Here is a 72,089-nt window from a genome sequence, read left to right on the forward strand (position 1 = left end):
AGGTTTTTTGAAGGAGGTCAAGGCTCTGAATGAGCTGTAGCGCCGAGGAGTAAGTAGTAAGTAAGTCTATAAAATAATTGTTTATCAATATATTCAAGTGATCATAGCACAACTTACATTCCGCAAAATGTAATTGTTCAAATAATAATCGATATTTTGATTTTGTATTTTTGTTTGTTGGAATAGAGAAAATTGAATAAATTATAGCCTAAATATTTCATTCATGCATTTAGTACAAAACTTGAGATACATAAGATATTATGTGTTAGCCTGATATTATTCTATGTTAATGCCAAGAGGCAAGCGGATGACTAGTCTCAACGCAAAATATAATTTTTTATGAATGAAAAAGCTCATGAATGATTGGAAGGAAATTTCATTACAGAGTGCAGACAGATTTTTTTATCTTGAAAGTATATTATAGAACATTTTTTGACAGTGAATGTCTCTTAAATGTCCATCAACTCAATCAAGAATTTATGGCCAGAAGAATATCAATGAATTTTACAGAAGAGTGAAAACACATAGGAATCTGGTAACAGGGTTAAGGACCTCGTATTAAACACCTTATCACACCTTATCCTATGTAGCCAGCTACATAGAATGTTTTCCTATAATCCTTTGACTTTTAAATGATCAATAATTGGCTGAAAAGAATTTGTTTATCTCATGTTTCTTGAATAATAACACAGTACCTGTATTGCGATAATCTTCTATAAACCGTACATAATACGTCGTTTTCTGATGGAGACCAGTTACGTTTTATTGAGGAAAAATGGATGGTTTTCTAAATCTCAATTATTCAATATATTTCAAGATAAGTACAGAGAATATATTTTTAGATAGATTTAAATTAATAGTAGTTCTAATTTGAATTATTACAAAAAACACATCACTCTTTCAAACTAGAAAACACTTGAACTTCAATTCAACAAACCACTATTTCAAACTCATGAATATCATACTAGTAGTTCTGTGAACAGTAGACCTCGCGCTCAGTAAATTACATCGACCTGTTAAGTTTTCTCAAAAATTAATAAATAATTAATAAATTTAAAATTTCTAGAAAAAATCCTAAATAAACATAGAGCATTCTGTCCTAACGTACCGCGACGTGTCGTCCCGGAATGTGAGTGTGAGCGCTGTTATCAGGTCTGGCTGCAACTGTCTACAACGTTGATGGAAAGAGATACATTTTCAAGATGCTCAATGTTTTTGAACGGGTAGTATTATAAATAGTCAACTGTCTACTAACGTTGATGGAGAGATACATTTTCAAGATGTTCTATGTTTTTGAACGGGTAGTATATTATAGTCCACTAGACAGCTGATTTATGATGAATAATTCTATAGTCGGAGTTTACTCCATATTGGCGTATGAAGGAGTCTCCTTTTTCCTTTTAATATCCTTGAAATACAAAATTTCCAAAAACCTTGTATATACGTCGACGACGCGCAATTTAAAAAGGAACATACCTGTCAAATTTCATGAAAATCTATTACCGCGTTTACGTATTACCGTAAATGCGCAACATATATAAACATTTAAACATTAAGAGAAATGCCAAACCGTCGACTTGAATCTTGGACCTCACTTCACTCGGTCGATTAATAAAGTAGATGAAATAATAGTTTCAGCTTCTAGAAATAATTCGAAAATTAAATTTAAAACTAAAATATGAAAATTAAAATTGAATGAAATCTCGTTGAATAATATTGTCACAAATTATCTGAGAGGATTGTATTTGCCTTACACTGCAAAGTAGCTTCAACGTGTATTGTTATAATTGGATTTGTATCAAATGTTGATAATAGACAAAGACTTCTATTTGCAGTCTTCGAACTACAATAAACTTTGTAGCATTCTAAAAAAGATGAGCAGTTGTAGTATTCTCAAATCTTTTTTTATAATGTTGTAGATATTTAAATTGTTTGTAGATATTAGGAATATCATAAACTAACAAAATATTTCATCTCAAATATGGACATTTTTTAATGAATTATGAAAAAATAAAACTCACTGACAAATGAAATATAATATTTGATAGGCCTATGGAAATTATCATTTAATGAGATAATATTAATTTAACAGGAATTAACAATAAATATCAAAGTAGATTTACCAGCATAACTTGAACCACATCTATCTTCTATAGAAGGTGATGTTGATGGAATAATAAAAATGCCATCATTTCATTTCCATTCAACTAAACGGGCATTTTAGAATGGCCACTAACGACTGGACAAGTATGTTGAGCAGGTGTGTACAGACATGAATGTTGTGTCATCAGGCTTCAAACAAACTCTCTTGAGGTTAAATTATTTTTGTACAATTTCAATTGGTGATTCTCCAATGATTCTATTATTATTATTGGTTGGTTTTTTGTCAGAAGCTGTAGTCAATCAGTTTTTTTGCTCAAAGCCTTTTCCATTAATGTATTTTTCAAGAACGAAAAACATGTCTATCACACGTGCTCAATTCAATTTTCCTGAAGTTGGTGGCCACCCAAAAACGCAATCTTTTACTCGTTAGAGTGGCCACTAACGACAGTGTTTATCGAACACGTCTGAATACAAAATCAGAATACACGAATACAAGAATACACGTCTGAAGACTGAAGTCTTCAAACAAAAAAAGGCTCTAAATAAAAACAGCTGTCTAACAGCAGCTTCTAAATAAAATTAGCAACCAATAACAATGAATGATAAAACACTGGAAAATAACAAAAATGATAAACACGCAAGAATAAACCTCAAATAGAGCAGCAAAGAAAAAGCAACTTAAAATCGAAGATACAAAAACTTGACCTCAAAAAATTTGTTGAAGCTTTTGCTGATGACACAACATGTGTGTGCACACATATGGTCATACATTGTCTTGTCATTAGAGCGAAAGGCTTCCAAACAAAATTTGTTGAGGTTAATCTTTTGTATCTTTGATTTTTTATTATTCATTTGCATCCACTGATATATTTGAAGTTAATTTATAATTTTCCAGTGATTTATTTTTTTAATAGGGGCTGTTTTTAACCAAATTACCAGATTTTTAGAAAGTAACTCCATACTTCATGAGAAACAATATGGTTTCAGAAAGGGTTTCTCAACAAAGTCCGCAATTTTTGATGTGGTAACGAGCGTGTTGAGGGCTCTGGATGGGTCTCAGGGTGCCATTGGCCTCTTCTGTGACCTCTCCCGGGCCTTCGACATGGTCGACCATGAATTGTTGCTGAAAAAGTTAGAATTTTATGGATTTACGGGAAAAGCAGCCAGGTTTTTCAATTCATATCTCTCGGGGAGATTTCAGGCCGTCAGACTTACAAACGGATGTGGCGGGGTAGAAACATCTGAGTGGAAAAGAAATCTATGTGGGGTTCCTCAGGGGTCGATCTTGGGTCCTGTACTTTTCAATATTTTTATTAATGACCTCCCTCATAGTATTAGCTCTGACCTCATTCTCTATGCAGATGATACCACTGTGATTGTGAAGGGTGAAGATGATGATGAAGTACAGCGGATATCAGTACAGGCTCTTAACCAGCTTAGCCATTGGTTCAGCTGTAATCTTCTAGAATTAAATTTGAAGAAAACCCATCATCTCAAATTTTCTACTGGGGGCTCTGGAAGTCTCGCACATACTCTTTACTCAACAACAGGAGAGGAATGTTGCGCTGCTGAGATGATCAGATTTCTTGGTGTTGATCTGCAGGGAAATGTTAAGTGGGATAGCCACGTAAAAGCATTGGATGTGAAATTTCCACGTGCTATTTTTGCCTTGAAAACAATAGTCAGAGTGGCAAATAGAAAAACAGCACTAACTGTCTATCATGGCTATTTTATGTCCCACATCAGATACATTATCTTATTCTGGGGTAGCATCCAAACAAAACTTCAGAATATGTTTCGTAAGCAAAAGAAAGCAATCAGGGTTATTGAGGGAGCCGAATCTAGGGTTTCATGTAGGCCAATTTTCAAAGCCAATTTTGTAGCCCCAAAAAAACTCAAATTATTAACAATTCCAGCCCTTTATTTTTTGGATATTGCATCTTTTGTTTACAGTAATAAGCTGAAATTCATGGAGGATAACATTTCACACAGATACCCCACAAGACATAAATTGGTTACCCTGCAGTACCCTACTAATAGACTTTCGCTCTTGGAGGAGGGACCACATTATGCTGGGCTCAGAATTTCAACTGTTTGACGGACGAACTTAAGAGTGTTGACAGTCATGGTAAATTTTATACAGCTCTCAAAGATATACTGACTGAATGCTGCCCGTATTCATTAAGAGAATGTTATGAGATCTTCTCATTGAAATCCTAGAGATCAGAAGTTATCCAGACGATTTTGTAAAATGAAAAACTTTCCCTCAATGGAGGGAAACCATATACTTGATATATTTGACATGTCGTACACCGTTTGAGCTGTGCTCATCATATGCGGTTTTATACGATGAAATAACAATAACAATAAGGTTTAAGTTATTAACATTCTGTTAATAACTTTGGTGTAAACGCTGCTTAAGAGTAGTCTCAACACTGCTTAAGAGTACAATAACAATGGTTGTTTTTTATGTTAGGAACTGCTATCAAACCAAGAATAGTATATAGGTATAATAGCTACTATCCTTGTAGTCAACAGCTGGATTTGTTCAAAATGACACAACATGAAAGACATGCATGTGTTTACACACAGTTCAATACACTTGCCCTGACTTTAGTGGCTCCCCTACTGGCAACATCACATTAAACTGCTGTGCAAAAAACTGCCATCTTTGTAATCCGAAGGATTCAAAGTATCACTGAGGATAAAACTGTATTCATGGCTTACCACTCATTATTTGCTTCTCATTTAAAGTAAGGCATAGTGGCATGAGGATCTGCTGCCCAGACGAGTATTGACAGAGTTCTGCGATTACAGAAAAGGGCTCTCAGAACTATTCTAAGAAGAGATATGATGAATCCCTGCAAGGCGCTCTTCATCCAGCATAAAGTATTCACAGTTGTCTCACTCTACATATACGAAGTAACGACCCTGGCTGTGAGGAGTAGTCCAGAATTGAGGGGAGATAGACATGCCCACAACACAAGAAATAGAGCCGACATCCAGCAGCACCGGCTTACAAAATTCAGCAGGTCGCCGGCCTACTATGGGGCTCGACTCTTCAACCTTCTGCCCAAGGAGCTTAAGGCAATACAGGACTACGGTGCCTTTGCTAGATGTCTGAAAAACTACCTGATCGTGAGCCCCTACTTTAAACTGGCAGAGTACATAGATGACCATACCTACCGGCATCATAGACCGTGAATTCTCATTGATTGGGAAGAAATTTGACAATTCCCAGGTCAACAACCATGGAAAAGACAAGAAGACAACAAGTAACAAGTAAGACACCCGTATAGATGAGACGTAAATTGAGGCACAAGTTCATTGGAAAATTATAAATTAAATCACTTTTTGCTATTAGAAAAAACTACTAGCAGTCAGATATTTTACAATAAATTAATTAATCACTAACTGTGACAACGAGATCTTTCCAAAAAGACAACCAAGAAGATGGCGAACCTGCCGAAAGATCTCGTCACAGTGAGTGATTAATTCATTTATTATAAAATATCTGACTGCTAGTCGGTTTTTCTAATAGCAAAAAGTGATTTAATAATAAGCAGTTCGTGATGGAAAACAACATTGAAGAATTCTATATATTAAAATAATACAAAATAATTTAACTTCAAAAAATTATGTTTGAAGCCTTTCACTGATGAGACAACATGCATGACGAGCATGTTTGTACACACATATTCAAGACACTTGTCCTTTCATTAGTAGCTACCTTAGAGACGTAAAGTTGGGGCCAAATCAGTGAAAATGAGAGGATGGCTGGCAATGTTGTCATTCTCTAAGGCTCTGTACTGCTGTACATCATACTAAAGCCTACAGTAGACTATTTCAACTATTTTGACGATTTTGCCTGACCTGGTGTTTATTCTTCATTGATACATGTCTATGACAGCTTATCAATATGAATAAAAATTCAATAAAGAAGCATAAACAAAATCTATAACCTATTCAAAAAGCTAACTTCTAACATACCGGCAAAATACTTTGAATTTATCACATTGCCTTATTGAACTGAGCTTCTTTCCCAAATTAAAATAATACTTGGATCAAAATAAGATTTGACACTTACCATATTTAGTTATTTAATTTCACTCATAATCAAGAAACAGTGCAATTTGCAATAATTTGTGTTTGCTTGCAAAACTGTGAATCTTTTAGGTTAGATTGTAATATTCTCATCATGCCATATGAATCTCAGCTGCTGCTGTTTTTATTGGACAAAACAAAAGCGCGCGCTTATTCAAATGCAGTGCGCGTTTTATGATGGTGGCACGCAGATAACGTTTTATTTTTTGAACTTTTGATAGAGACTTTTCTATAATTTACTAGTCATTTCTACGTCATTTCCATAATAATATTAGACTGAGCATTCATTTATTGCTAGGAAAAAATGATATTGGATGAAAAATCAATTTTTCAGTACCGGTAATCTCCAATATGAACTACGGTACCTATTAATTTCAATTATTTCTATTATTTATAAAATGCTGAGGATAAGCAATAAAACAAAAACAATTTAATAGAGAAGAAGTGTATAGTATATTTTTCAATTTTCATAGAAAATTAATCACTAGTACCTAACCTACGATGAAAAATACTGTAATTTAAGTGAAAACATTCTAGTTCCACAAAAAATACTACTATCTAGGAACTGTAGCCTATGATCAAACATTATTATTTACAACTGGGTAACTTCTCGTATAATACTTTTGATACTAATAAGAAATAATAATTATGATAAACGCAGTCATGTTTGTTCTTATATCAGATTTTGTAACAATTGCTTACTATTATCTAACAAAAAGTATTTTTAGCAATTTTTGGTTCTTTCAATCCTTTAAGTGTTTACTGATTTTTTCTGCTAAGAGTGATTCAGGTATTTTTTTCTTCAGTATTGTATTGTTTGAATGATCGATGCTTCTTCTAAAGTATTTGATTTTTATAATATACGGAACTCACAAGACATATTGAATGAAAAAGACTAAGAAATTGTCAAAAAACCACTGATTTATTGATAATTAGAAAGACCGGTTTCGGTTATTACACCATTGTCAATCTCTGATAAACCAGAGATCTCTGAGTTTATCAGAGATTGACAATGGTTAAAACCGAAACCGGTCTTTCTAATTATCAATAAATCAGTGGTTTTTTGACAATTTCTTAGTCTTTTTCATTCAATATGAATAATTACCACAATATCAACTTCTCAACTACACAAAAAAAAGACTCACAAGACAAATTAAAAGGTCTTCAAAAATCCAAAAAGTAGTGCCTGATTTTCAAAACGATACTGTAAACAAATTCCATAGTATTTTAAGATGAAGGCTACTTTTTTAGCATAATTCATTAAAAAAATAATAAATAGGTATTCCAATAGCCTTACAAACATTTTTCTATGCTCTCTTGCGTTTAACTACCGTACCAATCATAAAATTGACGTTTATCTGGAATGATGATGAAAAGTAAGGTAATAATCCATGACAGAACAGTAAAAATATAAGTTAGCATAATGAGTTCTTAATTGATAAAGTATTATAATAATATTACAAAAATATTAGCCTATTATTATGTATTCTCAAGTAATGGACTCGCATCACTATTAACTTGATACAGGGGAGATAAAAGAAAGTGTTTTTAACTTCACAAAATCTCATAAATAGGTAATAACTTTATGTCAATATAAAGCTATAAATATTACACATAAGATACCTAACACTTTTATCTGATATCATTAATCCTTTATTGTTCATCAGTGGAGAGTTCTTATAACAGTTAGGCCATTGATCAGCAGTAAGGTAATAGTTAGGTTACTATTATCACCTTTCAAAAGATTAAGACGATTTCATATTATTTACAACAATCAATAACACATTTTAACAATAACACATAGTATTATAAACTACCTATAGTTTGAATAAAAGAATTTATAAAATATCCATTGCGAAAATTACGAAAAGAATTATGATAGTTTATAGGCCTATATAAAGAAATATTTGGTATTTACAGTAGAACTAAAAGAATTTTTGAATTTGAATTTGAATTTGAATTTGAATTTGAATTTATTTATTGCCAAAAAAACAAATTACAAATACAAAATTCTTATGCAGACTGAAGCAACAAAGTGCAAAAAACAATATATACAAAATTTGACACAATACAACTTTTAATATTAACAAATAAAAATACTTGTAAGCCTATCTTGGCCTAATAATAGCACCTTATTAACTTTTTTTGGCACTGCCGGCAGAAGTACAACTTGAGCGCCAGCAGTGAGTTCTATTTTACAAGGGAAGCATTTTCTATTTTCAGCAATTACAGCAATAGATTCAATACAAAAAACAAAAGAATAGAAAAAAAATAAATTTATAAATGAATAGCTTAAAATGAAAGGATAAAATAAAAGAGATAATTTTTATTTATAGACAAAAAAGAGCTTTAAAATTATGAATTGTAAAGCTTTAAAATTGTAAGGCTTTAAAATTTTAGACAATTTAATTTGAGTTTAAAGATGGAAAGATTAAATAAATAAAGATGAATTCACTCATGACATAGAAAAAAGTTAACGTGAGATACTAGGCTTTTCGAAATTAATCTTAAAAAGGCAAATTGAATAAATAAATGAATGAACTGAAGATGAGAATACATTTTTAGGACAATAAGCATTCAATCACAACAAAGAGATAAAAGCACTTGGCTTTCGATGCATCAAAAATAGAGCAACATATAATAGGACAAATATTACCATCATAATATTAGAAAATAGAAAAAACTATCCTAAAACGTAATAATTATCAACCTAATAGGAACATCTTCATTATCATCCAGGAAAACAACAGCTTATCATCAGCAGAGATGAAAATAAATATTTCTCTTGATCCACTCATCAATTTCTATATGAAGCTTTTTTGTAAGTTTGCTAGTTATAAAATGATTTGGGACTCTATTGGCATAAAATTCTACATAGAATGAGAACTGATGTTTATTTATTGTTAATCTGTTGAATGATGTATTGAATAAATTGTTTACTGAAGGGCGAATGTTATAGGGATTGGTATTTAGGGTTAATAATTCTCTATTTCTATTTATGTGAATTATGAGGTTTTTTACAAAAACCTGTCTCAGTGTATGAACTCCAAATTCTATGAAGAGACATTTACTAGGGTAAAGTCTAGGTTTCCCAAGGGCTGCCCTGATTATATGTTTTTGTAAAACGAAAATTTTATTGAAAAGTTCCATATAATTCAAAGCGTTTTTATTTTGATTGACGTTTTCAAATTTTCTGATTACAACTCATTGACAAGCTACCTAATACTGTCACTTTTCACTAAAGATCTACCATACGACTAATTTCTGTTGCTGTAGCTCTATTTCCTTCTCATTTTCAGACAAAATTGATTGAAATGTAGTAATTTCATGATAATTTCTCATGTGAGAGAGTACTCCAACCAATTTCACTAAGTTGAAGTCTTAAGTTTCTCCATCTATTACGAACTGTAAGTCGGCAAGTCGTCATTCTAATGTAAAAACTTGATCCACTGAGTTTTAGTTGAGAGGACGCCTTGGCCAAGACTCTATGTTGATGAGTGTCTCCATTTGTTTCTGCAGTCGCTGCAGCTTCACTTCCATCGGCTCTATCCTCTGTTCAATCCACTCATTGACCACATGCACATCGAAGTATGTCGACAAAATAGCGCTTGTCTCATTCTTGAACAGCTGCACCTCTTTGAGAAGTGTGATACCGTTCAGATTTGTGAAATCCTCCACCAGTCTCCACGGACTTGTGAAGTTGTGTTTCACATTATAGTAAGTCATCCAACCGTTCTGCTCGGTCAGTGTTTCGTGTAGTTTGTCTACGGTTTCCTTGAGGTTGAGGTAGTTGCCCATGAGGATATAAACGTCAGCGCCCTGGAAGGAACATGTACCAACCGATCGAGGGTCGGTTGTGAAGGTTTCAATTGTCATCTCGGATGAAGGGGAGCATCGCATGAGTGACTTCCATAGTTTGTAGATCTGTTCAGTTTTTGAAGGTTTCCTAGAGGTTATCAGTAGTAGGTTGAGTAGTAAGGAAGGTATGGAAGGTGGGAGAAGCTCGCAAAGCACGGCGAAGTGATCATACCTCGACCAACCCGTCAACACAAACCCGTTCACCCGCTCAGGTGTTTTCGAAATAAACTCCAGCCACGCCTGTTGGTTGCTGTAGTGTCTGCGCACGTCTGGGAGTACGGAAGTGGAGAGGGTCGCTCCCTTGAAGGCTCCCGCTACCCAGACGGACTTGAAGGTCTTCATGTACCAGTGCCAGACGTAGTGCGGAACCAGTTTGCCGATGTCATCTGTGTAAACCCAGACCACCGGTTCGACCAGACTGCCGAGTTTGGTTGAGGTGAGAAACTGCGGACTCCATTGGCGCATCATGTCGTCCCAGATGAGAGGCGTGACGCCCTGGTAGGTGGACTTTATGTGCTCTGCCACTGACGTCACGTATTCTGCGAAGATTTCTCTGAAATAGTAAAATATTGAAAAATTCTGAAACTCATCCATTATTTGTCATAACATATAGAAACAATCACAAAATCATGGAAAAGAAGAGTATAAAGCTGGATTCACACTTAATAGTGAACAGTGAAGATATAATTTCTATAAGTTCTAATTATAATTCATACTTGTTAGGCCATGTGTCCGAGTCCAGTTTTAAAATATGAAACGTAGAATAGACATACTGAATCAAGAAAATAGTAAATTGAATAGGTAGACTAATACCTTTATTTCTGAATGCAATAGTAAACAAACCTTCGGGTTTGGCAGGACCCTCAATTGTTTGAATTGCGAATAAAAATTTTGAGTTGATTACAAGTGGTGTTGTGGGTGACGTTGAGGCAATGAGAGCCTGCTCCTCCATTCAACTCACAAGACAGAATAGGATAAATGAAGAATTTATGAGACAGAATATAGAAGTGTTGACATTAAGTTTATATTGTAAACGTAGATATAAAAAAGGCCTGAATGTTTACATGATCAATAGAATGAAATAGCAGGGTATAGTATTACCAATAGTGCAATTGTTTGTTATAGAATGGTTTTCAAATCATTTGTACGTTTTTTATTATTCGAGCATTAATAAACTCTTTATGTGATTATGATTTTATGAATTATTATATTGGATGAAACATGTTCATCGGACATTTTCTCAGTGGGAGCACAGCTTATGTCATTATCATAGTGAATGAATCAATTTTGCAGTCTTTTATTTGTTATTTTTTTAAAGCAATTAATAGGATTTGATAGGAAATTTATTTTATAACCTGACGATGGTGCGATCACCGAAACTAGTAATTATGATTTGCATTCTTATCGTATTATTTTATTAATTTCAATGGGTACTATTAATTCTCTTCTATAAATACAAGAAAGTAGCCCTGAGTTCATACATTTTAAATAATAGGAAACAATTTCTCTAATGTTGTATTCTTCTTTCTCTAGTATTCCTCTTCCTTCCTTTCTCTTCTGTAGCATTCTTCTTTCTTCCTCTATGTTTTTTCTTTCCCTCAAGTATTCTTTATCTTTCTCTATTATTTTTCTTTCTTTCTTCTCTATCTAGTATCTTAACTATTATTAATACTATTCTAAAGTGAGGTCCACTTTATAATGGAAGTGTTTGATTATCATGGTATTACTATCATTGTCTATCATTTAACAAAGCGGATAGCGCTATCTCTTTCTCGCTTTGCTCTGTTGCCAGATCATCTTTTAACAATGTGTAATTAATAGTCAATTAACAGAATATTTCATCTTCATTATGAAATCATTTAAAAATATGAATCCTTGATTTAAAAAATATAATTGATTATGTTAAACGAGAATTAACAGTCAATATTACATCAATAACCAGTATCAGCTGCCCATCTATAGAGGCATTGTCAAGACAGAGGATCAGCAAAGTTGTTCTATCTTTCTCCGCTACCATCATAACGTGGATCTCACTATATAGTACTGTATTCTAGGATATTTATTCAACATTTAATTCGAAAAAATGAAAATAACGTGGACCTCATACTAAAGTATTCAACGTGGGCAGTTAGTTTCTATTTTCACTTACGTATCACTATACTCATTTTTACAGACCTGTTGTCGACATGCCTCTGCGTACACCGGCCGCACGCACCCAGATGGAACACCTCATCGCAGCCAATGTGCAGGTAGCGCGATGTGCGATGCAGCGCCATCACCTGACGCACCATCTCACGCACCAGCGCATGCGCGGCGGGCTGCGAGGGACACACCTCCTGGGGAAGGCGTCCAGTTCCCTCAGGTGCCGGAATTCGGGCAATTTCAGAGCGAACTCCAGGTGGCCGAACGTCTGCACTAGCGGGATCGCCTCCATGCCGAGGTCGTGGATCAGGGATAGCAGGTCCATCACCTGTACAGAAATCGAATAATGATTGAATATAGAGTGGAAGACATAATCTATACTATAATAAGAAAAAAACTGGCTTATACACGTACGGGATAGGAAAATTATTTTTTCCTACAGTTACGTTGAAAGTGGCCATTGCTGCACTGATTACAGAACGCAAAGAATCACTTTTCCGCTCTAGTGCGGGAAAAATTTTTCTGCACTCCAGATTTGCAACATGGCAACGCAAAATACTTAGTAGGTTATATGGAGCAACAGTGCAGCAAAATCAAAATGAAGTTGGTAACAGTGACTGGGCTGCTATAGTGAGCAGAGGTGCAACGAAGCACAACGAGCTAATTATTATTCATTATATATTATAACCAAGGACAACGAGGACTTTAGGATTTTAGGATTAAGGTTTTTATCAATAATAAAATTACACAGGAAAACATTTGATGCATTTCAGGCAATTTTACCCATAATTACCCACTTTTCATATTCAATGGTAACTGTAGGAAAAACTTAATGTGAAATACGTGCGCAAAGTTCCTCTGCTGCACTCAAGAAACCATTCCGCCCTCGCCTACGCTCGGGTGTAAACGTTTCTTTCGGTGCAGCAAACTGTCACTTTGCGCACTAGTTGCACAAATAACTATTGACGCATCATCATGTCTGAACTACTGGACTGAATAACTTGACATTTTGCATATAGATACCGTACTTAATTAACCAAAGATGGTTTAGACCTATTTTCAATTGGTTCTTCAAGATTTCATTACGTCAAGTTTTCAGTTTGTCAAGTTTTAAAATGGACCCTTGTGGAGCACGGGGTACCTGCTTTAAAATATTTTCTTCAAGTTTCAACCCTTTGTGTGTGGTAAGCAGCTATAGTGGCCGAAAGTACTGTCATAGTCAGCTCGGAAAGATTTTCGTATGCTTTTTATCCCTGAGATCGGATGGGTCACTATATAGTGAGGTCCACGTTATAATGGCAGTGTTTGACTAGCAATGGTATTGCTATCCTTGTGTATCATTCAACAAAGCGGATAGCGTTATCTCTTTCTCGCTTTGCTCTGTTTCCAGATCGTCTTTCAATAATGTAGAATTAATAATTAATCAACGAAATATTTATAATCTTAATAATGAAATTCATCATGAATTATTGAGAAATATAATTTCTTGCTTAATAAAATATAATTGATTATTTTAAAAAGGAATGGACAGTTAATATTACATCAATGAACCTGTATCATCTAACGTCTATAGAAGGCATTGACAAGACGGAGGATCGGCAACGTTGTTCTCCTATCTTTCTCCACAGCCATTATAACGTGGACCTCACTATAGTGTTTGTTTCCCTATGCAGTCGGTTAGGTCACTTTGGTGGCCGTCAATTTCTGGTGAATATCTATATTCATGTTGAGAAATATTTATGAAATGTATAGTAAGATAATATAGTTATATAAAGTGAGACTAATCAAGATTATATTTTCAGAGGCCACCATGTTGTATGTATAGCTCAAGTAGGATATCAGTTTCAAATAATTATTGTCTAGACCTACTCAACTATTCTAGACATACTACTGGGGCACATCACATTGTCAGATCAGTCTCTCACCTAGAGTTGTGTGTGAGTGAAACAGCAGTTAACATTATTGTTCACTCAACTATTTTAGACTATTGAAGCCTATTGACATTGACTATTAAATTTCCAGTCTCTCAATTATTGGGTTGTGTGTAGCCTGAGTAATACAGTTTAAGATTAACATTTTATCAACAACATTAACATTTTATCAATTTTTTGGAGAGAAATAGTACAGGCTTAGCCTGGTTTTTCCCCTAATGTCATAATTATATTATGATTATAGTGTTATGTACATGAAATGGATAGAAATATTTATAATAGAAAATTTTTGATAAAATGATAATGCGTTGTTGATAAAATGTTGATCTTAAACTGCGCTGTTTTACTCAGGCTACACACAGCTCTATAATATAAAATAGCTGAGTAGACAATAAATCGCTATTTTACCTACACACATTACCAGTTGAGAGACTGACAATGTAATTTCCTATGTGCCTCAATAGTCAACAACATTAACATTTTATCAAATTTTTTGGAGAGAAATAGTACAGGCTAAGTTTAGTTTTCCCTCCAATGTCATAACACACATTGTCAGTCTTTCAACTGGTAGCCTATTGTGTGTAGGTAAAAAATAAATTTATTGTCTACTCAGCTATTTTATATTATAGAGAAGCCACGACATTATCTATCCTCAGTCCCTCAACTGCTTTTATGTGTAAGTTAAATGGCATTTAAAAAAAATCTGGTGTGGCGCACTCACACAACTTTCCTTGCCGTTATGAAAATTGATCACCTGACGCTAGTGTTCCCGCGCATCTCAAGTCTACTATTCAAAGATTTGAGCCAGCTGGTGACAGGGCAATAACGCTGGAGACACACGAAGTCTGCTATATCTTCATAGTGGATCATTTAATAGAATCAACAGTTGACAACAGTTTGCAATAATTGGATAATCACATTTTCTCGAATTTCGAGCTTATTTTTAATTTTAGGTGAAAATGTTACTTAACATTAATTGTAGAGATTCTTATGCTCAATCTTTTCCACTCAATTTTTTTTGTTTAAATTGTATCTGAAGCCTGATAATTGAGAATCTAAAATCAAACTTTGCATAGATGGGGCGGAGCTCGTGAAATTTTTACAGATATGGGACTTGTGGAAGTTGATAGAGCTTATCGATGACTATTCTAGGTATAACTTTAATCAAAATCGTTGGAGCCGTTTTCGAGAAAATCGTGAAAAACCCTGTTTTTGACAACATTTTTGCTATTTTAGCCGCCATCTTGAATCGCATTTGATCGCAATTGTTCGTGTCGGATCCTCATAGTGTAAGGACCTCAAGTTCCAAATTTCAATTCATTCCGTTAATTGGGAGATGAGATATCGTGTAAACAGACGCACACACACACACACACAACACACACACACACACACACACACACACACACACACACACACACACACACACACACACACACACACACACACACACACACACCACACACACACACACCACACACACCACACACACCACACACACACAACCACACACACACCACACACACACACACACACACCACACACACACACACACACACACACACACACACACACACACACACACACACACACACACACCAATACCCAAAAACCACTTTTTTGGACTCAGGGACCTTGGAACTTAGAACTTAAATTTAGAAATTGGGGTACCTTAATTTTTTTCGGAAAGCAATATTTTCCTTACCTATATGGTAATAGGGCAAGGAAAGTAATATATATTCAGCTATTTTGTACATGTGAAGCCACATTATTATCATTATTATTATATCGTTAGTCTCTCAACTAGTATTTTGTGTAGCCTAACTGAAAAAGCAGTTGTAATATTATTGTCTACTCCAACTTTTATACTTGTGAAGCCACATTTTATTAAATCCTCTGCCTCTCAACTATGTGTAAGTGGAATTGCAGTTGAAAATTATTGTCCCCTCAGCTATTTTATACATGTAAAAGCTACATTAAGGTGAAATAGAAGCGATATTGTCTTGATTTATTCGAGCGAAACTAGTTTCAATGCACTTAAGGCACCATCATCAGAGGTTTTTTCTCATCGCCAGACTCACCTGATGCTGCGTGTAAGCATTCTTGGCCGAGATGTTAGCCAGAGCTCCATGATAAGGGAACATGTCCTCATACTCCAGCAGGATAGCATCGCAGCCCGCGTTTGAAAGCAACGGCAGCAGCTGCCGTAGATAACTCAGTTTGGGTGGAGCTCCTTTCAAATCCAAGTGCACCACTTTTAACGTTTTGTGGGCAGGCCCAGCTGAAAAAACAAATTAAGAGTTTTTAGGAATGAGTTTAGTGATAGTTGAACACATTTTATATGATGAGCATTCTACTATAATAGGCTAGTATTTTTTTAAAGACAAATTCAAATATAATCAGAAACACACAAAAATACCTAGATAGTCCAATAAATAGAAATCATTTAACTTGTAAGGGCTACTGTATTAAAATTAATAAAACAATACAAAAACATGAAGTAGGCCTAGGTACCCTTTTATTTAACAGTATTAAAGTTTTAAAATGTTTTGAATAAAAGGGTCCTACTTCATGTTTTTATCAATTTCAATGAATAGATCTATTCCTGATTGTCATTTTTTATATTCCAATCATACAATCACAAATTATATCATTATCACGACATAATTGAGAGAGAACAAAACACAGGTTCAAAACCGTTCATCTTATTTTATGAAATGATTGAGAGAGAGCAAAACACAGGTTCAAAACCGTTCATTTTATCTTTTGTAATAATTACTGTGTAGGCTACCATATAGCTGAAAATTGGATCTATTTTTATTAAGGATGTGCGAACGGCTACAAATAAACTTTTCACTGGTGATTTTTTTCAAATTTCCTCGATTTGGATACTGCTTTATCAAGTTATCAAAATAAATGAAAATCTCAATATATTTTTCTATCCGATTATACATATATATATATATATATTATATATATATATATATATATTATATATATATATATATATATAAAGTTCCTAGATAAGTTTACCTTCCTCATCACGATCCTTCCTTTACAGTACATCCTCTTCTTACTTCCCAACTTCCCTTTGCATGCAAACAATTTTTTTTTCTCTTCCTCTTATCAGATTTGTTAATTTTGTTTCTTTGTAATGTACGATTCTATAATTTACTATGTATACTTATATAGGCACCTACTGAAAAACCTTCGGGTTCAGTAGGACCTCCAATGTGAATATTTTGTTCAATAAAACTTGATTGATTGATTGATTGAACTTTCATATGAGCACCTTAAGTTTAAAATTTTTAAACAGATTATTCCAAATTTGGTAAAATATCATGAAATTTTCATACATTCTTTATTATGATATTGTTGATGCATGAAGATTTTTTTACAAAATATATCATTTTTCTTAATTAGAATAAACTTTCTCAACTTGAGTTATTTTAGAAAATGGAATATTTTTCTCAAAGTTGATATTTTGACGAGATGTTTCTAGTCAATCACAATTATCACAGTCACTATATAAATTCAGTTTTATAAGAAATAAATCCACATTAAGTTTTATCGCACTGATGTATTCCAATAGCGTATGTATAGGTCTATTCTTTTCTTATAGTTTATGTATTTTTTTTAGAAAATGGAATATTTTTCTCAAAAGTTGATATTTTGAGGATTTTTTTCTAGTCATTAAATAGTCAAGTTCAATGTTCAAAGAGATCAACCCACATCGCATTTTATTGCACTGATGTAGGTTACTGTATTCCAGTGGCGAATGAATAGGTCTATTCTTTTTTACTATATTCAATTAGTTTTTGTAATGTTGTTTTTTCTATGGTGGGCTCTCATCAATTGAATGTGAGAAATAATATAATAGTATTACACTACAACTATATACAGATCACACGTGATTTCTTTGAAAATTTGACAAATAATATTGAGAATATGATATAGAAATCAAATCACTTTTTGCTAGGATATAAGAAAAAAGTGATTTAATAATAAGCAGTTCATGATGGAAGCCAACATTGAAGAATATATAAATTATTGAGAAAAGCCGAATCAAAGATTCCTTAAAATTTCATCACCTCCAAAGATGTTAATCAGGAAGAAAGAATATTAAGAAGGGCAAAGGAAATATTGAAAGATTTCTTCGATCAATAATCCGTATATTATACAGAACAACTTATTCTCGGTTATTGAATCAAAATGCTGCCTTTTATATAATTTAATTCACCTCGGAAGGTGAATCGGTTGACGCGCCCCAGCCGATCAACCGCCTTAAAGGACCAGGAATAGCTGGCAATCAGACTGATTCTTTGTTTACTAATGAGAAATTCAAAATAACTCTTGGCACCATCCTATTTCTCGTTCCAGTTATTTTCAACAGAGGTCTGGTCATTAAATATAGTGAAAAGATTACTGTTTAGAGTCACAATTCAAGCTTTATAGTTCTCGAGAACAACAATGATAGCCTACATCCTTACAATGGAACTATTAAAATGTTGTTAATTTGTTGTAAGTTCTTCACAACAATAAATATAAGATTTACAACCTGCTCGCGGGATGTCTGCCAAATCACCTTGCCAAATACAAATTATAGAGCTTTCATTCGATTTTGTAGAGCTTTCGAATGGCTTTTTAACAGCTTTCGAATTGAGTTTAGAGCTTTTAAATTGTTGTATTTGTTGAGGTTCAGACCACTAATCATTGGGGTTTTCTTTATTGTAGAAACGTTGTCTACAACACAGCATTTATTCACATTCTGATTGAAGCTGAAACTAAAATTCGATGAAATTATTATTAAAAATTGATTTGAATAGGCAACAACTATCGATTAAGTTTATCGATAGTATAGTTGTTTATAATAGTTGTCTCTAATAATAGTTGTTTTGTTCATTCTTGTCAAGACCCTTATTTTGTATATCAATAATTTAAAATGAATTTATTTTTCAATTTTAAATAAATTCCAATAATTATTTTTCACTGTAGATACCGGTGTACTGTAATGTTGCTTTCAAACGCAGCTTTTTCTAAAATCAATTTTATTCCTCATGAATCAAATTTTGAAAGATTATCATAAGGAATAAAATTAATTTAAAAAAAGCTGCATTTGAAAGCTACATTACAGTACCGGTATCTACAGTGGAAAATAATTATTGGAATTTATTTAAAATTGAAAAATTAATCAAAATAGCTCTTATTTAACTCCCGGCAATTCGCTATTATAGTATATAGGTAGTGTATAGGTAGTTAGGCAGTCGACCGGGAGAGATGGAGAGGCTTTGTGAGGGAGGCTAAGGGTTGTAGCGACCTGTAGAGCTGAGGAGAAAGAAAGAAAGGTAGTGTATACTGTGTAGCTCTCAAAAGATTTGTTAAATCTATTCTTTGAATCCCAATTATTGTGAGAAAATAGACTACTAATTTAAGATAAATCGACATTTATAGGATAACACTCAAAATTATGCAATTCTATGTATTAAACCTTACTGTACTGTGCTACTGTAGTACTGTAGCTCCAATAACACCTATTTATAGTAGGGTCCACGTTATAATGGTAGTGGATAAAGATAGGAGCGTTGCCGTTTCTCTGCCTTGCCACTGCCTTCTATGGAGGATAACTGATACCGGTATATCTGATGTAATATAACTTGTTCATTCATTCTTGTTATACTTTCTCAACGATTGAATAACACATTTTCATAATTATTGAGATGAAATATTTTTTATGCATTGTTAAAAAACGATCTGGCAACGTTTCAGAGCTGGAAAAGAGTATCTGATGTGATATCAATAATCGTTAATTATACTTATTACTCAATCATATTTTATTTGTCAAGAAATATATATTTATCAATGATTGAATAATCTATTTTCATGATTCAGATGAAGCATTTTGTTAATAATTGCTACATTGTTAAAAAGCTATCTAGCAACGTTGCGGAGCCAGAAAAGGATAGCGCTATCATCTTTGTCGAATGATAGACAAGGATAGCAACACCAATGTTCATAAAATATATTGCCATTATACGTGGGCCTTACAATAGTAGATTTTAGTTCATTCTCAAGATCCTTATTTCACAGATGGAATTGCATTCATTCAAATGCTAATCAATTTAATAATTAGCCTATTATTAAACGGAATTACGGAAATTCAAAATTTACCTTTAAAGCATTCAACTTTGAATTCTCGTTTAATAATAATTATTCTGATTTTGTATATTCATAATTTTAAATGAAATTTCTTTCAATTTTGAAAAAAATTCAACTCACCTGGCTCTGCACTGCGTACCACTATTAGCTCTCCGTGTCTAACACCAGTTCGAGGGGATGTGAATTTCCACCAGAAGTCATTGTTCTCGTCAAATGACTTGTGCACAGCGAAAATGACCAGTGACGATATCAGGCCAACCGAAATGATCAATTTCGCACGTCGCGGCGTCAGTTTGAACGCCTGCATTCTCCTATATGTGTCAGAAAAGAGCTGCGGCTCTAAAATGATTCCTTTTGGAGATTTCGGTTGTAAATCAGGACGGCCAGTCCTCAAATAACAGCTGATGAATCTTCCTTATTATCACGCCGGAGGTCAGCATGATAGCTGCAAGAGAATATAATTAAAGAATAAAAAAGTAATTGAAATGAATCAATGATGAATAAATAAATAAATTATAAAGAAACACAGAAAAGTAATATGAATAAACCAACAAACAGGAAAAAATAAAGACACTTTAAAAAAACATTATCTAGTCTATAGTAGTCCAGTCAACGAAAGATTATAGAGGGAAAAGTTTGGAACACAATTTTCAACTCCACAGCTCTTTTAATGATAGTAGAAAACTTATTAAGCTTTATTTTTATGTAGTCGATTATAACAATTGAACACATTGTTTCCAAGATATAAGCATGTAAGTAATAACTGGAAAATGCAAATTTCAAACCACCCTCATCCCTTCAGCACATGATGTCGGGGTTGGGATTTTTGATATGTTCACCTCCAAACTAGTCTCAACAAAGCTGCAGAGTCGAAAATTGTGTTCCAAATTTCATTGTCAACTGATCTATTGTTGCTATAGAAAATTTCACTCTCAACACCAAAACTGCTGCAACAGTTGTAGGGAAATGCGTAAAATAGTGAAAAACTACATCAAATTGAAGATAATTTGATGCTCTATCAGCTCATAATCAGCACGGATTTTTTTCATTAATTATTAAAAATTATAAGACCGAAAAGATGAAAAAAATGGAGGCAGACGTGTTTTTTTCAAAAAATATCTCACATTTAAGAGCGGGTATCTCAGAAACTATAAGAGATATGGAGAAAACGTAGGGAACAAAACTTGTTGGTAATTTTGTAAGCTTGAATTTTGCACAGAACACAAATGTTCATAAGATGCATAGTTTCCGAGATATAAGCGAAAAATGAAAAAATGGTACTTTGAAACCACCCCCACCCCTTTAGCACAGGGGGTAGGGGTGAGAACTTTTGATATGCTAATCCTCTTACTATCCTTAAAAGAGCTGTGGAGTTTAAAATTGTGTTCCAAACTTTTCCCTCTATACCTTTATTTAAGCATTCGTTGCCTGGACTATAGTAGTATTAGCCTATTCATTTTTCATGTATTATTGGCCAATACGTTTTATTAAGGTATCAAGGAAATACTATATAATAGCTTTGTTGTAGTTTAGACACTGTGTTATATATTTGTGAATATTTAAAAAAAACAACTTACTTTTCTTGGCGAATTGAGGAATACATTTCACTCCTGTGGAGGAGCTTCATCAGCCTGAAGCCTGAATCAATACGCCAAGAAAAGTGAATGTTTTTCAAATATTCACAAATATAACACAGTGTTTAAACTACAACAAATTTACCGTACCTACTTTTATTATTGTAGTGTGTAGACTACATAGAATTAAAGTACAGTATTCTGTGGTACCAGTACTGTGACATATCGGAAGGGCTGTTCCGAAATCGTGAATCTTCTCCTTTTTGATAATTATTCTTCTAATATTCTTGTACTATTAATTTAAAATATCCACTTTACACTTTCATATATCTTTACCTATACGGGAAAATTTGTAATTTTACAATATAAACTACACTTTATCATCTCATGAAGAACTAACTAAAGCTGCGTTCACACCAAAGTTTTTAACCAAATATTTATTTTCCCTTCCTTATAGATTCTATTAGATTAAACGGAGCTTGACAAAAACATATGCCCATCATGTGTATGATAAGTTATGTTCAATCTAATAGAATCTATATAAGGACGGGAAAATAGACATTTTATTGTTAATAACTTTGATGTAAACGCAGCTTTAGTTACGTACGGTAGTTCTTCATGAGACGATAAAAGTGCAGGTAGTCTGTATTGTAAAATTACAAATTTAGCTTTAGGCTACCTATCACAATAATTATTTTCTACAATCTAGCATGCATTGATGTCATCCTGCGATAGACAACGAAATTCATTGAACTGATTTTTTGCTTTGTTGATACGTTCTCTGTCCTTATCAGTTGGATGGATGTGAGTGCAAAACATTGGAATGCCAAAATCATAATAATTATAGGCTGCACATTGTAGTTTTCAGAACGCGGAAAAGGAAGTTATTATAAGAGGTAACTACAACTACTGTGCTCAATGCTGCAGAATTATTGAATTGCATCCATAGTAATTCTCTCTAGTATTAACTGTATTAATGTTTCAACATTATTGAATTCCATACACATTCTCCTATTCTCTACTAGTTTTAACATTATTCAGAGCGTTCTAGCCCCACAAATAATAGAAAAGATTAAGTTTATACGGAATAAGTTCTTGTGAATGGAATACTCACAATTATTAATCTTTATAAACTCAATTTCCTCCCTCATTTGTGGGCTGGAAGGTTCAGAATAAATAAATAATGTAGCCTATAAATACTAGAGAGAAACGTTACACCGAACTGTGAAAATAATTAGTGGGAAATTATTAAAAACAATTTAAAAAACATGAAGTAACCTTTTATTAAAACATTTTAAACTTTAAAACAGGGTACAAGTCTACTTACTCATTATTCATGCTTTTATTAATAAAGTAGCCCAAAGAAGTGAAGTTAATCTATAAAATAGTGGGCTATATAATATAGACTACCGTGGAACTTTCAGTATCATTATTATTGCTACAATAGAGTAATTGAAGGAACAATCAGAAGTCATTGACATTCATTCATCCTGTCTATTATGTTTGCCATCCGGAAACAAAAATATTATGTTCATTAATAATTGTTATTACTGTCTCATTTGTGGAAACATATTTCAAACTGATGATATGATTCAAGATATATTATCTACAGCATCACAGAACAGAAGTATACACACAGTCTTTTTTCTTTAGGGCTATTTTTGAATATATATAAAAATATAAATATGAGTACCATTTTTAAAATTATCTTGTTCTTAATAATGGCATTGTATAGGCGAAACATGTCGTCACAAAATTATTTTAAAAAGTATACACTGTTATCTTAAATATTCAATACCGTACTACACTGTGTATGCTAAAAAATTTTGACTCTGTAGAAAAATAAACTTTTCATTACATATTGAAAGTCATCACATGCTAGATATTCTTAGTTATTATGAAAAAATCTTCTCCATAAATTACTGCACTCTTCAAGTATCAAGGAGGTAATATAGGTTGATATTGTTCATCTATCTACCTAAAATCAATGGCGCTGTGCCAAAAAAATGTTATAAAATTATGCAGTTGATAATAATTATCCCTGTCATCAAAGCCATTAAAAATTCGAATTTTTATTCAAGATAGAAAAGAAAACCTTTATTACAATAATTAAAACATCTATAGATTTGTCAGTTTTTAAATATGCTACGTCGGTAGACTGATTTTTTCAGGTAGAATGCTTTGCTTTAGGCTTCCTCAGTAAAAATATATATGATCATTTTTAAATATATATGGTAAGTCGGTAGACTGATTTTTTTCAGGTAGAATGCGTTGCTCATATACATTCATATATCATATACATTCATAATGATCATACGGTATACATTTTTACTGAGGAAACCAAAAGCAACTCATTCTACCTGAAAAGAATCAGTCAACCGACCTACCATATTTGAAAACTGGCAAATCTATAAATGTATTAATTGTGCCTAATAAAGGTTTTCTTCTCTATTTTGACTGTTTATAATTTAATGAATCAATGTGCAATTTTATTTTGGGCTACTCGATTATCCTACTCTATTTATTTATTATTTATTTACAAATCCGACTTTTTAGAAGTATTTTCTATACTTACTCTATATTTTAGTGCTCATCAGTAGCCTACATTATGTAGGTGTACTTGAGATAACTGTAAAAATCCACCATTCATTGAAGGGAGAATGGTCAGTTGATCTCAATTTATGTTGACTTGTTTGAATGAGTCGTAATAGCGACAAAGTACACAGACCCCAGTAGTGATATCAACGCAATTAAAGACCCATAAAATTAGACGGTGTGTAGTTTGTACTCGAGTGTGTTAAAAATAGTTCGATCGTCTGGTTCAAATAAAAATAGATCCAAACAAGCTACTCCGCCACTCAAGTGTGTTTCACCGCACTATAAAAATACTTGTCCATATTTTTTCTGATATATGTTTTCATATAAGTTAATTAAACATTAATAAAGATTCTTAATAATTTTATTGAAATATATTATGAGAATGTGGAAGTATCTTAATAGAATTTCAAACTAGATTATCACATCAAGATCATTCAAATCATTCACATAATACATTTCCAACTTCAAATACCATACGGTAATTATGATATTCTTTTTGATAAATTTAAATTCATTTTCTCAATCCAAGGAAATCCTTCTATATATATATATATATATATATATATATATATATATATTATATATATATATATATATATAAAAGCGAATGGCACTCACTCACTCACTCGCAGAACTAAAAATCTACCAGACCAAAAACGTTCAAATTTGGTAGGTATGTTCAGTTGGCCCTTTAGAGGCGCACTAAGAACGGATTTAGAAAAATTTCCAAAGAAACGCCCAAAATCTGCAATTTTCCAGCGTTTTTTAGCGTTTTCTCAGCTTTATCGAGAACAAATGAACAGAAAATGTTCAAATTTAGTACCTACAGAAGCTTTGCTAGTGTGTAATGATGTTGTGTTAGAAGGAATTTGCAATAACGTCAAAGATACGCCCAAAATGAGCGTTTTTCCAGCGTTTTTTCGCTTTCTCAGCTTTATCGAGAACAAATGAACAGGAAATGTTCAAATTTACTACAAAAGCTCAGCTGGGGTGTAATAATGCTGTGTTAAAAGGAATTTGCAATAACGCCAAAGAAACGCAAAAAGTTAGCGTTTTTTGCGTTTTCTCAGTTCTTTCACCAAGTATCAGACGGAAAATGTTCAAATTTGGTACAGAGGTTTAGCTAGGGTCTAAAAATTTTGTGATGAGGTGACTTTAATATTTCATCAAAGATACGCCCAAAATAAGCGTTTTTCCAATTTTTTTCTCAGATTTTCTGCGTTTTCTCAATACTTTGACTTTCTGATGGAATGAAGCATGCCCAAATGAAAAATGCAGGCGAGCGAAGCGAGCCCCCTGATCTCATTTTTCGACGATCCAGTCGGGGGTCTAGGGGGCGGAGCCCCCTGGCTAGACGGATATGGCGAGCGAAGCGAGCCTGACGGCTAGTAAAAGTATAAAACAAAGTTTGATCTCTAAAAAAGGTTCTATATTTCTTGTCTAAATTTGACCATGTTAAACTATATTCTAAAAGCATAAATTCCATTCTCAATGTAACAATAAGATAGTAGTAGGTACGGTGGTTGATAATATATTTATCAGACTGAGAGCTTGTCACTATTCACCTTACACGGAGTCACCCTCTCTCTTTTTATAATTCAAACATTTTTTTTTAACACTCTGTGAAGCCTAATAAGCGTATTGTATAACGGAAGCCTTATTGCCTCGACCCCTTAAGATCTCTCTGTCATATTTTAATGTAGAATTGCAAGTTACATTACCCACCATCTCTTTTTATTGATTTATTAAAATACATTAATTTTTTCTGTATATTTACTAATTTAGAAAAAAATATAGTTACCGTATATTTCTTTCTTGAGGAAAAGTGCTTTCAAGATCATAACCAATAATTATTTTTTCACAAGAGGATCCAGTCTATTCTTTTAGACAGTTTTATGAGATTTCCAAGTCCAATGTCTATTTCTAAAAATATTTTATATTTTATGATAAATTCAGCCTTCAATGCAATCAGAGATAAAGGTTCATTCATTCATGCGGTGTAGATTCACATCACTAGCTCATCGGTGAAACGGTAAGTTTGTTCCAATAAATATTAAAAACTGGATTCTTCACAACTATTACTTCCATCTTAATATTGTATTAGATCAAAATTTTTTCAACTATCGAAACTATTCATTATTGTCAGGATTAATTCACAATTTATAGCATTTATTTTAAATATACTTTCAATTGTTTTCATAAAAAGATTCCATTTTAACTTATTAGCTGAAGATTTAGAAACAGTTAATAAGTCACTACTCCTACTGGCGAACAAGTGTTTCACTTATATCAGGAAAGAGCCATAGGAACATTCACACTGAACGCGTGCTTTTGAAAATACTTGCATCATATGTGATCATACCCCAATAAGTTCTTCACAGATACTGTATAGTTGATATAGATATTTAGAATAATGATTATTGTTTTTTTTCTATTTGTCACATCTTTGTATTGTTTTTGTGTTTACAGTGGAATCAAAATTGAAATGGAAAAAAATAAATGAATCATTTATATGGAACATTCAGAGTACACTTTGAATTTATTATTTTTATATAATTATTATTTAACGAAAATCCTAAATAAACGCTGCAAATCACCCCAAAGACATCTGCTACTGCAGACATTGTATATTAATTAGCATTTGAATAAATGCATTCTCTATTTAATTCCATCTATTATTTTTAATTGTGTTGTAATCGATCCATGGCTAACAAATGCATGAAATTTTAATTTGATGGTAAAATAGCATAAAAAAACACAGAAAAAATCAACAAAAAGCATTCAATTGAAATAGGTAGCCTATAATCATAAAACTAAAATGATTGAACCGACTCCCTCAACATCATGCCACGTTTTATATATATGCAATTTTTTGAAGGTTTTACAAGAAGAGTTCTTGAAAATTATTCAGCAAACCGTGTATAGTTTGTTAACGAGCTAAGATGAGAGAACAAGACATTCAGTTTTAGCGCACTGCTTTGCGAGTATTATTATATTACTTTTGTTGCCCGACAGATGACAGCGGACTAATTAAAACCAAAAGGTGTTGCTCTGTAAATTGTTTTCACTTGTTTGCGCGCGCGTTGCGTTGCCTCGCCGCGTGTTGCGCTGCGTGCGTGCGTGCGTGCGGGCGGTCCAAAATATTTATAACTCTCGATATGACTTGCCCACAGCATAGACTGCTACTATATTCACTTAGAATTGTCAGCATTTCTAAAACATGAATATAGCTTCCCATATAAACAATGCCGACAGTTTAAATATTGTGTGTGGTGAGAGGACCTAAATCAAAGCGCTATGACGTCACAAAGTGGTAGATTTTGATTCGTGGCCAACAGAAACGGTGGCACCTGTCGAGGGGATTCTGAAGCTGCCATCTAGTAGAGCCACTCTCAACTATATACTTGTATAAATATATACGTATGGCTCATATATTTACCCATATAGCAAACATATGCAGGCTAATACTGTTCGTTGAGGACTTTGAATGTGCCATCCTTTAGTACAGAGCTCTACTCTCAATAATAGTGGCCTCTAAAAATAATAAACCGTATACAGTACCGTACTGTATGTCTCAGAAAAGGTGTAACAGCCGAAAATCACATAGATTCTACATGAAATTTGCAACAAAAAAGGTTCAGTCAAATTAAACTAATTGATTAAAATCAAATTAATTCATTTAAATGTTCTCCACTCAATAGAGTTCTGAGGCTATTGAATAGCGTTTGTGAAGGTGTTGATGTGCATGGCCCTGTTAGTGAGGTTAGAAGGCGCATTATTGAGGCTATTCATAATTGAATTTGAATTCAGTTTCTGAATTGATTCAATTAATATGATGTCCGTGATTCTTATTAATTTTATAGAGTTGATCAAACCTACAGTTTAAATCCCTTAACTTTTATACTTGAACATCTGTTGTTGTTGAAACTTTTTCTTTTTCTTCTCTGCTTTCATCAATTTTCTTCCCACAGTGGCACATGTTTTCCCTTAACCTGTTTCTATGCTCAATTGTAGGCCTATTCTTTTTATAACTTATTGGATAAGTTTTAGATATGTTTGGATAAGTTAGATTAGTTTTTATTCTGTATTTATTATCTATGCTTAGATTACTTTCAATTACTTATGCTTTCCTCAAACTTATCAACTTTCTTATATGTATTTGTGAATTGCATGTACTGTATCTCTCATTTTTATTTCTTTTAGTAACTTTCTTTATTCGATTGTAAACGGTAGTGAAGACTGTTTTGGGCTTAATGCCTGTAGTCTGTAATAGTTGTTCTGTACATAAAAATAAATAAATAAACCGTATATAGTACTGTATATGCAGGATGTCTCAGGAAAGGTGTAACAGCCGAAAATCACATAGATTCTACTATTAGTATGACCTATTCCACCCTCTAGGTTTCCTTGCGAAGTATTGCTACAACGCGGACTAGCTACAGTCGGATATGGGTCGGGGTCAGTAGCCGTACTGACAGGTGGAGTTACCGGACCTACACTTCTCCCTCTATCCTGATTCTTTACCCTCTGCTTCTTTCGCGAGATTTTTACTTTCAGGGGAAGAGTGTTTGTCCGTGCCGTTGCTGGCCGATTCGGCCCTCGGCCTTTGGAATACAGGGTGGGTGTTAAGGGAGATTAAGATAACCCTATACAAGGAGACGGATCTGACTACCAGATCCCTACCAATAATTCTATTTATAAAGGTAGTACGCAATCTGAACCAACTGCGAATTGACGGCGAGCAAGCTGTACCTGCAAGCCCGGGATGTGGTTTTTCTATGGGGTTTAAGGTGAGGGCTATGGAGTAACGGTATGGCGGAACTATGGAGTTGTTAGTGGTATTTAAGATATCGTCAAATAGAGCACGATATAGGGTGTAAGTTATAGAGAATAGGGTGCAGGGTATGAGGTATACGGTACAGGGTATAGGGAAAAGAGAATCAATAATAAGATTATTATACTCTACAGCAAATAAATATCTGCTCAATAATCCGCAATCTGAGAATTGCGCTCTAGCTCTCAGCAAGCTGGACCTGCTAGCTAAATACAGTATATAAATTTCAATTATATGATTACTAAAGTTTGGAGGATGAGTTTTCGGGTGTCGGATTTCTGAATCGCGAGCCTGCAGCTGCGAAAGGATTTTCAGCAATTCTGAAACTGCTAAACAGGATTTCCGCGCTAATCTGATGACTGCGCGCCGGTTATTAAGGGCCAGTCTGTGACTGCCCTTAAGGGTATGGGAATCACTCTCAATCGTCCGAAACGCTTTCAAATCAATAGTCAGTATGTCGACTATTATGAGAGGATAGAAAAGATTTTTCACAGACACAGTCTGTAGAATAATATCGGGAAGACAAAAGTCTGTCGTTGTCAGGGTAGGAAAGGATTCTTCCAGGATTTTCCACAAGGAAAATATCGAGTCAGAGACTCCTAATTCAGGAAAAGATTTCAATAGACTTTTCCAAGTAATTGCCAGTCTAAGGACTACCACAAGATCGATCTCTAATCTGCAACTGAGATCACAGGAAAATTCGTGAATTTTCCACAGGGAAAACCAGCAAATAATATTTGCTATTAAAGAAGACAGGTTTCTAAGAATTTTAGAAAGGATTCGCGGTTCTGAAAACCCGCGAATAGGACGATCTCGAATCTGAAACTGAGATCAGGAAGGATTTTAACACAGGAAGAATTAAGAGAAAGAAAGAGAAAGGATGCCGCAGTCTAGACACTTCGGCGAGGAAGTCCTCAAGCTGTACCTGAGAGCTAGAAGGATTTTAGAATAGGGAAAGTGAAGAGAAAGTAGGAGAAAGGATGCTGCAGTCTAGAAACTTCGGCGAGGAAGTCCTCAAGCTGTACCTGAGAGCTAGAAGGATTTTAGAATAGGGAAAGTGAAGAGAAAGAAAGAGAAAGGACGTCGCAGTCTAGAAACTTCGACAAGGACGAACTCAAGCTGCACCTGAGTTCTCTAGGAAAGGATTGGACTTTTCCTACTTGGAATTACAGCAAGTCAGAAACTGCTAAGCGAATTTAAAATACAGGGCCACTCTATAGTATGAAAACTAAGCAAGGAAAATTTACCATAAATGATAATAATCTCTCTACAAGGATAAAAATTAATCGAGAAAACTTTTCTCAAAAGGAACAGGGATTTTCCCACAAGAATTAAAATTAATTGAGTAAAACTATTCTCAAAAAGGACAAGGATTTCCCTACAAGAATAAAAATTCAATGCAGAAAAATTACTCTTTAAACTAAAGGCCACCTTACTACAGAGAAGGAAAAATATACCGACTACCAGTCCTGACATACAATTACCTGAATCGACGTGGATACTGATACGGAGAATAGCGAACCGATTCTCACTTCCCGTATTATAATTAAGAACGTCGTGAAGCGACAGAGTCGAGACTTATAAATTAAGTACTCAAAAATAATCTGCTATAAGAGCCTAGCTAAATTCCCCACTCAACTATTTGTAGCACAAACTTGAGGTCCCTTACAGGCTTCAAAACCAAGGATAACTCGTTAACCCCCAGTGATACGAATTTAGGAAAAGTAACCGACAAGAAAGAAAATCCCCCAGGAAAATCCACCTTCAAATACAGTCGGCAATTCGACATACAATATTCCATTCACTAAAATACAGAATAGAATATTAACCCTCTAGTACACCACTATTAGGAGCGCCGCTTGGAACGCAGCCGTACACGAACCCGTTCACCGAACAACTGCTTCTCTCCCAGGTCTTCTTGAAGCAGCACCCGGTCGCTGAAAATTAGGAGGCCGGGGGAAAAAAGATTGCCGACCAATGAGAGTCTGAAAAGACGATCACGCCACTGGTCATGTGACAGGGTTTGACTCAGCTGCTCCTGATGCTAAGGGTGCAGCAAATGATGACAATGAAACTAATTACTACACTAAATCAGGCCGGTAAACAATATTTCTATTCCAGAAATTTCATGATGAGCGATACCAACCCGACTCGGTAGCCGCTTATCATTTTGATGATACGGCTGCTGCTGATTCATAGGGATTGGCGACGATGGTGATGATGTGCATATACACAACTACAAATCTAACAAAATATATCCGGCAGTCGATCCTATTCCTATTCTAAAACAGAATAAATTCGCTAAATTATACATTAGTCGACGGCTCTACGTCCGTCACAAAAATTCACTTTGTGACACTACATGAAATTCACAACAAAAAATGTTCAGTCAAATTTTCTTATATCGACCTTAATTAGATAGGTAGATAGATTTATTTTTTCTGTGTAGTTTAGGAGAATATTGTGGTAGTTATTCATATTGAATGAAAAAGACTAAGAAATTGTCAAAGAACCACAGATTTATTGATACTTAGAAAGACCGTTTTTGGTTATTACACCATTGTCAATCTCTGATAAACTCTGCATCAAAGTTTATCAGTTTATCAGAGATTGACAATGGTGTAATAACCGGAACCGGTCTTTCTAAGTATCAATAAATCTGTGGTTTTTTGACAATTTCTTAGTCTTTTTCATTCAATTTAATTATTTTGCTATCGGACAATAGCCTACAGTCATCAGCAACGTCAATAAAATATTCATAGTACTTAGCACTTAATTAAAAAGAATGTGTGGAAATCTCATCCAAGAATAGAAGGTCCTGCAGGTCCTTAGATTTCGATATACAGGGTGATTCATAATTATGGTAAAATATTTTAATACGTGATAGTAGAGGTAAAAATAAAAAAGTTCATATGAACATATCCATAAACGCTTCATTAGCAAGCTATACAGGGTGAAAGATTTCGCCCGGAATTCAGTTCCTCTGGTGAAATACACCGATGCTGAATTGTTTGGGGGCTAGTTTTTGAAAACCCATGCTGGATTCATAAGGAAAAATATCTGAAAAATTGAATAAAACTAGTCTGGAAGCTGTAGTGTGAGTAGTTTTTGAGAAAAAAGTTGAAATATGCAAAAAATTTAAGTAGAAAAACACAGACTTCTACGTTTGATGCCCAATAACTTTCTTTAATGACCAGTAAACAAATATTTTTTCGCAATAAAAATTGTAGAGAATTCAATTCTGAAAAGAATTATGTAAGCTGTGTAAACTAAATTCAAATAAAAGGTGAATAAAATGTATTCTTATGTAGTACATTACACCATAAAAATTTGCTGTTTTATGAGGAGAGAACTATAATAACTCATAGGTTGTAGCTGATTGCAAATAAAACATGGATTTTAATAACAGCTGTTTTAAAACAGCTGATTTATCATGTTTTGAATAAGAAAATATTCAAATGAAATTATCAGCTGAAAATTATTTTCAAAAATACTTTAGCTCACTGTTGAACAAAAAAAAAACTGTAAGTTAGGCCTACTGTAACCGCGCTGTGTTTTTTGTTTAATCTATTAACCAGTTATTTGTAACCATTCCACTTTGCTTTCGTGTTGAGTGTTAACTTTTTAAAAAATGGCAGGTAATCTTAGACATTATACATACTCCGAATTAGCTGACATGCATTTAATGTATGGAGTGGGACACTACTGTAATAGTACTGAAGCAAGACGTTTGTATCAAGAGAACTTTCCTAACCGAATATGTCCAAGTTCAAGGTTTTTTGCCACTATTCATCAACGTCTGTCTGAAACAGATTCTTTGATATCCAAAGAGCACATTTATGCAGACAGACCCCGATCTACTATGACTGTTGGGTTAGAAGAACAAGTTCTTAATGAAATTTATGAACATCCAGAGAAGAGCACAAGAGAATTGTCAGTGCAGTTTAATGTCAATCAATCTATTATTTGGAGGATACTAGAATAGCAGAAATTACATCCATACCACCTCCAGAAAGTTCATACTCTATTGCCACGAGACTGTATTCCCCGTGCTAGTATTTGACAATGGTTTTTAGTGAAAATTGTTTACCCAAACTTTTTAACAATAGTTTTATTTACCGACGAGGCACACTTTACAAGAACTGCTATCGTTAACGTCCACAACCAACATATTTGGGCGCCTGAGAATCCTCATGCCATCAATCCTAATCTTTCACAACATCAGTTTTCAGTAAACATTTGGGCAGGAATCATAGGAGATCATCTACTTCTGTTTGAGCTTCCTCCCAGGCTTAATGGCATAATCTAACTAGTCTTTTGGTATAAGTTTAATGTCATTTAGATATGCTGCTTTCATATAAGAAAAACTTTTCATAAAAAACCGAATATTTTATTTGCAATCAGCTACAACCTATGAGTTATTATTTCTCTCCTCATAAAACAGCAAATTTTTATGGTGTAATGTACTACATAAGAATACATTTTATTCAACTTTTATTTGAATTTAGTTTACACAGCTTACATAATTCTTTTCAGAATTGAATTCCCTACAATTTTTATTGCGAAAAAATATTTGTTTACTGGTCATTAAAGAAAGTTATTGGGCATCAAACGTAGAAGTCTGTGTTCTTCTACTTAAATTTTTTGCATATTTCAACTTTTTTCTCAAAAACTACTCACACTACAGCTTCCAGACTAGTTTTATTCAATTTTTCAGATATTTTTCCATATGAATTCAGCATAAGTTTTTCAAAAACTAGTCCCCAAACAATTCAGCATCGGTGTATTTCACCAGAGGAACTGAATTCCGGGCGAAATCTTTCACCCTGAATAGCTCGCTAATGAAGCGTTTATGGATATATGTTTATATGAACTTTTTTTCTTATTTTTACCTCTACTATCACGTATTAAAATATTTTACCATAATTATGAATCACTCTGTATATTGATTTTTCGATATTCTTGAAAAAACGTCAATAACTGGAATACTATCAGTCAAAATCTAGTTTTTCTGAGGATATGGTTAGAAAGAGGAAGAGATTAATATAATTTGTCCCTTTGTTTGGCGTTTTTGACCTTTTATGAGCGTTCAACGTGTTTGAAATTTGGCTTTGAGCTTTTTACAACCTTGAACGTTCATAAAAAGTTCAAAAACGTCAAACAAAGGAACAAACTATATGAATCTTATTGGAAATTTCTTCCTCTTTCCAAACATATCCTTTAAATTGGATTTCGACTGATAGTGTTTTAGTTATTGTCATTTCTAAAATATATTTATAGAAAATTGAAAACTAAGGTAGACATTTTTCGTGAAGTGAACAACTATAGGACAACCTATTTTTTAACTATGTGTGTAGCATTATCTAAATTTGGGAGAGGAATAGCACAAGGTTACCGTATTTGGTCTCTCCCTATCATTTTGATGATGAACTTATTGTATGAATCAATAAAGAATGAATAAATATTTAAGAAAATTTTACTCAACATTTTTTTTTACAAATTTCATGTTTAATCTATTTATGGTCTTCGGATTACCCGTATACTTCCAGCAAGTAGTAGCCTATTCATTATTCCTAATTCGTGTTTTTTTCCTGATAAAATATTTCGTTCATTTTATAAATGTTTTTCATTATTTTTTATCTTGCTAAGCTGTGTGTTTTTGTTATCTTATTGCTTGTGATTGTAAATATTCAATGAATGAAAGTTGAATTAATATCTTCTAATTCAAATCCCCCCCATCCCCCGCTCTAACAAACGCTAACCATCTCAATAGACCACACAGCACAAAGTGAAAGAACAAAAATTAGTCAGGAAGTTTTTGTAGTGAGATTCAATTCAAACTGACAGCATTCCTCACCTATAGCACCAATGCTTCCTATTCTAACAATGCTGACAATCAGAACTGACCGATGTACAGAGAGTTTCAAAATGTTCTCCGGGGTTACGAAAATTCATTACAAAAAAACTATTCCACTTACAATAATGGAACAAGACTGTGATTTTTCATAACCCCGAAGAACATTTTTTAAACTCTCTGTTTATTAGAGATGTGTCGTTCGGTCATGACCCGTTCGAATTGAACGGGTCATTAAGGTGAACGAGTGATCCGGATCACATTTATTCAAAAAACCCGTTCATTTGACCCGTTCATCAACTGGGGTAAACCCCTGTTTTTACACATCAACTGTGGTGAACCTTTTTTTTTTTTTTTTTTTTTTTTGCTTGTTTATAGGAAAGCTATAGGAAATTAACCGTTCAATTGAACGGGTCTTTTTGAACGGGTCGCGACAGTGAACGTGAACGACTGACCCGAATCAGTAAAGTGATCCGAACTTCCCATCTCTACTGTTTATTAACAGTGAATAAAGTAGCTGTCGTTTTGAACATTGTGCGTTTTGTATTAGTTGATTATTCAGTACTATCGAAGGCGTTGTCAACATTTCAACTGATTGTTTGAATCGTATTGTTCTCATGACGATTTCGTCTGAATGAACCGATTGTCGTCTAAAATATTTGTTTACACTAAAGTTTTTTTCATGTTTAGAGTTCATTGTCATGGTCAGCAGAGTGTTGATTCACGTATTTGGTGACAATGAAAGTAGATTGTACTTAGAACAAATTAAAAACAAATAATCCTATTATATTAAGCAAGCAATTTCTGTATTTATATATCTGGTTATTTTTATATCTGGCTATTTTTATATCTGGTTATTTATGTTTTACGGATCTCGAAAACGGCTCTAACGATTTTCACGAAATTTGGAACATAGTAGGTTTATGATATAAAGATTAGATTGCTCTAGGTCTCATTCTTTGGAAAACTCGCTGAACGAAAGTAAAAGGATAATAATTCATCCTTGGAAAACAGATGATAATTTCGTCGTCTCTCGATAACAGAAGATGCGTGTGCCTGTGTGGGAGAGAGACAGAATTATTTCCAGCTGTGTAATCATAATCAATCAGCAAGAAATTTTATCTAGCTAGACAATTCAATCGATTTGATCCACATAATCTGATTTGTTGACATGACATGATAATCCTCCTAAAACCTAGTATACCTCTTAGTATATCATAATTTATTTTCAAAGTTGATCATTATTTGACAATTTCAAGTGATTAGTGGTGTTATTTTGTTATAGAATTTTGTTTGTATATAATCTAAATAATTATTTTTTCGTTTTAAAATGTTTGAACAAAAAATTGAACCTGAATTCAAGTGTATGGAACATAACCTACTTTCTGGACTATTTATAGTGTATAAATAAAAATCGGGAAAGAAACAGTTTTGGGCTGTGCCTGTTAGTACTTCCCCAATCATTTTAAAGAATTGTGTTTGGTTTATCAAAAGTCAATAAAAAATAATGAGTGAAGCTCGGTGCCCCGATATTAATAGATGAATACTGCTCAATGTCGAATTCAGCTGAACAGATATAGATATTTATACGGTATATACAGATTTCGAGATATGGAATATAATAATAATAATGTCGAGTGACCTGGCTGGCTCAGGTCTGTTGTCAGAGTTTTCAGGTCGCAACTGATCAATTTCAGGGCCTCTAACATGACCTAACGACTGTTTTCCAGGCAGCCGGGACCGACGGCTTAACGTGTCCGAAACACGGGAGTGGCCCGAGATATGGAATTTATTACAACTTTATTAGAATTTCTATCATTCATGACATTTCAAATTTATCACAGTTATATCACAATATCAATGTTATGAAATTCAACAATCAAATTAATGTATAGAATAGCTACATTAATATACTAGCTTACATTTACTCTCCATTTACACTTTAAAATGGCTCATGGGTTTTTTATTGCGGATGATTCCCACATGAGCCTTTTGCTTGTGCGTGGGTAATGAAAAGTGCGAGCGTGATTTAATGAGATGTTTAAACGTCCATGCCTATTCGATGGGATCTTGCGGGATTCGAACCCGCGACCCGTGGTAGTACAAGCAGACTGAAGGGTGCAACTTCAGTTTCTTGGTGTTACAATAAAATAAAGGGTACTTGATGATTATAATTGTTTTAGCTGGATTAATCTAAATTTATAAATAAATAAAGCTATGATATTACAATTTTCCAATACTTAATTTTCTTTTCCAAAACAAAATAAACTTCCCACTTAAATCAGATATACATTTAAAAAATAGAAAAATAGAAATCCAAGTATCCTTTTGAAATTGTTTAGTTTTTGAACAAAATGTTTCGGCTACATGATGTCATTGTCAAGTGATTGGAAAATAAAACAACCACTTGATAATGACATCATATAGCCAAAACATGTTGTGACTAAACAATTTTAAAAGGGTACCTAGATTTCTATTTTTATTTATATTCAAGAGTAGCCCTAAAGAAAAAAGACAATACATTTTTAAATTTATGTTTTATAAATATTTAGTGGAAGTTTCATTCTTATTTCGGACAAGAAATTCCATCAATAATCATTTTTGAATAGGAAGATCTCAAAATATAATTAACAATAATATCTTAATATTATCCTCCTCAATAATATCATAGAGAACCAATAGCATAACTTACGCTATTGTTCCTCTATGATAATATCATAAATGTGCTTTAAAAAGCTATAGCCAATATTATACAAAATTATAAAATATAATATCAACCTTGAAAAAGTAGTGGATTCTGATAAATGTTTGCCAGACCAGGCTCCTAAAGATGAATAATTTATTTTTATTTCTAGATTAATATTATCATGGATATAATAGTAACGTGTATTAACCTGGTAAGCTGACGTTTGTAGACTCTATAAAGACGTGGTGTGCATCTCTGCTGGTTCATATCCAATAAAAACAAATAATATCTATGTATAGCAGACTAAAAGAGTCACTTAGTTGACAAAAATTGAGTTGGAGACCAGCTAACTTCAGAAGGCAAAGGCAGTAACGCTAACCAAATACTGACGAAGTTCATCCGGCGCTCTATCAAAATGCCGCCCGCCCAACAAGCTTTTTCCGCAGCACTAGCTGCTGCTATCTATCGTCATTTGTACAAACTATTTCAACATCACCCAGCTAGATGAAGGATTTTCAAGCTTTGTTCATACCAAGCTATTTTACTCTGCAGAGCTACAGAAAAAATCTGGTGTGGCGCACTCACACAACTTTCCTTGCCGTTATGAAAATTGACCACCTGACGCTAGTGTTCACGCGCATCTTAAGTCTACTTATAAACAAAGATCTGAGCCAGCTGGTGACAGGACAATAACGCTGGAGACGTACGAGGTCACGTAGTGACGTAGTGAAGTTAGGTCTTCATAGTGAATCATTTAATAGAATCAACAGTTGCCAACAGTTTGCAATAATTGGATAATCACATTTTCTCAAATGTCGAGCTTATTTTCAATTTTAGGTGAAAATATTACTGAACATTAATTGTAGAGATTTTCGTGCTCAATCTTTTCCACTCGAATTTTTTTGTTCGAATTGTATCTGTAGCCTGATAATCGGTAATCTAAAATCATACTTTGCATAGATGGGGCGGAGCTCCTGTAATTTTTACAGATATGAGACTTGTGGCAGTTGATAGAGTTTATCACTGACAATTTCAGGTATAAATTTAATCAAAATCGTTGGAGCCGTTTTCGAGAAAATAGCGAAAAACCCTGCTTTTGACAACATTTTCGCCATTTTAGCCGCCATCTTGAACTGCATTTGATCGAAATTTTTCGTGTCGGATCCGTATATTGTAAGGACCTTAAGTTCCTAATTTAAAGTTGTTCCATTAATTGGGAGATGAGATATCGTGTACACAGACTCACATACACTCACACACACACACACACACACACACACACACAACACACACACCACACACACACCACACACACACACAACACACACACACACCACACCACACACACACACCACACACACACACACACACACCACACACACCACACAACACACACACACACACACACACACACCACACACCACACACACACACACCACACACACCACACACACACACACACACCACACCACACACACACACACACCACACACACAACACACACACACACACACACACACACACACACCACACACACACACACACACACACACACACCACACACACACACACACACACACACACATACACACACACAGACCAATTACCAAAAAAGTATTTTTTTGGACTCAGGGGACATTGAAACGTATAGAAATTTGGAAATTGAGGTAAGTTACCTAAATTTTTTCGGAAATCAATACTTTCCTTACCTATGGTAATAGGGCCAGGAAAGTAAAACATCTGTGGGCCGACAGAGCTATTTTCGCTATGTTCTCAGTTGCACTCTGATTCAAAAATTTTTAATTATTAAATTTATTTTTTCGAGCAAACGCGAGCCAAATCTGAATCATCCGAATCTGAAATTAGAATTCTCCTATCTCCATTTTTACGTGATTTAGGTTTTTGAGGAGAGATCTTTATCGAAAACGTCTGCTCGGATACCTGAAGAAAATCGCTCCCAGAGCGTTTCGGAAACATCCGCATGCGAGCAGAGTTTTTCTTGGAACGTCGGCTGGCAGATACACAGATGTCGGTGTGAACACCCAAATTGTTTAAGCTGGCGACAGATCTTTTTAAATTCATCCATCTACAGACTCTGCAGAGCTACAGATTTCGGTCTGAACATTTCTTTAAGCTTTTCGCTGTAGTGAGGTCCACGTTATAATGGCAGTGGAGAAAAGATAGGAGAACAGGGCTGCAGATTCTCTGTCTTGCCACTGACTTCCAAAAAATGCACACAATTCAGTACATGTCATGATTATTTCAGTATGAGTTTACATCTGCAAATTCGCTAAAAACGTGCAACCTGATGCTTTTTTATGCAAGGAACACGTATCTGCCATCACAATTGCGAAATTCGCAACCTTCAGGAGATACACTATGGACATTTAAAGTTTGAAAAAAAACTATCTCCAATTTCGCTTAATTTATAAACTGTATACCGTATTGTCACCTGGTCATATGGGACATATATGAATCATATATTTATCTCATATTGATCAGGATTTTAGAGTTTTAAATTGTAAAAGTTTAATGAACAGTGGTTTTGTCCTTGAACAATTTTTGTCATCGACAGAGGGATTGTTTATTTCATTTGTTGTCAAAATTAATGTAGCTTCTCTTTTGTTTTTAATAACAAACGTGCTGCTTGTGATAGATAAAAATATGTAGCCTACTTGAAATGGCTTCATGTTTGGCATTGACTGAGTTATATTCAATACCCAAAAATTTAACTTTAGGTCAGAGACAGTTTGTGTGTGTGTGAGCTCGTTCGAAAGGACTGAGAGTTAAGTCCGGCTGATCCAGTGAAAAAGGCTAGATTTCAGTTCGTTTAATAGTTCAATTTATTATTCTGTCACAGATCGGGCAGTATAAAAATAATTGTATTGTTAAGGGTGACGGGTTCTGAGCCTATTCATTGGTTCAGTTAATATTTGTTCTTTTTTTTTTAATACCAAAGTCGCGAAATACCAGTGGATGCCAAAGTGGGAAGCTATTTCAAAAAGGTAGGTGACTACTAAATCATTTGTTCTTAAATTTTCATAGCCACAAACATTGAATCCTCATTAGCAGCAAGCGAGTGTTTTCCCCATTGATTCATATCAAATATTGTTTTATAATCAAATTAATCTTGTTTTGTTCAAATGTATATATGTTAAAGATTCATTAATTAAAGTTCTAGTTATTCTGTTCTTTTTTTGTTATCATAGTTTTTCCCCCTTACATATTTGGTGTAGGCTCATTGTGCTTACATATTTGGTGGAGGCTTCTCCCGCCGTTCCACATCTTGCTTACAATATATAATATATAATATTACTAATATATATAATAAATCGTGCAGACTGATGCTTTTTGATGCAAGGAACACGTATCTGCAATCAGAATTGAGAAATTATGAAATTGCGAAATCAGATAATTTCCTAACAAAAAAATCAAAACACAGCCACTCATTTAAGCTGGATTCCCACATACCAGTAGGAGTATAGACCTACGTGTCTGGTTCAGTGAGAATATTATTCCAATAATTTTGGGCAGTCCAATAATTACAATAGACCCTTGCGGAGCAATAAATATATTTATTATTGGAAAAAATAGACAGAATAGATAAATTTATTTGAAAATAAATAGATACAATAGACCCTTGCGGAGCACGGGTTACTTGCTATAGTGAGGTCCACGTTATAATGTCAGTGGATAAAGATAGAAGAATAGCGATGCCGATTCTCTGCATTAATTAATCATATTTATACACTGAAAAAAACATAATTGGCACCGTTGTGGACCTAGAAAAGGATAGTACCACCGGCTTTGTCGAATGATAGACAAGTATAGCAAAACCAAAGTTGATCAAATACTGTCATTATAACGTGGACCTCACTATAGTAAAGACTACATGCTATCAAAGACTAGCAAGTAACCCGTGCTTCGCAAGGGTTTATTTTGAAACTTGACAAACTAAAAACTTGACGTAATGAAATTTTGAAAAGAAATTGAAAATAGGCAGATAACCATCCTCGGTTAATTAAGAATCTATTTGCAAAATTCCAAGTTAATCAGTCCATCTTAGTTCAGACATGATGATGCATCAAACATATAATATTAGCCATCCTCCTCCTCCTCCTCCTCCTCCTCCTCCTCCTCCTCCTCCTCCTCCTCCTCCTCCTCCTCCGCCTCCTCCTAATACTCTTCCTCTGCCTCTTCCTCTACTACACTTTCTACTACTTCTCCTCCTCTCCTACTCTTTCTACTACTTCTTCTTCTTCTTTTCCACCTCCCACTCCTCCTTCTCCTGATCCTCCTCCTCCTCCTCTCCTCCTCCTCCTCCTCCTCCTGTGGCCTCTTTAATGAGAGCACAAAGTCGCACTGATACACTGGACCACATCAAAACAACACAGCGACGTACACGTGGCCTCCAAACCCCTCTCCCTTACCCAACCAGCAAACGAATTGAGTGGAAGCAGGAGAAAGAGAAGAAGAAGAGCATGAGAAGGAATGGAAGTAGAAGAAATTGAAAGAATAATACGCTGAGAAAAACAGAAGAACAAGACGGAATGGGAGCAAAGAAAAAGTAAAAGAAGTGGGAAAAAAAGAATAGAAGAATGCAAAAATAAGCTGGAAGAACATATTTATGAAGGAATAGAAGAAGAATACAAAAAATTGAAAGAAGAATAAGGAGAAAAAGGGAGAAGCAGAAAAGAAGATGACGGAAGAGAAGAAAAAAAGGAGAATTGTGGGAAAAGAAAAGGAGAGAGTGAAGCAGAAGGAGGAAAACATGAGAAGGAATAGAAGGAAGAAAAGAAAAAGAAAATTAAGAATGAGGAGAAAAAGAGAAACATAGAAGAACAAAACGAAGGAATAGAAGCCAAAATAGACAAATTTGAAAAAGAAAGATAAAATAACAAGTAGGGAAATAGGATGAGAAAGTGAAGCAGAAGAAGAAGAAGAACATGAGAAGGAATAGAAGTGGAAAAAGAAAAGTCAAACCAAGAATAAGGAGAAACATAGAAGAACAAGATGAAGGAATAGAAGTCACAAAAGAGAAAATTCAAAGAAGAAAAATATAAGAAGTAGGAATACAAGGAGGAGAGAGTAAACAGAAGGATGGTACATGAGAAGGAATAGAAGCAAAGAAAGAAAAATCAAATTAAGAATAAGGAGAAAAAGAGAAACATAGAAGAACAAGACGAAGGAATAGAAGCTAAAAAAGAGAGGAATTTAAAGAAAATAAGTACCGTAGGAAATAAGAATGAGAAAGTGAAGCAGAAGAAGGAGAACATGATAAGGGATAGAAACAGAAAAGGGAAATCAAAAGAAGAATAAGGAGAAAAAAGAAAGAGATATGGATAGGACGGACGAATACAAGCCAAACAATGAATTTTTTCTTCAAAGAAGAAGAAGGAAATTCGAAAGAAAAAAGAGAGTCAACATAACAAGAAGGAATAGGAACGGAAAAAGAGAAGAAAATTAAGAGGAGAAGAAGAAACCTTAAAAAGGAAGAAGGAGAAAAAGACAGAAGCAGATGAACAGGACGGAACAAAAGCAGACAAAGATGAAAAATTAAAATGAGAATATAGTTGGAAGAGGAAGGTAGAGTTGAGAAGAGAAAGAGTATGAAGATGACGAAGGAGGATAGGTGGCAGGGGAGACGAATAGAACACAGAAGAAGGATAGAATAAATAAGGAAGACAAGATTAAAGAGAAGAGGGTGTTATAAGATAACGTAGAAAACAAGAGGGACAAGAGAATAAGCTATAGAAAAGATGAAAACGCAAGAGAAAATATGAAAATGAAAGAGATATGAGAAGAAAAAGAAGAAAAAGAAGAAGAAGAAGAAGAAATTAATTGAAGAAAGGAGGAGAAGGGACGAGGGAAGGAAGTTGTCCTAGTTACACAGTCATGAGGGCGGTAGGTCACTCCCCCTTCCCCTAGAATACCACTTGGTTTGTCTCTGATTTCCACCGCACAAGTCTCTCGATATACCATTTTTCCACTTTAATTTTTTCTTCCTCAACTTATGTCTTGCAATAATATTCTAGCAATCAAAACATTTTTCACCCTTGTTTCAGATGCTTGGTTATCGCGTAAACTATATGTAGGAAAATTCATCTATTTATTTCAGATTTCACAATTTCAAATTTGAAATTTACTCCAAAAGAAAATAAGTTAGAAACATCTATCCTACTAACTTATAATAGAGGAAATAACTGGCCTATGCACGTACGGGATAGGAGAATTTATTATGTTTGACGCATTTTTTCGACCATGATGCCATTATCAAGTAATTTAATTACTATTTAAAAAGGGGTACTTGAATTTTCATTTTTTTTTATTCAAGAGTACCCCTAAGAAAAAATTTTTTCAATACTTTGTATACGACATAACAGTCCAAGTACCAGTTGCAAAAGAGTCTGTCAAGTTTTAACCGTGATGAAATTCCATGAGAAACAATCAGATTGGAAAACTGTTTTGGAGAGAAGGCTTCTTTGAGAGGTTCTCGTGGTATTAATCATGATTAAAATTTAATAGGCTTCTGTGCAACCAGGCTTAGATATTATTTATTCAATAACAAAGTTACAAATCTACTGTTTCTGATTATTCATTCATTTATTATACTATTAGTAGTTATTTTGTCGTTCTGGTGGATACTTTTCAACATAGTTATCTAAATAAAATTCGTTGTTGGTTATACCCATCTTGTTTTCACAAATATTATTAGGTACTATTGTATTTTTATGTAACTTTAAAGTAAAAAATCTGGTGTTGTGCACTCACACAACTTTCCTTGCCGTTATGAAAATTGATCACCTGACGCTAGTGTTCCCGCGCATCTCAAGTCTACTATTCAAAGATTTGAGCCAGCTGGTGATAGGAAAATAACGCTAGAAACACACGAAGGCTGCTATCTCTTCATAGTGAATCTATATAAAAGCGAAATGGCACTCACTGACTGACTGACTGACTCACTCACTCACTCACTCGCATAACTAAAAATCTACCGGACCAAAAACGTTCAAATTTGGTAGGTATGTTCAGTTGGCCCTTTAGAGGCGCACTAAGAAATCTTTTGGCAATATTTTAGCTGTAAGGGCTGTTTTTAAGGGTTTAAAGTTCGTCTTTTAGCATGTATATTCTTCTTCTCCCAATCTCTTAATTATAATTGAAATTTCCATATCATATGTTACTATAGAACTATAATCTAGATAGAGTACCTCTTCGAAACAATTGTTAACTGGCAACTAAAATTAATAATTTTGTCAGGTTGGCATTAAGTTGAGTTGACTTTGTTACGTTGGCACCAAGTTGAAGATTGAAATGCATTTATCGCGGAAAAATTGATTGGGCACTGCTACTTCAATCCTGGGAATATTATATTTCTAGCTGTCAGGCTCGCTTCGCTCGTCATATCCGTTTAGCCAGACGTCTAGTCTTGACCCCCGACTGGATTGTCCCAACATATGATAAAAATGCTCAAATGAAAAATGCAGGCGAGCGAAGCGAGCCTGCTGATCTCATTCTTGGACGATCCAGTCGGGGGTCCAGGGGGCGGAGCCCCCTGGCTAGACGGATATGGCGAGCGAAGCGAGCCTGACGGCTAGTGATTTTAATAGAATCAACAGTTGACAACAGTCTGTTTGCAATTGAATAATCACATTTTTTCGAATTTAAGCTTATTTTCAATTTTAGGTGGAAATGATACTAGACATTAAATGTAGAGATTTTCATGCTCAATCTTTTCCACTTGAATTTTTCCGTCTAAATTGTATCTGAAGGCTGATAATTGGGAATCTAAAATCAAACTTTGCATAGATGGGGCGGAGCTCCTGGAATTTTTACAGATATGGTACTTGTGGCAGTTGATAGAGCTTATCAATGACTACTTTGGGTATGAATTTAATGGAAATCGTTGGAGCCGTTTTCGAGAAAATAGCGAAAACCCCTGCTTTTGACGACATTTTTGCTATTTTAGCCGCCATCTTGAACTGCATTTGATTGAAATTGTTCGTGTCGGATCCTTGTAGTGTAAGGACCTTAAGCTACGAATTTCAAGTCATTCCGTTAATTGGGAGATGAGATATCGTGTACACAGACGCACATACACTCATACACACACACACAACAATTAATATCTCACATCAAAATCTAAATAGTGTACATAAAACTACTTACGATTGCGTTTTCAATGGTGAGCAATCTGGTAACATCCAATCAGCGCACTAGGCAACTCATAATCAATAATGGACATTTGAGCAAAATCAAAAATTTCAAGAAATATTACAGTTTTGGCAAAGGTGCAGGATAAATATTATTAACCATTAATCACATTACAATTAATCTGAAACAATATAAATTACAATACGACATAATAATTTTATGATAGAATGTATATTATTGTTCCAATGTTCCAATCAATAAGGATAATACATCATCAACAATGTTAAACAATGAAAGCATTGATAATACAATTAATGAATTAATGATAATGTTTTCACTCATAAACTTGGAAGATTACTGTAGTGAGGTCCACGCTATAATGGCAGTTTTTGATTAGCAATAATATTGCTATCCTTGTCTATCATTCAACAAATCGGATAGCGCTATCTTATTCTCACTTAGCTATGTTGCCCGATCGTCTTTTAACAATATAGAATTAATAATTAATCAACAAAGTAGGCCTATTTCATCTTAATTATGAAAACTCATTATGAAATTATTGAAAAATATAATTTCTTGCTTACTAAAATAATAGTTGATTATTTCAAACGAGAATGAACAGTTAATATTACATCAATAAACCTGTATCAGCTACCGTCCATAGAAGGTATTGACAATGCAGAGGATCGGCAACGTTGTTCTCCTATCTTTCTCCACTGCCATTATAACGTGGACCTCACTATAGGTGGAATACTTTGGGTAGGTTTTCCAAAATTGTTTTGTAGTAAAAGAAATTTGCATCGATTTGATTTGGAGAAGATGAGAGTTTGTGAAGGTACATAGGTACACTTGATCTTGTTCACTTTTCCTACAAGAATTTCTGAATTTAGAATTTTTCATAAGTTGAAATAATTGTTAAATAAATTAATAAAATTAGAGATAAAGAGTTGAATATGTGAAATGTAAACAATGTATGGACGGCAAGATAAACCTCCACTAAATATGTAAGCAAGATCTGCCTTCACCGAGTATGTAAAGGTGGGGAAATGAAAAACAAGAAATGATCGTACTGGTTTTGATAATTAAAACAAAACAATAAATTATTTGTACAAAATTAGAATTATAATTATAAATTATGAAATAACAATAAATATATGAATATTTCAAGGGCTACTCGCTTGGCTGCTAGTAAAGATTAAATTTGTTGTGGTTATGGAAAATTTAAAACAATGACTCAGTAGTCACCTACCTTTATGATAATGGCCCCCAATTTGGCATCCACTGGTTGAACGCGACGTTAATTATTAATGAAAAAAAAAAACTGATCTAATGAAGTGGGTTCAGATCCCTTCCTATTCAATAATACAATTCTCTTTAAACTGCCCGAACTGTGACAGGAAAACTGTATTACAAAACAAGAACAAAATCTATCCCCTTCACCAGAACAGCCGGACTTTACTCACAGTCCTAACGAACGAGCTCACACACCACACTAGTAAAATTTTGGGTATTAATATATAACTCAGTCAATGCCAAACATGAAGCCATTTCAAATACATATTTTTATCCGTCGCACAAGCGAGCACGTTTGTTATGAAAAACAAAAGACTAGCTACAATAATTTTGATAACAAGTGAAATAAACAATCTTTCTGTCGATGACAAAACTGTTCAAAGGCAGAAACACCGTTCATTAAACTTTTCGTAAATTAAAACTCTAAAATCCTGATCAATATGAGATAAATATATGAATCATATATATGTCCCATATGACCAGGTGACAGAAACATCTGGCGGAATGAAAAAGTCAAAACCCTCCACTTTATAAACAAATGCAGTGCATGGCCTTTCATTCATTATAATCATCTATGCTCAATAATACGGTATGCATTATTATGGAAACTCAAGAAAATATCCATTAAAGCCCTGAACACAAATATCGATTTTTGTTTGCATGATATTTTGACGTCCTTATGTATTCTGTCATATTGAACGGAACCTGACAAACATTATCTGTTTGAAGCCATGTATTTAATCTGATAGAATTTATAAGGACGGAAAAATACCGTACGAACAAAAATCGATGTGTGTGTATAGCTAGCCAAAGGGAAAACCGCTTGGTGATGAGGAGCAATTGACTGACAATTTCAACTAACATCTGAGCTCCAAACTCCAAAGCATAAAACTTCTATCGTGAAATTCATTTAAAAGTGTCAGCATATTGTTCGAATGGAGAGCGTCGATGAAAGGAGCTGACTGTTTAAACTGATTTTCACAGTAGCAGAGTTTTCAGTGAAGGTTTCCAGTAAATAATTTGAAAACTACAAATGAAAATAGTTTAAATGGACCTATATTATACACATATCACTCACACACATACATCTTACAATCTACTATTGTCACATGAAACATTTTTTACAAAATCTTACAGATAAACATTATAAATTTACGATAAGAATGATGTATATGTATGTTCTCTTGAAAATATATTACCATAGATACATTTCGATTCTTACAAACTTCCTTGTACAAACTAGATATACTTTTTCTGGTAACTCATTGGAAGGTAACAAAATGAAGAGGTAACCTAATATCAATAAAATACTACGAAATTTAATGATTAAAGTGAGTGTAAAGTTTTGGAATTGATAATAACATGATATTATCATTATTATTATATGTTTGTTTCTGTTCATAATGTGAACCACATTTGGGTGGTCACAGATAGACAAGTCATAAACAATCAAAGAAATTAACAATCAAAGAAAACACAGATAGTGGAAGAAAACTCTCATAGCTACATATGGAGCAACAATATAATGTACCCTACGGTTTAACAATAGAGTTCTGAGCAGAAAAACTCAATATTTTTATTATTCGTGTCATTTTTAATTATTTTACAGAAAAAATGATAGGAATATTGTGATATTAAATTAACACTAATCTTCTGGCATGAGGGTGCAGATGCCACTGACTCAGTGCTGAGGGGAGCAACTGCCAGCAGGAGCAGAGCTACCGTACAGTAAATGGAAAACTCTGAACCGCCTTAGAGCAGAGTGTGCTTGCACTAAAGAAAACCGCACTACTTGGAGGCAGATTGATGATCCTTATTGTGACTGTGGAGACATCCAGTCAGATGACCACCTCCTAAAGTGCCGTCTTGCACCAGCATGCAATCGACAAGACCTCTTTAATTTTAATGACGAAGCTGCTATAACAGTGGATTACTATTCTAATTTAGGCATATAATACAAGTATAATCACCTGACACGAACGAACGAACGAACACTAATCTATATAAATTCATATCAATGTTTCCCACCCAACAAATGCTGCCAGTTTAAAATTAATCTCAAGATGAATTACTTACACACACGGTATTTAGATGAAAACGGTAAGGGTCATGAAATGTGTGCGCAGTGGCCAGCCAGCTAGATTGCGTCATCGCCACCAACCGAGGTTTTTAACACCTATTGGCAATTTATGAAACTTATTTATTAAAAACAGATGATTGGATATTATAAAATGACGACAGCTACACCGGAAATTTAGCACAAACATGCGCGTGACACCTATACCGTCTTCTTCTATATGGTACCGTGCTTACACATACGTTTGGAAATTTTATAAGGAGATCGATTATTCAAACTAAATTGATATTGGAGTTAATGACAAAGAACGATTTATGATTTTATCCAGATCAGCCAATTGGTACTCTACCTATAAAAATGAGATATTTCACGATGATTTTGAAATTTCAGTTTTCCGTGAAGAAGTGTTTTTCGAGCAGTAGTAGAAACCCAAAGTTGTAGCTGGTACATCGAAATAATAATTGTAGCCTACTATATAAAAGTTAAAAACAATTCACTTAAATGGGCTACTTTTGTGAAAATTAATAAAAACAATGAAAAAACTTGTAGTACCCTTCATTATAAAAAACTTTTAAATATTTCAACGACTAGTTTCGACCATTTTCAAGTTGGAATGTATCAGCTTGTTCATTTATTTTCTACATTTCAACTTGAAAATGACCTAAGTTAGGGTCGGTCGAAACTAGTTGTTGAAATATTTTAAAGTTTCTAATAATAAAGGGTATTACAAGTTTATTGTTTTGATTAATTTATATAGTAGTTCTCTATTCAAGAAGTTATTACTTAATACCCATCAAAGCTCCAAACTCAACACAAGGAAGGCAACATTTTAAAACTTTTCACTTATTAGTCAAAGTATTAATTTGAATGAAACGTTTAAGTAAGAAATATTCAGATGCTCATGAATGACACACTGGCTAATATATAATATTCGAATGGAACATTGGACTGATAATTATCTCAATACGGTACGTTATCGAATGACAGACATTTGAGTCTTTGTGAAGAGTACTCACTGTTAAATGTTTAAATTAATTGTATTAATATTTTGTGAATAAAAAGCTTTTTTTTTAAGTGGAAAATGTTTCGAATGGCAGATTTGAGCAAAAATATAGTTTAGAAACCCCCATCAATGAAACGTTGTAGTAAAGAATGTTCTGGGACCAAAAACCTCTTGCTAATAAAAGTATTTCGTTCCTAGAAGATCAAAGTATAGTAACAAAAGAGAAAAGAATGTTGCTTTTCTGACGGTATAGGCCTCAACGTCAAGGCTGAAATCAGATCTGAGCTTTTCCGGCACCAGTAATTGGATGAAAGCGTCTGCTTTTCCTCTAAGCTTTTCCAGATCATTTTTTCAACAGATAATTAGTTGTTAGTTATGATGCTTCCTGAACTTCTGATAATTCCATTTTTTTGTACTTATCAAAAGTGACAAAAGCTAAAATTTGACAATCTTTCAAGATTTTTTCTAGAATTTTAGAAAAAATAGAAGATCTATACTGGGGTAGGAAGCAAATTGATAGATATATTTGTAGAATTTTGTTCAGAAATGAATGTAATAAACTTAATAATTTGATAGACCGTTAATCATTGAAGCAATGAAACTTGATTTACTCAATGAAACTATATTCACTCAATTTAATGAAACTTAATAAACATTTGTCAAGTAGGCTATTTCATTCCAGTAGAGATCAATTTATATTAATCAATCTGGTATAAAAATCCTGAATCACTTGGGAAATTTATGTCCTGCTATAAAATATTGTTGTAGAATGAATCAAAAAACTATCTCATACATTTACATATAATTTCATTCATGAATCCATCGATTTCCTCTTGCATGCTATTTTAATGATCCCTGTTTTTAGTCCGCTTATCTTATCTCATCACATTTTATTTTATTTTCTTGTACCTAATCATGTTTCTTCTGTATATTTTACTATAATTTACAAATAAGGGTGTTGTTTTTCTTTAAGTTATGCTGGTAGAAGATACATTTAGTTCAAAGACTATTGCTGAATAAAATTAGTAAGAGTGTACCGTATAGATGATAGACAGAAAATGTCAGAGCAAGAAGCTAAAATACTGAAACCGCTGAAATATAATATTAAAATGAATGATAAGAGGCGCGAAGAAGGAAAGGTTTCTTGAAAGTTGTAACATTCTGTAATACATTCTATATGTATCATATATTTCTTCGTTGTTGCCCCAACCTTACGGCAATTTACTAGGTACTATATTCATCAGTTTAATACAAAAATAATTGAAAATCAGGAATTTTTCAAATCTGAATGGGATAGGATTAATTATAAAAACTATAATCATTTTAATCATATTAATTGTAAACTATACTCAAAGCCATTGTTCAAAATATTACTGTTGTTCTTCTAATACAAGCAACTGCAAAAAATAAGTTTAGACCAAATATAGATCAAATATGGATCAACATACAGACCAAAAGTTCTCTTATAGATAGTTCGGCCCTTTCAAAATCAATACAAACTAGGTATGCTCTTTTAAATGGCAAATGTTTCAAAATAGTAAATGTATTTCTTGCTGTTCAATCATGGAAGAATATTTGCATTTATAGAACAAAAACAAAAATATATACAAGTTTTATCTTTTCATTTGAAATTTCCAGCTAATGATCTTCATATTACTAGTGAATTGCTATCCAATAAACATACAAATATTGGAATAACGATATGAAAATATGTATGATATGTTAATTCGATAAAAATAACATTTCTTGTTCGCAAGTAGTATGATAGTATAAAATATTCTAGTCTATTTGTATAGTACCATGCATAAGCTATATATTATGATCACAACCAACTTTTCGATAGGATGAAATGGCACAATGTTTAGAAATTAAACAAGGAAACTTTCACCGTTAATAAAATATAGGAAACAAATAATCTCAAGCTGCATCATGGTAGAAAAGGGTATCATTTCACTATAATCAGAGTGAAATTTATAATCCGAACTTATAATCAGAGTAATACTTAATAATACTACGTTACTAAATTATCCAGTGCTGACATGATGCAGCTCTGCTGATGATGTTAATGTGTTCACATGGTATACCTAACAAGAAAACCTCCATCAATGAGTATACTCTCTTAAGATAGTTATTTGTATATCTAGAGTGAAAAGTGCTGTTTTTTCTCCCTGAGGGAAAAGTTTGAAGCCCGAGGCGAAGCCGAGGGCAACAATTTTACTGAGGGAGAAAAAACATTTTTCACTCGTGATATACACAAAATTTTTCCTCCACCTACATTTTTTATAAAAACTGCTAATAAAATAATTTTTAAAAACGTATGTGACCAAACCATGTGTCAAAACATAATCTAAAAAGTAAACAGAAACAGCTGGCTTGTAATCACAGTTCTCCTCCGACAGCACTATCTGTTGGCTAAAGTTGTAACAACAATGACAGCCAAAACTACAGCTATGATGAAGTTCCCGTTTCAAATTTGATTAGTTAATAAGTAATATTCGTTGGCTGATATTTTGAATAACATGGAATAAAAGAAAAAAATATATACATTTTTTTAGTATAGTGATATGAAGATTGTAATAATAATTTCAGCATACAAACATAAATTTTATATATCGATCAAATGTCTGGTTGAGGTATTGAATTTAGTTGGTTTAATGACTACTCTATATGCTTCCTCATCTGAGCTTAGACCTTCTGACCTATTCCAAATGTACGTTTTTAAAATAGAGATGCTTCCCATGTTATTTAAATGGAGTCACTTTTACTCCCTAGGGAGTTTTTCTGTTTTTTAGTACCGAGAGCGAAAAAGTGACACTTTAGTATCATGTTTCAGGGAGTAAAGTAAGTACTTTTGACAGTAGGTGGAGGAAAAATTGATTTTTGATATACTATTCAGCATTTTACAGGAGCTAGTTTATTGATTTATGTATGCATGCTCTCACTAGCACAAACCCTGCAATGAGAAGGCCTACAGACCTTTTTTCCAACAATCTAATAGTGATAAATAATGATATATTTTATAGGTAACTACTATACAAGTCCTTGCAAGTCATGGATAGCCAAACAGGTCACTCAATATTATTATTATGTCATGGATGTAATAGAAAATAATATTTATTTTGCACAAATCTCACATCATATAGATTTCAATTTCAATTTAATTTTGTGATAAAATTTATATCTCTTCTCAATACAAATAACATTCTCATACCTAGTTTTGGTACCACTATAGTCTTAAAACTCCTACCATTTAAATCTCGTATGTTTATTGAGTTTTACTATAGAGAGCATGACCTTCTTTAAATTCATGAAACCAGTTTTATTTGTGATTACGAGACGTACAATATTTTTCAATTTCAATGTTTCATTCTGGGAAAAAAAGTTTTATTTATATTCATGAAATGAAATGAGAATATCAATATTATTGAGCGGATTTATAATGCAGATGACAAAACCCTAGGCACAGAATAGATACAGAATGGAAACTATCAATCAAACGTCTATTCAACCAATGTTTTTTACATGGCACAAATACTAGACACGTCACGTGACCTTAGGAAGTTCCAATCTTTGTCTTCCGATTGGCTCGCAGCAGTGAACGAGATCAATTGATCCGGATCAGTAAAGTGATCCGAACCTCCCATCAATACTATTACAATGCGGAACTTCCTAACAAGATGGCGGGTTTCTGTGCCAGGGTACTAGCCGAGTTTCCATACTGTATGTATACTGTGCCCTAGGTATTGACTATGAGGTGAAATAATAAATAAAATGCATTTATCTACTATAAACTATAACATAAAAAGGTCAAGTAATTTACACTGACTCTCAAAACATGTAAAGAAATGGAACATTCACTTTTGGACAACATTAACATTTTATCAAAATTTTTGGAGAGAAATAGTACAGGCTCAGCCTAGTTTTTCATCCAATGTCATAATTTTATTATGATTATAGTGTTTTATACAATGAATGTAAGCGCGCGAAAATAATTGGTTTTTCTCATACGTCTATTATATCCTGTTACAAGGTAGTTGATAAATTAAACAGAAGTAGTTGGCTACATTACTTATTTGAGACAACTGTAAAAATAATGCTTCGAAAGTAATAATATATTTCAACACATTGTTGATCTCTTCACGTTCAAAATAAAATAAATGGAACATTTATTCACTTTTGTACAAACACACACAGATTCGTAAGCTACGAATTTACAATATTTACAAAGTCACATATAATATGTACATTTCCAGTTGATTTTTTGGAAATCAACTCTTTGATTACAACACCTATACACAAAAAATATATATCAGACATAGAAAAATTATTCTAGGCTACTTACACAGTTCATAATAATTTATTTTATCATCCATAATAATTTAATTTATTTTATTTACATGTAGAAATTTTGAAATGTGGAATTTCAAATTCTAAAATGACTTAGCACTCTTCCTATTCATGATAATCCTTTATAAATATCGTCACATCTTGAAAAGTTATCAAGATCAAAAATATATTTGATGTCTGACCACCAAATTAAATCTCTATAAATTCCATATTCCAGACATTGAGAATAATGTATACTGTGTTATTATTCACACTGAAGAGGGACTTATCATATTTATTTTATTCTCTTATCAAATTTTTAATTCAGAATAAATCAATTTTGTTGCTTTACAAGCTCATATTGACCGACCAATGATCTACAACTACATTGAGAAGTTTTCTCATCTTAACTTATTAGCCTAATATGTATCACATCAATCTCCATCTAATGATGATCAATATTGAGATGGAGAGAATAAAATTTTAGAGCCTCTCTTAAATCTCCACAGAACTCTTGTGAATTACCATCCATAATTCAGAAAATAAATCATTCAAACACACATCAGCAGCTTCACATCATTCAACCATCTAAGTTCAACATCAACCGTTCATTTCTGTGAATTATCTTGAGAATCCACATGTTTAACATTAAAGACATACCAAGTCTACAGCTCAATCATTTATTCATTCCCATGGAATCAATTGACACTCTGAAATACATACCAAGTCTACAGATCAATCATTTATTCATTCTCATAGAATCAATTGACACTCTGATATGAATCCTTTTGACAAGGAAAAACACAATTTATGACAAGTTTGTAAATCTAGAATAATGAGCTTTTTTCCAAGGACAGAAGATTTCATGCTTGTCTGACAAGGTACATTTTTTTAAAAATATTCAAGACAAATAATTTATTTATTCAATACAATAGAATAAAATATTTATCTTATTCATAGATAATTGAGAATAACACTCAATCTTCAATGATTGGATGCATCTACCGTGAAATAACAAGTTCCAATGTCAAATAGATGTCTGATTGAATAAAAACACAAATATGATGTCAAATTCTACACAGTTTTACTTGGTACACGACCATGCCGTTTCGTGACCACACCGGTCACATTTTCAAGTTGACTGTCAACTGAATAAAACTGTGTAGAATTTGACAACATATTTGTGTTTTTATTCAATTATGGAACGGTTCTACAATATTGACAATGACTCAGTCGAAATAGATGTCTGTTTGATATTAAAACTGCGTTTACACCAAAGTTATTAAAACAATGTTAATAACTTAATCCTTATAGATTCTATTGAATTGAACATAACTTATCATACACATGATGAACATATGTGTAAGTCAAGTTCCGTTCAATCTAATAGAATCTATAAGGATCTGGTTATTAACATTTTGTCAATAACTTTGGTGTAAACCAAGCTTTAGTTTCTTAAAGTAATTTTTGAAACATTTTGTTACTTTATTAATAATTACACTAAATAACTGTTGCACATTAATAACAGTCATCGATGAGAGCTTCATTGAATAAGACACAAAATAACCTTATTATCATAATTATAATGTGTAGAATATCAATAATATCATAGAGAAACAAAAACTATAGTTCATATATTTAGTTCATCTTAAATACCGTCTTCATATTTTGCACATGATTCAGTTCATCCCTAGTAATATGAAGGGGGACATTTTCTCATCAAAAAGCAGATGAGCTCATGTGACAAACAAAAACTCTGTGAGGTATTTAATTATTCTAGAGTTAATGCATTCCTTCAGAGTAAATAAGGGAAGAGAGAGGTGATTGATAATAACAGACATATTATAATGTGCACCATTGGACTTTGTTGCATGAATATGTTAACTACAAATTATAGAGTAGCCTAGTGTGTAATTATATTTGATACTCTAGCACCTTGAAATAATGATGATACGGTAAACTTTCTTGAGTTTTGTTGTTGGACGGATGAAAGCGAGTTTCCCTTGACAAATTGCATTGAAGGTATTATGAGATGATTCTCTTTTACCGAGGGTGCCATATATAATAAGTAGCCTTCAACCTAATCTTTCATGTAAGGTTTTATTCTCTCACAAATTATTCATCATTTATTTTTATTCAACATATCTTTCTCAACAAATAATAAAGAAAATTGAGATTTATTAGGAGTATCGTACAAAATGGCTTATGATAAATTTCTTTACTGTATTGAAAATCCCAATTATTAATACTCTCAACTATGATTGAAGAGACTTGAAATGTTGTCAAAAAATCCACTTTGTTTTAATAAAATAACCAACTATGACCAAAGTCATATCTGTTTTCAACTTTTGATTTCTTCCACTCAAAAAATATCTATATTGTTGACTAAGCTCTAGGAATAAAATTCCAAGGTTTTATGATGACAAAAAACTCTCCTCGTTCTTGAAGAAGCTTCTCAGACTAGTATAAATAATACCCTGATGAGAATTGAATCAGGTTCAAAGGTCAACAGGTGAGTTTTCTACTTGAATTATATCAATTTTCTTTAATACTCTTTTTGAACTCCATTGCCGTACTCAGAATACATTTTTGTTGATCTATTCAACATGAAATTTTAAGTTGTTCTTAAATCAAAATACACAAGAACGAGTAATCAACCATCTACATTGTAGCCTAATAAATTTTTCAAATTATGGAAAGATTTTAAATCATCATGTGTTCTACAAATGTTATTTCCTAATTCTCAAATAAATCGAGAATGAAATAGTAAGGGCTGAGTCAGCTTTTTCAGTTGTCATTCTATGATTATGTGTCTATGTCATTAGTGATCACAATTATTACAAATCTATAACATCATTATTTGTAATCGTATATTGATGAATGAATAAATAAATAAATAAGATAATTCATATGATACCCAACCAAGGAATCTAGAATACATATAGATTACAAAGAACATAGTTGTATTTATTATACATAGAATACAAATACATCGTAAGGTGCGTACAGTACCAGTGCCAAGAACAAGCGCATTTCACTTTTCATCAGCTGATACTATGCTTATTATAACTGTATCTTACTGTTTCTGTACAAATACAGGTTCAATATGCTTAGCATCAGCTGATGAAAAATGTATTGCACATGTTCGTGGCGCTCAAGTCTGTACGCACCTATACAGACGCTGGCTGAGAACGTCACTGTCGATTCTTGTCAAAAAGTTTTTGAAGAATTTTGTTTTAACATTTTATCACATTATTTCTGTATATATTGTTTTATATTCATAGCTTGAGGATGCACTGTGGAAATTTTTTTCCGTATTATTTTATAAAATGGCAAATAGATTGGATTGAGAATTGAAATTAAATTGAATTGAAATTGTCAGGTTCTGAATGGGTCGGAGGCTAAAGGTAGCGTGTTTCCTATCATACATCTCATCTATATTCTAGATTCCTTGCTCCTAACTTAGAATTAACAATCTATACCGTAGCTATTCTCTGCTATTGATTATACAAAGCTCTCCCCATCCTTGGAAAAGCTCTTATTCCGACTAGATCTCGATATTTTTCGTGAGATTGCCGAGTCAACCGACGACTTACGGAAACCATCTTGGGACGCGGTGACCCGTATCGTGCTGCGTTTCAGCAGCTGGTGACTCTCCTGGGAGGCTTTCCGGTGACAGGAGTTCGTAGTTGTCGTGGTGGTGGTGGTGGTCAACGTCCCTTTCCGATCCAAGAAATCCCCACGACACTTTATGCCCAGAAGCCGCTTGAACCCGTCGCGGAACTTTGACGACATGAGGTTGTAGAGGATCGGGTTCATGGCGGAGTTGATGTAGAGCATGATGCGGGAGAAGTAGAGGATGTTGTAGTAGGTCTCTACACCGAGGGAGTTGATCCATTCGGGGGAGGCCAGGATGATCCAGAGGGTGAACGCGCGGAAGGGGAGCAGACATGCGAAGAAGGATAACACCACTGTTGCCAGCATGAGGACCACCTGGCGACGGTAGCGCAGTGCCGAGCTGGTGGGCATTGTCACAACTAAGCCGGGTCGAGTCATCAGCTGGCGTGCGATCACCGAATACAGCACTATCAGGATGACCAACGGCAGGCCGAAGAAGAGCGAGATTGTCAGCACAAAGTAGGATGCTTTCCACAGTTTGTCGGCTTGGGTCAAGCAGACAGGGACTATTGTCCCGTCCACATACTCTGCATAGCCGTACTCTGCCAGCACCAGCATTGGGCTGAAACAGCAAAATAATGTAATTAAACAAATAAAATAAATTAATAAATTGATAAATTTCCACTTATATAAAAAGCTATAAGAGTAAAGGCGAAACCATATCAGCCGTATTTCTTCAGGCGCCAACCCAAACAGGGAGGTTCCTGTCCTGCCGACTCTGAAAGCGCCTAATATGGTCTCGCCCTTGGTGGAGTGTTTATCACAATACTATAAATTAATGTAGGTACAGATGGAAATAAATTGGAAGTTGCATTTGTTCAAATGCTAATTAATGTATGATTATTATTAAACGAAAATCCCAATTACCTGTAAATCACCCCGAAGACTTCTGCTACTACAAATATTGACAACAGGGTAAACAGATTACCTTGAATTAAAAAAAAACACTTATGGAGTAAAAAGGTACTTACATTGGTAGTGATGATCGTCAAGTCACTTCACTTAACACTGTAACTAATCAGTGTTGTTCTAATCAGCGTTAAGTAACTAATCAGCGTGAAATATAAAAATTTATACGTCACGTGTTTTTTAAAATTGAAGTTAAATTTTCATAGTGAAAAAGTATAGATATGCAACAGAGATATTTACCATCTAGCTGTTTACCCTGTTGTCAATATTTGCAGTAGCAGAAGTGTTAGGGGTGATTTACAGCATTTAATTGATTTTCGTTCAATGATAATTATTATGGTATGTTTTATCCGATTTATAAAGCCACCTTTACACCAGAGTTGTCAGCATAATGTTCACAAATGAATAATAGTTTTCTTCAAAAAGTTGTTAATTTTTTTGCAGAAATCAAATTAGATGTTGCTGTGCTTTTTAAGAAATTGCCAGAATTTCTTGAAATCTCAGTACTGACAACTCTGATGTGAACGTTGCTTTACAATTCTATTACTGGTATAGTCCAAAAAGTTTCAAAGATGAGTTTATTTATCATCTGAATTTGGTCTTTGATCCAGAGTACAACATTTTTTTTTTAATTTTCGAGCCTTGATCAATGAATATTTGAATTTTTGCTTTGTCACCAGAAGTTCAAATAGTTGATCCATGGATATATCTGGCTATAGCAGGTACAAAAATAATACAGATATGTGTGTTATTCAAGCAAGTACTGTTAATATTGATTTGGCAGGTACCGTACCGTACGGTATGTATAATGGTGAACAGGGAGAAAAACAGTATAATATGGTGAACAGCATTATCAATAAAACATAATAAGTTTTGGGAATACTCAAATGAAAAAAGTGAAAAACAGTTTGTTCTAACTTACCATGTTGAGTAAGATTTATTTTGGAATGGTTAAAACTCAGGAGAATATAAGGAATTCAATCATAATAAAATGATTGATTACCTTTTATAAAAACCATGCAGGATTTCTCAAATCCTATGCAAGATCATACACAATACCTATGTGAAATCCATATAGGTCTAAAATCTTGTACAGATTAAACATTGAAATTTCCAAAATTTAGAAGGTTCAAGTTCACTGAGTCGCTAATATCACTGAATTAATAATTATAACTTTGTTGTAGTATAGACATTTTGCTTCTAAGTTATCAATTCCAATAATAATAATTTACAATACAATTATAATTTTTATTCTGTTCTAAATATTTTTCAGAATAGGCAGTATTATTATGGAAACATAAAATCTTCAGTAGGTAGGCTATATAAGGTACCGTATCTTTGTATCTTGAAACTCTTTTATCTTTGAGTTCATCTCAAAATGATTCTTCAATTGAATAATTCGCACATAACCTTTATTTGGACAATTTATTTTATGAAATTAGGATAAAAAGAAGTTTTGGACTGTGGTCTGTTTCTTTGTCCTTAAGTTGATTGGAAATGATGAATAAATAAATAAATAAATGAATAAAACGTGATTCTTTTCCAAGATAAAAGCTAATTCTCTTCATTCTCTCTCACAAGAGGGAATATTGCTTCAACCAGCATTATCCATATCAAATTTGTTGGAGGAGCAGTTTCTAAGAGGATTTCAGTAGCAAATGAATGATTCAATAACATTTTCGACAAAACTTCTAATATCCATGTCAAAAGTGCTGGTTTCAAACGAGTTATGTATAAAAATGTGCTGAGAATTCAAATTTTGATAGAACTTTGAATCTATTATTCATATCCACACAATGGTTAGAGTGATTTCGCTGGAAAAACGAGCTGGTAAAGTCTAAGAACGAGATATTATATTAAGAGAGGTTTCTTTCTTCTCTGATGATTACATTATCAGCATCTCTTTTTGTTAGGGTAGGTCCTTTCATCCTCTGAACAGTCCTAATGTTTCTTTTATAAAGGAGTGGGATTCCAAAGGAAAAACTATTTAAGTCTTTCAAAGGACTAGCTTTATTCGCTAAACGATGGTTCCATCATCTCTACATCAAAAATGTATCAAAATACACCTTCTACTACATATTTAACAACAAACATTTCAACTCTCTCATAGGCCGCATTCCATTATTCCATTATTCTTTGGCACCAAAAATTAATTAAATATAATACTTCATCTAATAATCCAGACAGATTCATAGCAATCAATAATTATAGTCAATATAATACGAGTAAAGTATTTCTGAATACTTAGGCCATTATAGACAATATTATACGTATTATAAATAAATTATATTTTTAGTAATACAGTCAAATACTATTCATACGGTACACTAATTAGCATAAATTATCATCATATTACATAACAATTGATAGATTATTCATATAATTCTTGTAATAGGATAGGCTATGTATCATAATAACGTAAAAACATTATTATAATACTTAATATTTCTTGATCATATAAACTGGGAATGATAGATCTCGTATAGTGATAGGATAGGCTACTAAACATCAATCATAAATAATACTATGAGCACTTTTGGTACAGTATCAATCCTGCTATGCTCATTCATGAAATTTATTATTGGAAGTTTAATGGGTCTGCTAGATGTGCAATGAAATAGTGAGTTGACAAAATGATATAAGATAAAAATATATCATTCAAACATAAAAAATTCTAACATTATCTTGAACTTTGTCTCCTATAGATTTGGAAGAAAAATAGCACAAGGACTACCTTATTATTTTATCTACAAATGTTATTACATTAGTGTCATTTTCATTCTAAATAAAATAAATATAGGCCTATTCGGAAACATGAATTTTCTTTGAATTGATGTACGGTAGTTGCAAAATTATTCTTCAATTTATTTCAGGAATGGTAAAATATATACTAGAAGCTCACACAGTCACGCACATTAATTAAGTCTTTCAGAGACTTTATTGGATATATATTGTTCACTTTTTGAATTATTATTATTAAGAGTACTAATCACACAACACACATTTTCAAGAGATGCATATTTGCCTCAAAATATTGCAAAGTGTCAAAAATATATTTGATAAACTCTATAATAATCTATCAAATCCAGTGCAAGAGAGTAGTGCTTAACAGGAGGAGGCATTTACTCTCCAATACTTTGAGTTACATTATAGTTCAAAATCAATCAAATGAACAATAATCTTATGAATAAATTAGGCGAAGGCCTGAAAATAATTGGATACAATAATAATGACTCTAATGTTTTTAGGCCTATTAGAATAATTGTGAGTCTCATTGTGTGACTATTTTGCTCGTGAGATCTTGAAAAAATAAAAATAAAAATTGTGACTGATATTTCAAGCTCACTTGCAACTTCTTATGTGGATAAGCATAAATAAATAGCTCTTAATATGACTATGACTTTTCATGCAAATCCGTTATGGAATATTCCATACAGAGAATTTTAATAGTCTACTCTGAGTCTTTCTGAGAATCATCACTCATCACTGCTATAACATCTAACAAAATAATACACTATTAAAACTAAATGGAATGATATCACGTTTCCCCAATAAAATGTACATTTTAACATTATAGGATTCAGTACTTTCAAGTTGGAATTCAAGACTTGCTCCAAATGACTTTGTGACTCAAGTAGGGCCTACAATGTTAACTTTTCTCTGTTGTAGTTCTGACACTGTGTTACTTGTAAATATTTGAAAAACACTTACTTTTCTTGGAGTGTTGAGGAATGACTGATGAAGCTCCTCTTCAGGAGTGAAATGCATTCCTCAATACTCCAAGAAAAGTAAGTGTTTTTCAAATATTTACAAGTAGGTAACACAGTGTCAGAACTACAACAGAGTTATTTTATAGTGTTTCGTCATGGAAAGCAACATCAAAGTTAACTTTTCATTTTCAATCAGTTCATTAAACTTCCTCCAGAAGTTTCAATTGTCTTTATTGAGAGTTAACAAAATTCTTCTTCTATCTCTCACTCCCTCTCGCATATCAACTGAACCAGACTACACCAGTCAATTATTGAAATTTTGAATCTAACACCTTCAGGAGAGCCCTTATAAAAGTAATAGGTACTAAGGTACTATAGGTATTTAAGGAATTATTTCTTGTGGTCACTTTATTATATGCGTTTGTGAAAGATATGGATAGTTGGGGGAAAGAGATGAATAAGGTAATTAACAAGACTCAACCTATTTCGGACTATGTGTAACCTTATCTAAATTTGGGAGAGGAATAGTACAAGGTTACCTTATTTTTTCTCTCCCTATCATTTTGATGATGTACTTATTGTATGAATCAATAAAGAATAAAAAATAAATAAATAATTCAAGATAAAATGAAAAATGAATGTAGACTATGTAAATGTATGAACATGATGGAGAGTTGTGAAAATAATCTGTTGTACAGTGCAGGATGAGCAATGGTCTCATTCTTCAACTTATTCTTCCAACTTTACTTGACATTATGGGAGATTTTGAATACTTCTTCATGATGGTGAGTTTCAGAATATTGAATATTCTTGCTAAGAGGGAAGCTGTAACATGTTAAATATTCATGGAATATATAAATCAATTGCGACTGAAATTTGTGTGTAATGTGTATGAGTTCAAAGACATTATCATTCAGTTTTATTACTGAATTTATTTCATACAGCATATTTTGATCAAGATCTTTTTGCTCTTCAACTATACCGGTATATCGTATCGGTGGTCTAGGGGGTATCTTTGTACCTATTATTAGGGTAGTTTAAGGGGTATAACGGTCTGGTCATGACTGAATTACATTTATTTTTGTTCTAGGGATGTTCAAGGGATGATATTTTTGTTCCAGGGATGTTCTATGGACTTTATACATTGTTCTAAGACTGGCCAGTCAGCTCTGTCACATTGTGCTCATTATGTTTCTGTTTTTTATAATTCATAACTGAATTACATTTATTTTTGTTCTAGGTATGATATTTTTGTTCAAGGGATGTTCTATAGGGACTTCACACATTGCTCTAAGACTGGTCAATCAGCTCTGACACTATGCACATTATTTTTATTTTTTTTTAGATCTAGGGAATATTTTGGTTCAAACATAGCTCTCTGACTGGTCGGTGAGCTCAGGACATGTCATCTGCTTGCGCAGCAGCGACGATGCAATCACCACGTGTCTCCTAATGGAGCCATTGCGGCTGGCACAAAACGGCGTCCGCGAGTCAATTGACGAGGACCGCCAGGACAGATCGAAGGAGGCGCGATGTGGGTGCGTGCGGGCGCTGGACTGTGACAGGGTGGTGGTGAGGGTGCCCGTGTGTCTCAGTAGCAGTGTGCTACGGGTACGCCGGCCTAGACCACAGAGGGACTTGAAACCCTGGCGGAACTTGGAGGACATGAGGTTGTAGAGGATAGGATTGATGGCGGAGTTGAGGTAGAGCATGCTGCGGCAGAAGTGGAGGACCACGTAGTAGGTTTCGAACTCTTGTTTGAGGTCGGCTTCCGGTGGGGACACGATGATCCATAGAATCAAGATCCGGAAGGGGAGCAGACACAGGAAGAAGAACATGACGACAGTGCCCAGCATCATGACGACCTGGCGCCGTGCCCGCTGGTTGCAAGCGTCGCTGGAGGATGCCGGTCCCGGCTCCTTGGTGAGATGGCGGGCGATCGTCGAGTAGAGCGCTACCAGCACCCCTAGCGGCAGCACGAAGAACAGCGAGATGGTCGCCAGGAAGAAGATGGCCGACCAGGAAGTGTCAGCCTGAGTCAGGCACACGTCAACTAGGCTGCCGTCGTAGTAGCGGACGCGGCTGCGGTACTTTGAGATCATCATCATCGGGCTGAAACCAGGTGTATTGCGTCAGCATTGGTGCGTTTTGGTCTCTGGCTGGGAATGAGCGGACGTTTGTCTACCACTATGTCTTGCCTCGGCGGAAGGGGTCAGTCTGTCTCATCAGATACTACAATCTAATTGTATCTGATTACTTGGTATTTCTTTCTTATGTGACGTTAAGGAACATATGTACCATCTAAGGCTTGGCGCACACCAGTTAGTCAAGACAAAACAAGAGATGATCAGACACGTTTAGTCACAATACTTCACCAGCTATGTGAGGCAACTCACACTGATTAGTCATTGCAATTAGACATGTCTTCATAAGCAACTATGTGAAGTATTTTGACTAAACGTGACTGAACGTGACTAGTCTTTTCTTGACTAACCGGTGTACGCCCAACCGAAGTTCAATCCTAAACTAGGTTCACATGTAGCTAAGGTCAGATTTAATATAATGTGTTACATTCCAGGTTCAGATCAATCTCCGTTCAAACCGAGATTGCTAATATGGGACATTAGATTTCGTATCCAGCCAAGTCTAAGTAGTAATGCGTCATAACGAACTGAATCTGCCAATCTCTAAAAGGATAATAGAAGAAAGATTTGGGAATGGAGTTCAGGTGTTTCAACCTCTGTGGTCCAGGAGTGTTTTGTTAGCTTGTTACGTCGTTTCGTTGTTTGTTTTTGTTCGTATGGATACAATTTTTTGGCGAAGCTCACATTTCATTAACATTGAATTGAATTAGGAAACTCTTCATGTAAACTGTTGGTACAGTAAATATTTTTTGCTGGAAAGGAACCGAATCCTCAAATTGGTGAATTTTTGTAACGTGATATTCAAGTGCAAAAAGAAGAGCCTAGCTACAACTTTGAATGAATGTCTAATAAAAAAGCAAATTCAGAGAAATATGGCTATATAAGCTAAACGCTACTAAGAAGAAAAACCTAGATTGTGTTAGTGGATGAAAATAGTGATTGTGGTAGGATATGGATGACGAATGTAACAGATTTGAATTCTAACTTATAACTCTTGTTGGCAAAATTCATAGTTCATGGAGTGAATCAAACAAATAGGTTTCGACGTACACTTCAATCAATGATTAACGTTCAATTTGAAATTCCTTCTGAACTCCTTTTTAAAGATTGAAAAGATTCTTATTTCATTTTATTTTTTCGAATAGGTTTTCATGGTTTTGCAGATTTGTCGCCTAGTGAGACGGACTCCCCGAAGAGATGACTCATCAAGTTAAAGTTGTAATCAATTGGAGCTCAGTACTCAAAAAACACGAATATTTCTTTAGTAAAGAAATTCTTCCTCACATGTTCACCTTATAGAACGTACAAACTCAATAAGAACGATTATTGAGTTTGTCGAGTATGCTTACTAATTAACATCAATTTTAGAAATAATTAATCACACCTCAATCTCCAGTTAAATATATCAACTCGTTCTTAGGCTAGGCACAAACCAGTTAGTCAAGACAAGACAAGACATGATCAGACACAATACTTCACATGGTTGCTTATGACGAAACACACACTGATTGCAATTAGACATGTCTTCATAAGCAACTATGTGAAGTATTGTGACTAAACGTGTCTTGTCTTGTCTTGACTAACTGGTGTGTGCCTAGCCTTATACTATCTGGATGTATTAGTTCAATCAAAACCACTCTCCAATTATATTCACAGATGATAACTTTCACCATCACTCTCCAATTGTAATTCTGAATTATTTTTGAGACATCCTCTTGGAGCATATCATACTAGTTTTGGAAATTATTAAAAAGTTATCAATTAGAATCAACTGAAAAATACGGTATGAAATTATCTCTATCCTTCGCAGTTTGAAATCTGTAGTTTTAACATCTCCATCAGCGACCTTCCTCTAAAACGTTCCCCAAAATGTCAAAAATACTTATTGACCTGACATAGAACATGCAGGTGTTCCCTAATGGGTGAACATCAATGTTGAAGATAAAAAACTAACATTTATAACGTCCGATGCAAGACAGTAGTGGTGGAAAATATCCAATCATTCCGAACAAGGAGACGTGTGATCATTCACATACCGAGAAAGTTCAATGCATTACTACACTACACAACTACTGTGAAAAAATAATCATGATATATTTTTGGACACTTCAATAATTTACTCAAAATATAAAATTGAAAGCAATTGTGCATCGAAGCTCTAGTAGTGCTAATGCAAAATATCAAGAGTGCAAATCCATAGTAAAAATATTGATAGAATATCTAGCATGCAGATGATATTATTAAACGTAGATATTTTTCAACAAAAATATTGTAGACCTATTCATGCTCCTACTAAAAAAATAACTTCATTTGTCTTTATGGGAGAGTTCTCACGTTGGAATGTTGAACATGAGTTCACCTTCAGAGAAACCATTTTCCTACACAGACTTGTCTCCTACATTCCACTGCTTTTGTTATGATCTGAGTAATTCCATTCATTCATTTTTTGATCCACAATTCATCAAAATGATTGGGGAAGGATCAACAGGCACGGCCAATAGCTGATCCTCCTCGAATTATGATCTACACACTAGTCAGTCCAAAAAGTAGGTTATGCATATTTCATTCATTAAATATTTCCTCCATTAAAATTTCCATCTTCTGAGATAGAACTAGTGAGCGATGTGTAGTGTGGTTTACGTTACAATGGCAGCGGAAAAAATAGGAGAACAGCGTTGCCGAATCTCTGCCTTGCTACTGCTTCTATATATGATAGCTGATACCGGTATATCTGATTAATTTTAATTGTTCATTCTTGTTTGAAATAATCGTTTATGTGCTATTACTCAAGAAAATACTTTTTCCTACAGCTACCTCGGAAAGTTGCTGTTCCTCTACTGATTACAATACCCAAAGATTCACTTTTCCGCTCTAGTGCGGGAAAATTTTTTCTGCACTCCAGATTTGCAACATGGCAACGCAAAATAGTTGGTAGGTTATATGGAGCACCAGTGCAGCAAAATCAAAATTAAGTTGGTAACTGTGGTATAGTGTGGTATAGTGTTGTGGTGCACGTTATAATAATATGAAGGCAGTGGACAACAGTGGATGACAGCGACAGCCACCACATGAGTGACAGCCGCCTTCATTCATTTAGCCTTAAAACGAATTTTGATAAGTGAAATACTGTATTTTATTATGGGAGTAGACTATATTTTACAGGGGTAATCGATTTTAATTACATATTGTGCAACTTTAAATTTTTCTGCTCAAAATTTTCAAGTTTATTTCAATATTATTGAAACTTTCGGATTGTTCAGTGTTATTTCCGGCTCTTATCAACCCTTCGAAATTCAAAATTCATCAGTCATATCTCGAATACGTATTCTCTGAGTGCTAATCTTTGGTGAAAACAGAAATTTTAAACTTAACCTCACTTTGGACTATTTATGTGTCAAAATCAAGGAATTGAAGAAGTTTTGGGCATTTGCCTGTTTCTCTTTCCAAATATCGTGTTTGTGACTGTTCTAATAAATAAATAAACTTCTCCATAAGTAGAAACACTGATTTTATAAAGTTCATAAGGTTAATGAAATACTGTTGAAAAAATGGTATTGACAATAAAATCAGACAGTGGTTTTCGAATACGATTATATCTGTGGTGCCAGGGTAAAGGGGTATATGTCAATTTTTGGTGGAATGGAGACATGTCCACCAGGCACCAGCTGATAGAGCTTGAAATTCTCTACAAGTGTGTTAAGGTAGGCGCACACAGATCGTCATCGGACGGACGGCACACATCGGACGGATCGGAGGATTAAATTTGATGCATTGTTTTCAATTGGAGTGCGGATAGGTATGCGCACTCCAATCGAAAACAATGCATTAAATAATTATGATAATCCGATCCGTCCGATGCGTGCCGTCCGTCCGATGACGATCTGTGTGCGTCTACCTTAAAGGGATATGTATGACCTAAGGAGTATTATTGTATTTTGTATATGAATGTGCAAAAGGAAACATCAGAGTCAACAAATGTGTTTTGGTAAAGGGATAAAGTAAACATATTATTATTATTATTTAGTCAAAATTGATTATTTCCTAGAAAATGATAGTTTTTTATATTCTTATCAGGAGTTCATGAGAATTTTATATTCTCTCATTTAAATTCATTCATTTTTAGAAGTTTTTTATTTGATTGGATTTTTATGCAATTGGTAGTAGAAGTATCAAGTACGGTAACAAGATATTACAAATTTTCAGAGTTTTCCTCCAGATAACAAATCAATCACAAGAATCAATCACGTGGAACTGAATCAATCACAAGAAAATGTTCGCCAATGAACCACTTGGGAAACCAATAGTGATGGACAATATCAATAATATCCTAATTAGTATTTATACCAATATTTATTCTAGTATTTATCAATACTTCTAGAAAGTCGCCTTTGTAGAATAATAATTTACAATTTCCGGAATATTGGCTTCTTTGTTTAAACGAGATTTTTTCAATATAGGCTACATAGTGCACAGGAGTACACAGTAATACTTCATACTTTTTGAATTCGTATTTTCGATATGGAAATGTTCAAAAAATAGATTATAATCATCATAAAAATTTACTCAATGTTTATTACTAAACTTGAACATTAGAAACTGTGAAAAAATACATAAAAAATGCTTCTATTGAATGTAATTGCATTACACTTATACAAGTAATCTCATCTTCAATAATCACGTCGGCGTATACTCCGTGGCAGAGTACCGTCAGGAGGAGTTGGCAAGCTGTTTTTCTACATCAGTGTCAAATGTCAATCAAAATCATAAAGCTCGGTCAAAGAAATCAATTTGGTTGTTTGATTCAACAATGTCACTTTCATTCTAACTCAGTTATCAAAATTTGAATGTTAAAGCATTGAAACATCACAAGAATCTATGACTTCTTTTCTTCATTATTGTTTAACAAAAAAGTCCCATCAATTTAAGTAATTTCATCAGTTGATCTTGTGACAGTCTCAAGTTCAATTTAAATGAAAAATCCCTCTCTCTTTCACTACAGATTCTCTGTCAAGACGATCGTATTCTGCTAAGATAGGAGATACCTTACAATTTTCCTCATAATCATATTCCGCCAATAATGAAGGACTTTGGTCCTTGTCTTTGATTGGATGACGGCAATTAATGGAGTTTCGTGTCTGCCGTCTCTGTATTGAAGCTCGTTATGGACACTTTCAATTTAATTAGAAGGTCTTGTTAGACGCAGTGTTCAAATAAAATGAGCTCTCCAGTTATCAGAGATGTGGACCATGGAGTGGAGGCTATTGAAGATGCTCGTAGATAGGCTTTGAACTTGGATTGAATGTCATTGAATACAAAGGTTTCTTATTCGAATGATGAAAGGGTAAATGCCGAGTTTTATTTCGTTCCGTAATTGATAACTAGAGTATGTTTGTTAAAATGTAATAATTACTGTGATCTTCAAAAAAATGTTATACACTTCTACTTTGGAGTATTTAGCATGTATTCTAGAAATTTTGTTGAGGCTACTTTGAAGTTATTTTAGGAATACTCACACATTCACAGCCTGTGTAAAGGATTCAAAGATTCCATGCTCATTGTAATGATTAATGAATCGTCATTGATACAGTTTGTATTTTATACATTACAGGATTTAACATATTTTTTTATAGGTTAAGCTTGAATCAATATAAATTATTGACTGTAGTTTTTGCACTTGTGTTACCTGTATAGATTGTGTACTATTTCCCCGCGCACGGATTAACAGTCCATGCGGGGAAATAATTATTCTGTTCTATATTGTACATTGTTTTTGTATTGGAATAAATAAATTGAATTGAATTGAATTGTTTAGCAAAGAATAATATAACTTGGGTTTGCTACACACACATCGATTTTTGTTCGTACGTTATTTTGCCGTCCTTGAAAATTCTATTAGATTAAACAGATGATTTCAAACAGATTATGTTTGTCAAGTTCCGTTTAATCTGATAGAATTTATAAGGACGGCAAAATATCGTACTAACTAAAATATTGATGTGTGTGCGGGGCTTTACACGGTTCATATAATAGTATTTCACATAGTACAGTTGTTCTTCCATGCATCAAAAACTAGTGTGATGTATGTTTCAAGGGTAAATTATAATGAGATGAAAGGCTCAATATGAATCAGTAAAATAGCAATTGGATGAAATGACATGAAGCACTTATTCACCAGAACATTTATCTACTTTTGCATGCAGCATTGATTCTACATGCCAAGGAGCACATATTGAGATAGGCCTACCCAATGTTATTCACAATTCAACTTTATTATACCTTCATGGGGAAGTCGAAAGTATCTCCTATTTTTGTAATTATAGAACAAGATTTTCTCTAAATCATGTTTCCAGATTTTCATTTATTTACCACGCACACACATCGATTAAATCCCCGCACACACACACACATCGATTTTTGTTTGTACGGTATTTTGCCGTCCTTATTATTCTATTAAAGTGCGTAGAGATTTAAGCGCCGCGAACATGAGCAATTTACTTTTAATCAGCTGACTATATCTGTATTTTTACAGAAACGGTAAATACAGATATAAAAAGTTTGGCTTCAGCTGATTAAAAGTGAATTGCTCATGTTCGCGTCGCGTAAATATGTACGCACCTATAGATTGAAGAGATAATTCCAAACAGGTGATGTTTGTCAAGCTCCGTTTAATCTAATATAATTCATAAGGACGGCAAAATATCGTACGAACAAAAATCGATGTGTGTGTGCGGGTCTTAATAGTAATAAAATTTTGCATGTTGTGCTCGTTGAAATTTTGAATGAATTTTCAATTTATATATTAGTTTTCGAATAAAAATATTCAATCTAGGACACTGAATTGTATTCCGAATAAAGTTGTGGAACCAGAGTTTTGTTTTAGTTTACCAGAAATTGATAATGGTGTAACAACCGAAACCGGTAATTCGTTTTTTTTATTTGTAGTTGGTCAATATCTATT

The 72,089-nt window shown here is 33.7% G+C and overlaps 2 protein-coding genes across 4 annotated transcripts in view; both read right to left on the reverse strand.

Moving 5' to 3' along the window:
* Positions 1-9,425: 9,425 nt before the first annotated feature.
* Positions 9,426-38,233, reverse strand: LOC111044597 (hexosaminidase D). Its single transcript, XM_039428990.1, is given in 6 exon segments — positions 9,426-10,618; positions 12,241-12,403; positions 12,406-12,535; positions 16,220-16,419; positions 20,415-20,739; positions 38,049-38,233. Coding segments are annotated over 5 exon segments (1,635 nt in total). The 5' UTR covers positions 20,602-20,739; positions 38,049-38,233; the 3' UTR covers positions 9,426-9,663.
* Positions 38,234-58,063: 19,830 nt separating this feature from the next.
* The window catches only part of LOC111057684 (growth hormone secretagogue receptor type 1-like), a 298,361-nt gene continuing 284,335 nt past the window's right edge, over positions 58,064-72,089 (reverse strand). For 2 of the 3 annotated variants that reach the window (XM_039429016.1, XM_039429020.1), the window contains exon 5: positions 63,663-65,099. In XM_039429016.1, the coding sequence (XP_039284950.1) occupies positions 64,352-65,099 (748 nt within the window). In that variant the 3' untranslated portion in view covers positions 63,663-64,351. Of the gene's footprint in view, positions 58,931-63,662; positions 65,100-72,089 lie in introns of those variants that run through there. The other variant, XM_039429025.1, reaches the window with a different exon arrangement.

Source organism: Nilaparvata lugens, chromosome 1 (assembly GCF_014356525.2).
Source record: "Nilaparvata lugens isolate BPH chromosome 1, ASM1435652v1, whole genome shotgun sequence".
NCBI classification, from domain to species: Eukaryota; Metazoa; Arthropoda; class Insecta; order Hemiptera; family Delphacidae; genus Nilaparvata; species Nilaparvata lugens.